The 59,313-nt window shown below is 42.6% G+C and overlaps 1 long non-coding RNA gene across 1 annotated transcript; it reads left to right on the top strand.

The window, feature by feature from the left end:
* The first annotated feature begins 16,139 nt into the window (after positions 1–16,139).
* Positions 16,140–30,225, top strand: LOC109387424 (uncharacterized). The gene is made up of 3 exons (XR_002124994.1): positions 16,140–16,179; positions 25,085–25,197; positions 30,048–30,225. It is a non-coding gene; the product is annotated as an uncharacterized LOC109387424 (long non-coding RNA).
* Positions 30,226–59,313: the final 29,088 nt, after the last annotated feature.

The following is a 59,313-nucleotide window of genomic DNA, read 5'->3' as shown; positions in this document are numbered from 1 at the left end:
CCTTTGGTCTTCCATACACGTGCATGTGGATTGTGCACATGCTTAGTGCCAAGGGCTGAAATGGGTACTGGGCACCAGGGGTGCAACTGCCAATGAGGTAGACACTCCCTTCCTAAGACACTGACATCTACAGTTAAGTGCAATGAGCACCATGACAGGGCACATGATATAAGGAGTGACACAACTATGTAACCAGAGGTCCTACAGGAGGGTAACCGTCAGGAGAGCATTCCCTGAGAATGCCATGTTTAAGTAGCCTGAAGATTGAATGGGATGTGGCCACATGACACAGATCAACCAGGATCCACAGTTCTGTGCTGGTGTTTCTGTTGTGGGGTGGGTAGTATCAATCAGAAGGTGGCATAGGCCTGGACATTTATCATCTATTATGCTATGGAAGCCTGACAAAGTGAAGAAGAATTTTATTATGGTTATAAGTACTAGCTCATGATTAATCGAAAAGGTTTTAGGGTCAAAGTTTGAAACCAATTCACCACGGTCTGACTCTACAAAAGTCAATCTCTTTGTACCTCAGTATCCTTATTTTTAAAAGGAGGTACAGTAAGCCTTTCTCACAGGGAGGCTCTGACGTCATCACATGGAACAAATACTAGAGGAGCACAGAGAAAGCTGGTGGTCGTGGGGAAGGCTTCTCAGAGAGGGAAAAAAATCTGATAGTGACATCTTCCCACGGATCCTGCTGGGAACGCCCACCGCCAAGGCATTTGGAGGCTCGGAAGTCTCTCACCTTCCAGACGCCAGTGAGGACTAAACCTAGGAAATGGAGCCCTGGAAGCAACGGCAAGGGTTTCACAGAGATTTGGTAAAGTCACCTGAAGCCGTGGCTCCTTGATCATGGACTTGGAGGCATCAGAGCCTGGAGACAGAGCAAAACAAGTAGCTAAGTCAGGTATGAGAGGAAAATGGTGGGCACCGCGTGGTCACTGAGAGGTCCCTGCCTGAACATCCAGGTGAAACGCCTTTGGGGAGAACCCAGAGGACACGGGAGAGGTAAGATATCTCCAAGTAGGGGCAGAGCCACGAGAGTCCCATTTAGCGATCTTTAACTGTGACCCTGACTTTACTCCCAGCCTGGTGGCGTCTGGCAACACAGGCAACAGTGTTCGGTACCATATAACCATACTGACCTGGTGGTGGTTCCTAACTTAAATGGCATTGTTCCTGACTCTGTGTGGTGTATTACTAGGCTTTCTGAGAGTGTCAAAAAGCAGTGCAATTTATCACTGAACACAGAGGTTTCTAAATGTACACTTGGTCATGATTTCATCCCAAAATTACTTGAAAAGTTTAAACTTTTAAATTGTTGTTTCTCTCCTTTGACTGCCTTCTCATTTCCTCCATTTTCTCTTCTTCATTCTTTTTCTTCCTGTCTCCTTTTCTCTCCATGCAGAGAGCTGCCTACAGAACTTTCTTCAGCTCATTAGGATCGGTGCATGAGTGGACTTCTTGGTGAATCCACGTTAAGGTGTGAACAAATAAAAGGTATCCGCTACCAAGGCAGATTTCTCTATAGGTCCTGCACATACACTGTTAGATGTACATCTAAAAATTTCCTTTTTGGGTGCCATAGTAAATGGTGCTTTTTAAAATTATGATCGCCAATTGTTTATTGCTAGTATATAGACATACAATTGATATTTTTTATTGATTTTGTAAAATGTGATCTTGAAAAAGTCAACCATTAGTTCTAGGAAACTTTTTGTAGATTCCTTGGAATTTTTCTATGTAGACAATCATTCCATCTGTGAACAAAATAACTTGACCGCCTGCTCCCACGTGTGTGCTTTTTGTTTCTTTGTCTTGCCTAACTACACTGGGTGGACTATGCAGTGAAATATTGAATAATGCAGCCCTGCCTTATTCTAAAGTAGAAGAGAAAATAATTCAGCTTTTCGCTGTCAGGTAAGATATTAGCTACAGGTTTTTATAGTTACCCTTTAACTGATTAGGATAGCCCCCTTTTTTCATGAATGAATATTGAATTTTGTCAAATGCCATTTTTTGTACCTATTGATATAATCATGGTGTTGTTTTTTTAAATTCTTTTAAAATGGTGAATTTCAATGATTTTCAAGTATCAAAACTTGCTTGTATACCTGGGATACAAGCTCATTTGGTCATGACGTATTATTTATTCTATATAGTGTTGAATTCAACTTCCTAAAGTTTAGTGCGGATTTTATGCTTATGTGTGTGATGGATTTTGGTCTGCAGTTTTCTTATGTCTGTGCCTTGGTTTGGAATCAGCATAAGGCTAGCCTCATAGGATGGGCTTGGAAGTACTCCTTCCTAGTCAGTTTTCTAGAAGAGGTCATTTAGGCTTGATATTATTTCTTCTGTAAATGTTTTGTTGAATTTACCAGTGAAACCATCTGGGCCTGGAGTTTCCTTTGTTGGAAGGTTTTAAACTATGAACTCAACTTACTAAATAGATATAAAACTTTTTAGGTTATCTATTTCTTCTTCAGTGAGTTTCAGTCATTGACATCTTTGAAATAGGCACAATTTATTTAAGTTGTTGATTACAGATTAAAACAGTGCTTCAAAAGACCCATCCCCTTGTGGGAGTGCCTTAGATGGAATCTGACAGGACTTCAGGATATCAGCCAGTCAGGCTGGTGCTCATATCAAAATTTGATTCCCAATGTGGTATTGCAACACGACCAGGGGGATGGAAGGGAGCACCCAATACACACGACCAGTGACTTGGGCTGGACAGATGGAAAAACTGAAGTTCCATAGGTCGGAAGTGATCAAGGGGCTCCACTCTTGTTCACAGGAGACCATTTATCCTGGGATCAGTTTACAAGACTCTGGAGTCCTACCATGTCCACAGACACCTTTCTAGCCCAGGTCTCCTTGGGGATCAGTTGTTCTTAACCTATACCTTGTGTCATGTGACTCTTGTCCTGGCCACTTCTGACCATGAAACTGAATGCACTGATAAGCCAGACGAAGAGGAGGCCCAGTTCCTATGTAGTGGTGTCCTGTGAGTACTGTTTAGCAGAGATGCTCTGTATTAGGTCATGATCGAGCCCCAATCAGAATTTATCTTGTTAAGATTTGAATATGAGATCGTAAACAGAGGATAGGAAAAGCAGAGGCAATAGAGAACCAGAGATAAAGAGAGAATTGGGGTGGGAATGCAGACACCTCAGGCTCCTAAGTCAGGCAGTCATCAGTTCAAATCCTGACTTAGCAGGGCAATTGTGGACAAGTTAATTAATACCTCTGAGCACCTGTTCCATTAATTGTAAAACTAGGATGGTGATACTAATACACAATAGAGAGTTGTTACGAGGCTTAAATGAGACTATTTGTAAAGTGTCCAAAGTCTCAGAAGAATCTCTAAGTCCAGTGCTTTAGTCATTTCCAGTACACTGTGCATAGAATTCAGGGTCGTGGCATATTGCTGGTGCCATTTCTCATCCATCTTCTCCACTTATATGACCTCTCTGTCTTTAAGGCCACGGTCAAATGCCACCTCTCCCCATGGTTCTCACTGATTCCCAGGTCCAACACCAAATTTATAAGGCCCTTGTCCGTGTTCCCATAATGCTTTGCACGTGCCTCTGTCCTGTTAAATCTTTCTCCAGCACTCCATCCTGTGAGCTCCTCAAGGGGAGAGATTGGGTTCTTTTCATCTTTGTATCACTAGGACAATATACGTGAAGCTCAATACTTTTTGCATTGTTGATAATATAAATCAAATGTCACTACAAATGATTCTCTTATCAAGGGTCCGAGTGTTGCCGCTAACGCACACGATACCAGCGTGGTTACAGATGCTCAGAACAGTTTCCTTGGTTTATTCTACTCCCTCATTCCCACCTGGATCTTTTTCACTTCAGTGTCATTTTTTTTTTCTTTAAAACGTCTGCAATTTCCTCCTACTATGTATGCTGCAAGAAATCACTGAGCTAGGCTCTCTTTTACATTCTTTTTTTCTGTTAAATGGTTAAATGATTGTCTATTTTGAGTACTAGTATACAGCTGTTTCCATAGATACCTGATCATAATAGCTAATTAGCCAAACATGTTCTCTGAAGCCCTTTGAATGACATTTTATAATAATAAACATCCAGCTTTTATTCAATTAGTACATTTTTCTTCTTTCTCTTTGGAAACATAAATGCCACATGATGCCTCAATAGATAAAATGTAATAGGACTCAGGTAATTTTTGGTCCTGACGTGGAAGCCATTTCTGTTCTCATCTCCACCTGGAAGTCTTCATTCTCTGTGTAATAAACTCCCAGAGCAGAAGTCTCAACAAAAATGAACACTTGCAACCCACTTTTTAGTTTACAAAAGTGCTTCTGCATATGTTGTTTCACTAAACCCTCACAAAGAACCTAGGGATATCAACAGAACCATTGCCCTCAATTAATAAACAGACACTGGAGCTCCACTGTGCCAAAGCACGGTGCATTGTCTTGAAGTCCCAGATGCCTGGTGCATTGTGGGAGCTCCATGAACACCGATCTGAACTGAGTCACTCACTGAAGGTTATGCAGGTGAAGGATTTTGTGAATGGTCGAGATGGTTTGCAAACACCCTCCCTTCCTCCTGATCCATTACACTTTTGGTATTAGCCCACCTCTTCACTGTAGCAAACTCAGAGTAGTTACCACTTTCTATATGCATTATCATTATTTGTACCCATTTTATATAAATTACAAGAGTCATATTGAAGCCTTTCCTAGTGCATTCAAACCATCTATTATCGGACAGTTAATAATGAATCAACACAATCCCTGCCCTTCAGGCATCAATTCACACTTGCATTCCCCAAAATGCTTTGCTCAGTATTTGTTACTGGTAGAGACTCAAAAACTGTTTCTTGAAACCATATTACTGTTTGCAGAATGCATCACCCAAATCAACATTAGGTAAAACTGCTCCGTCGCCTGCTTTTTCTCAAATACACTCCAACTGGAACTAACAGCCTTGCTTCTCCTCTTGTTGAGGCTGCCTTCACTCTTTGATTATGAGTCTCTTCTAATTTTCCAAACACGAACCATACTGCTTGGCTGTAAGGATAAATTTCCCAAAATTGAGATGAATATTCAAATAGTAAAAACTATTGGCAAAAGCTCTCCTTACTACACACTCTCAGATTTAGTTCTCGTGCTATGGGGTAGATACACACCCATTTTACAGCTGAGGAAACTGAGGAGCAGACAGATTAACTATCCTGGCCAGGTGCACATGGTGATTGACAGGGTCAGAGGGCAGGTGGACTCTTCATTTGCTGACACCAAACCTCCGCTTGTCAACCTCAGCACTTCATGCGCCTGTGCCAGGGTTCTGGGCTTCGGGCCTCTTGCTCTGATCAAATAATTTCTTGTCCTCAAGGTGTGAGCAGAACACGTAAGGGGACACACATATGGTCCCTGCTCTAGAACCACCTCATCTGGGGCTACAGAGCTGATGGGTCCTTGGTCCTGTCATGCAACACCCTGTTTCCTTCCAACCCTTAAACACCAACTTCATACGATGGCCATTTGACCTCATCACCTTGTGCATGAGAAAGTGTTACAATGAAGTCACCTGTGTATATAACACAACGGGATACTATTCTGCCATTAGAAAAGATGAAATAGCGTCATTTGTGACAACAAGGATGGATCTTGAGATTATAATGCTAAGTGCAATAAGTCAGAAAAAGTAGAGGACCATATGATTCCACCGATATGTGGTATAAAAAACTGAAAACAACAAAAGAACAAGAAAAACAAATGAAGAAACAAAACTCATAGACACAGACAACAGTTTACTGGTTACCAGAGGGTAAAGGGGGTCAAATATATGGTGATGGAAGGAGAACTGACTCTGGGTGGTGAACACACAATGTGATATATAGATGATGTATTACAGAATTGTGCACCTGAAATCTATGTAACTTTGCTAACAATTGTTACCTCAATAAACTTTAATTTAAAAAAACTAAAGATTAAAACTCAACAAGAATTTGTGTGTGGGGGGGGCTATTCTTCATAATTAAAGTATGATTTCAAACTTAAAAAAAAAAATGAAGTCACCTGCCCTAAGCAGGGGAGGGCCAATGAGTGTCCTCCCTGAGATTGGTCTATGGACCCTGGGAAAGAAAACCTGTAATTTTGGATCATGAGTCAGAAGGATCCTGGGACTCCAGTAATGATGTTTCTCCTCATGGAAACGATTTGCCTAATGACAAAGCCAACACAGAAGGATACCAGGCAGGAACAGTGAGAGGGGAAGCAAAGCTGAAGCTCAATTCTAAACTGCATCTGAGCTTCTGAATCCAGCCATGGCTGGTTCTGGTCCCAGTCTTGTACTTCACAGGTTAGTACTTCTTCTGTGAGTTAGAGTTGGGATTCTGTCGCTTGCAAAGGCTGGAGTCACAATAAAATCACCTAACTTTCAGGGTTGTTTTTAAGGACTAGAGGTATAACATCTGAAGTTCAAAGGCACATAGTAATCATTCCAAAAGTGGCAGGTTCTTTTATTGTTTCTTCAGATAAATGATGTGGAATGCTAGCTTCACCAATTTACCTTGGACTAACCTTGATGTTTTTTCTTCTCTATTTGTTGCCATGGTTAATCCTCAAGGCTCATTGAAATGGATATAGTTTAGCAGGCTACTCCCATATTGAGATGTATTTTTAAATGTTCACATTTAAATCCATTTGGAACTTCAAATTTGCGATGTTCAAATTTTTATTCAAACTCCTTTATAGCACAAATAAAAAGTATTTCCTTAAGTGGAAGCAGGAGGGTTATGAAGTTAATAATAGCTCTGATTATGCTCTTGTTTATAATAGTCTTAAGCCTCTGTGATGAGGAAGAGGAAGAACTAATATTTATGAGGTGCACATCAGGTCTCAGGAAATGTGTTTAATAAATGTTTTATCTCATTTGGGTCTCACTCCAGACACCTATGGTTATAAGCTTTCCATCCTGATGACACAGGTGAGGAAACTGAGGCTGAAAGATTTTAAATAGTTTAGGCTACTGAAAATAGAGAGATGGAACTGATATTCAAACCTAATTATGTCTTCCCCCAAAGCCTGGGTTCTTTCTGATGTGCCAAACTGTTTCCCTAAGAAATCAAAAGAGAGGCACCCACTGTGAGCTGAAGTCACGTGCCGCGAACGCCACTGCCCGGCAACCCCCCTCTCTCCAGATCTCTCCACCCCCATGTCGGCGTTAGTTACAAAGCTCAACCTCTTCAAACTTCCAATTTTCTGTCCCAAATCTCCACTTTCCCTCGCTTGCTCAATCTTGCCCACCTGGGTTGCTGCAAAAATCTGCTAATTTCCTTCCTCCAGTTACAGCCCCCTCCAACTATCTTCTAGTATCCAGAATGGAATGCTTTGAAAATTCGGACCTGAGTCTACATGCTCCAGCACAAATGCTTCAATGGGTTCCCACTGCCCACAGGATAAAAGCTAAGCCTCTTACTTTAGCTTAAAAGACCCCTTATGATCCTTTATGTACAGCCTCCTCCCACTTGGGCTGTGCCCGTCCCTCCACTGAAAAATGAAACACTGGCAGTTCTGTGAGCCCTTCTCTCTCTCCTTTGTAATTTCCCACCACTATTTCTTCCACAGGGCACTCACCTTCCTCCACTGTCTGTCTACCTGGCCACGTTTCAGCATTCACTGGGCTCACTTCCTCACAGGCCTCTTTCCTGGACATCTTCTGTCACCTACCCTGGTTTAGGGGCCCTGCCTGGTCTTTCCAGAGCCCCCTGTACATATGTCTATCACAGCCTTCATCACTGTCTTCCATCAATGCTTGTTTTCACATCTGTGGACCCCGCAAGCCAAAAGTCCACAGCTGGCAAGTAGCACGGCTCCGAAGAGTATATAGCTGAGTAAGTGGGTGCTTACTCCCATTGAGAGTAGGGAGATAGGAAGATATGGGCAAGATGTGAGCAGGAAAGTCCCCAATTTCAAAGTCCTCCATCGGAACGCAAGTGGTTACTATGGAGACAGGCCACTTTGAAATCCCACACTAGAGAGTTTCATTAGCTTTATTAATTAAATTTCATTAGCTGTATTAGTTGAGAGCCACCCTACCCAAAGGGCTTGCCCTCGCGTTTGTGGTGGCATTCATGGCCACGCACCACCTCCCTCATAGACAAAGATTTACTAGGAAAAAACATGTCACCTGGAATGAACACTGAGCTCTGTGACAGCTGATGGCACTCAGGCACAAGCCCCTTATCTCCTTGTTGAGCGGAAACTCACCGTTTTGGGCTAGCAGAGGTTCTTGAATGATACCTCTAGATTCCTCTGAGTTTGGGCGAGCTGGCCATTTGTTTACTTATTTCTTCCCATGGCCCAAACTAAGCTTAAAAAAGTGAAGAAGAAAAAAAAAAAAGAGGGGCCACGAGTAAAAAAAGAAAAGTGTCAGCCAGATTTGTCCCTTTGTGACCTTGGCCAAATCACACCGTCTTCTTTTTACATTAAAAAGGCCGATTAATCCCTGTCCTGAGTTCTTTCCTGGCATTTGCGGAGATTAAATGTGATAATGGTTGGAAAAGTGCTTGCAGAACTGTAAATTGATGTACAAATGGAAGGGATTAAGGGATTAGCTTCAATCCAGTAAAGATTTTCTCCTTTACAGAAAAACCCCTAAAGCTAAACAGCAGTCCTAAGAGTCGCCTGCATGAGCACCCACATCACACGTACCCCAAACGTGTGCCTTAGCCTCCTCTCCTTTTCCCTACACTCCTCTTCCTCAACACATAAAGATGTTTGTCCAACATGGCTTTAGGGAAACAGTATTATGTTACATGTCATGTTATATTATATGGTGTAAAATGAAGTGTGTGTGTGTGTGTGTGTGTGTTTATTTGGATAGCTCAGTGGAAGAAGAAACCCCAAAAAGAAAAGGCCTGAGAGAAACAAGAAAAGTTGTTTTTAGTCCTTTTTGTTGAGATCGTGTATAAACTGCAGGCTGATAAAATAGTCATGACAAATATGATAACAAAATGTTCCCATCCTAAGCTAATTTGTCATATTCCTTGTCTCTCGTTTTTTAAAGGTTATTATCTGACTCTTTTTCAAGTTGTATTTTAACAATCCCCCCCCCCCCCCCCAGCATCTGGCAAATTCTCTTTTGAGAAAGGACTGTTATTCTGACCCTTCCAGCTGACAGTGGCAGAATGTGAGGGGACTTTTCCACTCATTAGCTCTTTGACCTCTGACTGGTCCCATGAATGGGTCTAATACTGCCAAGACGTGAGCAAAGGGTGTGAGTCTCACTCACGGCCCAGTGTATTCACAGACACGCTGATAACTCTGAAAATAGCTTATGTCTCGCAAGTGTGCACTTGGGTGTCTATCTCCTTCCTGCATATGAGCTTCTGAGGTCAGGGATTGTGTGTTCACCCCTGTATCCCATGCCTCCTTCCTGCCTACCACAGAAGCACTCTTATTCACTGACCGATTGAAACAAGACTTGTACCTGTATTTCAGCATACATATACTTTGTCCTCATTCTTATATTTTTCAGTGTCTATTTTTATATTACGCATGAAAAATACACTTCTTTGTAATAAATAATTCTATCAGTAGCTTTCTCTATAAATACATACTCAGTATAAAATTTAGAGATCATTCCTATTTACTCATATGTATATCTTTGACTTTTTATGGCAAAATATGCATTAGCTACAAAAAAGCAAAGCAAGAACAACGCAATTTCATTCTTATATGTTTTCAATTTAACTCCTGTGGAGTAGATGTGAATTGACTGAAAAGTAGATCCTGAGGAAACTCATTTTGTGATTCTGTACGACTCTCTATTCTCTCCACTATGTCTGGGTTGGGCAGGATGGGGAGGCTGGAGATGGAAGACAAGGTGGGAGGAGGAAAAAAATTTGAAGGCAGCAGATAGGAAATCAACAAAATGAAAAGGTACATTAGTCACGGGGTGACTATGCCCGGTAGCGGTCAGCCAGGAAAATGATTATTATTTTTTTTTCTTGAAACCCTAGGGAGGGTAATTAAACCCCTCCCACCACAGCTACATAGCATTTCACAGAGGCTATTGTGATGTTTTTGCATTCAAGGAGGGCTGCGCTTGTTGAATTTTGTCTTTTTCATGGATTTACCAAATAGCTATTCGAGACAAAAATAATTAAAGATCTAAGGTTGTTTGTAAATTCTGGGTAGTTAAGGCACAATGCCTCCATATTTTAAAGGCTAATGTTTGAGAAAATACACCCTGGAAAACTAGCATTTTATTTAATGCCAGATTCAACCAATATGTGCTATAAATATAGCATCAATATTGGAATTGCATAGATTCTACCTTTATCACTCAAAGGGCACAGCCAGTGTCACAGTGAAGAGAAATTGGTAAATAGTGTGAGACCTATATTTAGGAGATTCTTACAGATTACTTTTATATAACAAAAATTTGACCTAAAATTTATTAAAGCCTATTTAGACAAGCACTTATTACATAAAATCTGTGTATGTATATGAACAATACTCATATTTAGTATATGCTTATGTGGTATGTGGTACTTAATAAATATCTGTTGAAATACATCTATGTCAATCACAAGTTTGCTGATATTTAATTAAGCAGAATATAGTTGATCCATAGACTGGGCTCAGCGTTTGTTTTTAACTCTTCTTATCTTTTAAAATGTTCAAGTACAAAACAACCAAATGCAAGGAGCCAGTGCTGTTGGTATTTGTAATGCTGTGTTTACTGTAGAGAAGAGTTGAGATGGTGAACCTACTTAGTGGGCTGCCGGCTGATGCACTATGGGCACAGGGGCGATTTCTGAATTTGAATCAGAAGAGGAAACCCAAGTTTCGCCTCCTCACTGTTATGTGACGTGGGCCAAGTCACAAGAGTCAGTTCGCCTTTATTTCCTTACGTGTATAATTAATAAAATCATGCCTTCACAAAGTTGAGATTACATTAAAAATATTTTAAAAGTGTTTTGTCTAGCTCTATATACACAACAGAACTGATTTAAAACTCCAAAAAGCCTAACACCAAAACTGTCTTATGCACCAGTAAGTACTTTATATGAATTATCATATGTCATCCTCATGGCTACTCTAAAAGATAAGCATTATTTTTCCCAGATATCAGATAGGAAGCTAATGATTAAAAAGCATAAGTAATTTGTCCCAACCAATACAGCCACTAAGGCGTGTATTCGAGATTTGCACTGTCCTTGGGACCACGGGCTATTGAGCACATTGCCATGAAGTTTGTCAGTGAGCCCCACCTTCTCCATTTCCTGGTGGTGCATATACTTGTCATTCACCTTCAGAGGTTCTCCCTGAAGGACGCACATGTCTACATTTCAGATGACCCAGCGAGTCAGCTCTGCAGACAGGGTGCTTTCCACCACTCACCCCGATGGCCTCAATGGAAGAGGCGTAGCCTGGAGGATGGAGAATGGCCATGTTCTGTGAAATCTCCCAGAGAATCTGCTGCTTTTGTTAGCGTCACAATCAGGGTCACTGATGCAGGTACGTCACTTATGTGTTTGGGGTCAGAGAAGCAAATAAAAACAAGAGAAACACAAATATAAAAGGTCACGGGCTATAGATACATTTGAAAGTCCTGATAATTGTTCCTTGATAATGTGCAAACTGCCATTCTGTACCTTTTCGGTTAATCTGCTTAATGCATTGACAATCTTAGTCAAATCTAGTTTTTAAAATGCATTGTCATTCTCCCCTTCTTGCAACTTGGTGGTTGGCATAGGCGATTAGGCACAATCATAATTTACTGCAAGCATAAATTAGAAGCAGGATTACATAAGTTTTATTTTATTCCTCCTACTGTGCAGTTGCTTCCATACCCAATAATTAAGATGGGAAATGGGCCACCAGAGATTGGCTTTGGAAAGGTCCCATCTGCTCTCGCTCATTTTATCGGGGGTTGGACTCTCTCTTGGGGCTAAGGGAGGCAGATTCAAGAATAGCAGGTGGCCTTTAAATCCATAAGTCAGGAAAGTTCTGAGTAAGATTTATAAACAGTATAATATGTTTACTCTGTCTTCAGTGCGTGATCCCTAAAGTTCTAACAAGACTCTGCAACTTGGATTGCGGTAAGGTTTTTAGTGGGTATGAGTCCTCTCACAGCGCATCCTGGGAATTCCTGCTTGCCGTTCTCTGTAGGGAAACTTCTTGACTGGATCCACAGAGAAGGGAGGTGCAGTTAAAATAAATGTCAAAATCAGAGGAATATGCTACGGTATTTAGTGTCGAGGATTTGATGCAGCCACAAATGTCATGTGGTAGAATATTTAATCATAGTGAGAAATGTTTACATCATTTTGTAAATTGTTCGTATCATGTATAACTTGTATAGATTACATATGAGAAACACATATATAGAAGAGACAAAAGAAGAGACACCTGGTTAAATACTAGGAAGTTATCAGTGGCTGTCTCTGAGCTACGCTTCCTGTAGATGGGAAGTCCCTAATTAGAAAAAGGACGAGGACAGTTCATCTGCATGTCAAACACGACCCACTCCTTGTCTGCTAGAGGAACTTCTCCACATATACCGGGGGTGCCAGAAACATGTATATACAAGTGGACACTTCGGTCAGCATTACTCAAGCAGTAATTAACTGCAATCAGAAGTGTCTAGACTGATGGGAACCATTATGAGCACCTCTTGTAATTGCAGAAGTCAACTATGACTTGTATTTATCTTTTGTTATCCGTATATATTGTGTATTACAATTTTAATACAGTTTTCCTTTCTTAAAATGTATAGGCATTTTTTTTTTGGCACTCTCTGGATTTGGAGACCAGCCCATCTAACCTGAGCGCCCACAGTTGCAGGGACGGGGAGCGCACATCGTCACTGTGGGTCACTGAGTGCTGTGTCACCCCCCCTAACTTCCTCCTGGGAACACAGTGCCCTGTAAAGAGTGTTGATTCAAAGCAGAGACTGGGTCCTGGAGGATGGCACCCAGTGGTCTCAAGATACTGTCTCTAGACTTGTTTGCAGTGGTGCGTCAGCAGGCCAGCCCAGCATTCGGTCAAGCCAGATGCTTCTAGGTGATGTGATACGGGGTGAGCAGACAGGGACCCACTCATCTCCACTCCGTGCATGTAAAGTGGGTTCTGTGTGAGAGTCGCAGAACCTTTTAACTGTGGGTCACATGCTCCATAATGCCTTGGGTAGTGGGGCTGCCTGAGGCCCTGCCATGAGGGGAGGCAAAGCCGTATGTGGATTCTGTGTCTATTTCTGCAAAATAAACGACTGGCCCTTTGATAGAAGAGACTCAGTGTGGCCAATGGTCACCAAGTGGTACCAGGGTCTCTTCATGAAACTGTCCCACTGAGAGTTCAGCATGGTTTCTGTGGCTGGTAGGTCTGACATCTGGTAGCCGGAGCAGGTAAACTTGATGAGTGAGTCCCTGCTATGGGCTCCTGCAGAGTGTCCATGTCACCACTGCAGACACTATCCATGTGCCTATTGTGGCATCACTGGAGTAGCCAGTGACAGAGGCTGGCTGACATCAGCTGGCCCTCTTGTTTAATTGGCTGGTACTTCTACCATGACAAATGCTCTCTGATGAACATCAGCATGGGATATGAAGAACTTCACACTTCATTACCACTCGCATCCGTTTCCTTATCCGTAGTCCAGTCTTCTCTGTTGAAGCCCTTGAATGGCCTGCCAGACCCTTCACTGCAGCCCATGCCTCCTTCTTTATTCTAATTTTGGGGTATTTCTCTTCCACAGAAATGGGGTGGCTGTGTGCACTGCTGGGAGCTCTGCCCATTGGGAGGATTTTCCCTCTCCATTTTTGTCTGCAAGGCCATCTCTGAGTGAGGCTGTTGTGTGTGACACGGCTTCCCACCATCAGTGTACACTTGTGCGGTGACCCAGGCCATCTGTCAGTCAAGCGTAGGCTTTCCTCCTAGGTCAGCTGTTCAGCCCAAACTCTCCCAGAAGACCATCGGAAATAGCCAAGTTATCTTCTATGTCTTTTTGTATACCTGTGCAACAGTTGTATTTCCAGCTTATTTTTCTAAAAAGGAAATTGCTGGATTAAACAGGATGCAATATTGCTAAAACATCTGAAGTTGTTCCACCAATTTACACTCTCATTTGGAGAACATCATAGCTTCTGTTTTCCTACATCAGTGTCCATAGTTGAGATTATTAATTAAATTTTTTTTTTACCATTAGTTGAGAAGTGATACATCCAAGCTGTTTTAAATTACATTCTATTAGTGAAATTAAGAATCTTCTCATTTTTATTGAGTACTCTAGTTTTTTTCATTTGTAAAATGCTTGTTCATTCATTTCCTATGTCCTACTGTGCTGTTTACTTTTGCTAGTATTGATTTGTAGGATTTCTCCATGTATTCAATACTAATCTGACATATACATAATATACATAATAGTATATAATACGCACTCTCAGACTATGGGTTATCTTTTAATTTTGCTTATTTAAATCAAATTTTTGTTACATAAAATTGTTTAATTTTAATGTATTCAACTTTATCAAAATGATTCTTTAAATTTTATTTTTTTGTTTTTATTTCACAAATTATACCAAATAGTGATAACTAAAAGGCATTTTTTAAATTGTTTAAAATGCTTATTCTATTTTAGTCTTTGTCTATTTGATACATGTATATGTATGTATAGCTATATCCATATTATATCTATCTATGTGTGATATGTGTGTGAGTTTAATGTCAGATAATAATCTAGTCTATATTTTTCATATATAGACAACCAATTTTTCCTGCACCATTTTAATGTCACCTTTTTTACATAAACCATATATATCATATATATATATACATATATATACACATATATATAAATATATATGTGTATATATATATATATATGTATATATATATCACGCACATACACACACATTTTTCTCTGGGTTCTTTACTATGTTTCTTTGAGTTATTTTTTCTATCTCTACTCCAATGTCATATTGTTTTTTTAATTTCGATACTACTTCCTTCCTTCCTCCTTCATCTTACAGTTTGATGTGGTTATTCTTGGATTTGCATCTTTTTACAGAAATCTAAGTATCAGCTTGTTATGTTACATAAAAGCCACATTGGTTTTGATTTAACACTGATTTGTGGTAGTCTCAACACCTTGAAAATATTGAATGTCTTCTTTCAAAGCAAAAAATATGTTTCAATAATTTAGATCTTTTTTTCTGACTAGAGTCACAATTTATTTTAACTGATTAAGTGTTTTAATTGATTGTTCCTGGTGTTTAGAACATTATTGCTATTTTATTGTGATCCTGTGTCTAGCCACCTTTTTACTGCTAACAGTTGGTAGATTATTATTTTTCTATGTACTGTCACATTGTTTGTCAGTTTCTCACAGTGCTAATTGGATATCTTCTTTGTCAGTCTTCATACTATTTCTTCTTTTTTTCCCCAGCCTCACTGTGTATACAGGAATCTCTAGTGCTCTGCTCCGTAAGAGCTATGAGGGTGGGCACTGTTGGCTGGTTCTTGATTTAAAGGGAAACTCTTAACATTCTTAATAAGACATTATTCATGTAATTAATTAATTACTTTATTTTGATTTTACTTCCATTCCCGTTTATGCATTTAAAGCTGTACATTCTCATTTTTAAAGTAGTGTTTTCATGTTCTCTCAATTCGAAACATCGTGAATTGCTATTATGGATTCTATTTAACCCATGACGAATTAGGAGTTTCACTTTAAAATTTCTAAACATTTGCTTATTTGAGTTTTCTTTTACATTAATTTCTCATGCTATTGCACTGTGGTGTGAGTTGTAGTTTTTATGATATTGGTTCCTATTTATATTGATTGAGGCTTGTTTTATGGATTGTTATGTGATGTGATCGACAGTTATAAGCTTTTCATATTTGCTCAAAAAGAATGTACATACTTGTTGGTGCAGAATTTAATAAATTTCCATTAGATTAAGCTTGTTACATGTGTTCTTATCATCCAGATCAGGGGCTGAAAAACTGTGGCCCACTGGCCAAATCCAGCCCATGGCTTGGGCTGTGTGGTCTCTGAGTTAAGAATGGTTTCTACATCTTTAAGGGATTATACATTCAAAGGAAGGGAGGGAGGACAAGGGGGGAGGGTGAGGGGGAGAGAGAGAGAGAGAGAGAGAGAGAGAGAGAGGAGAAAGGAGGTAAGCATGAATTATAGAGACTGTATGTGGCTCACAAATACTAAAATATTTACAAAAATGTTTTTATAGAAAACATTTGTCAATCACTTTTCTATAGCCTTAGTATTTTTGTTTGCTTGATTTATGATTCTTATAAAGATGTGTTAAAGTCTTTCATTGAGTATTCATTAGTTAATCGAATGTCATTTTTGCTTTTACTTTGAAGTACACGTAAGTCCAGGATTACAATATCTTTCTGGTGAATTATTCATTTATAAAGGTCACCTTATCCATATTAATGCTTTCTGCATTCATTTAATTAGTTGCTGTCTTGCCTACATTAAAAGAAAGCTGGTGTCCAAATATTGATGTCAGAGATAATATTGTCATAACAGATATTTTTATTGTGGGTATTGATGGGAGAACCTTAGATTTTGGAAATGTTGTCTCAGAAAAAAATTTGTGTTTTTTTCTCCTGGATGTCTCGGGGGTCTCCCAAGTTTGAGGTAAGTTAATGTATTAATATACTGATTTGGGGTTACTGAGCAATTCAGGTGGAGTGAAACCTGCATGATATATAGGTTAGGGTGTTCAACGGTTTATCATGAGTGACCTGCCCTATATTTTCCCCCCAACCAGAGGTCAGGCTACAGACAAACTTCAGTGCCTCTTTTGCTTGATGGTGGTGTTTTCCTTGTCCCTCCTTCACTTAGGTATTTGGTTTCCCAGGACTTAGATTTACATAGGGAAATCATTTCAAAGTCACCGGATGCTCTGATCAAGTGACAAATCTTCTATCCTTCTATGGGGCCACCATGCCTGCACCCAGCCCCCAGGACTTCCACCTCACGCATACCTCTAGGCCCAGAGGTTTCCAGGTCAGCTCGTGAGCTTACAGCACGGGATTCTGGCACCTGGGTGTTCTTTCCCTTTTGGATTTTGTGTTCACTTGTATATTTAACTTTGGAAAGTGTTTACTTTAGCCATTATTTCTAAGTAAGATGCAAGGGGCATCTACAACACATTACAGTGCTAACTCATTCCACCACATGTCAGAATTTGAACGTAGCACTCTCATTTCTTCATCCTAGCAATCCTACGTATCGCTGCATTTTTATCCACGCATTTGATATTGGGACACTGGGGTTAGCAACATTAGGTGACGTGTCCATGGCCATACAGCTATGCAATGACAAAATAACAACCTTTGTTCTTTCCACTTCAGTATGTTGTAACTCTGACATATTGCAAGGAAAGGAATTGTAGTGTAGTTTGTGAATAAACATAATAGTTAGGTAAGATTATATCCACCAGGATTCTCTGGGTTGCATGTGGCAGAAATAGCTCCAGCTGTGTTAAGGAAACACATTGGCTTATATATCTGAAACGTCCCTTACGGAGTGGCCGTCTCTCTATTTCCCAGCCGTGATCTGCACTGGCTTTGTTCTTGTCAGGCTGGCCTAATGTGGCAGAAAGACAGCCCAAGGCTGATCTCAGTCCGCATCTTACAATTGAACAGCTAGAAAGGAAAGCAAGCGCCCCTTTCTCAACATTTTCAGTACATTCCAAGGGATGTCATTCGTAGGACCAGCTTTGGCCACGGGCCCGCTCCTGAATCCTGCCAAAGGAAAGCACTCTTTCCCAGCTCTGGGTAGGTGATGACTCCTGAGGCTGGACAGTGACAGGAACAGCCTGAGGGCACGGGTTGGGTACAGGCCTATTTGGGACCAGGTGATAAATATTCCACACATACATCATAAAAATTGCTGCTCTGAGACTTGCCCTGAATATATTCTTCTAGAATTCTGACACTGCTGCTTTCCTGAATTGAAGCACCACTTGCTCCCAGCTCAATGTCACCTATGATTCTCACACCCCTTTAGACACTGCGCTACAGGCAGTGATGTTGGAAGTGCTCTTTATCTGCCTCTCCTCCCGTTTGGTCCTCGTGAGGACACGGACCGGACTTATTTTGCCCATCGTTTTATAACTAATGTCTCATAAATCCTTGGTACATTACATATAGTCAATCCCTATGTTTACGAAAGTAAAAATCAGCTGCCATAACAGATAAGCCACACAATTTCAATAGCCTTGTCAATAGAAATTGACGTCTTGCTCACATAAACTCTGATTGGTGACGGTAGCAATGGTGGCTTGTTTCACAGATTTGTTTAGGAACCCCGGTCGGTGGAGAATGTGACATCTTAGAAGTTTAGCTTTTAAGATGGCACTAATTGTCAACAGCCACCTGGCAGGCAGAGGCGAGAATGGGAGAATAGAGGACCATCCAGGAGGGGGCTGGGTGGGGTCAAGCCAGGAAGGGATATAAATTGCTCCCACTGTGGCCAGAACGCAACAGGAATTGTAGTTCCTGGCTGAGCAGCTATGATCCAGCACCACCTGTTTCATGGCACAGACACATGAATCTTTGGTGGATAGGCCCTAGTCTTTGTCACGGTAAGATCTATTGAATGAATACATAATCTCAGCACACTTCATCCAAGGAAGGCTGAGTTATCAGGCTCTGGAACAAATTCTGTTTCCTTTCAATTTTTGGTTTGCTTTCCTTTGGTTTATTCTCAGAAGGGAAATTTGGATAATATTCTTGGACATGAAGGAAACTGGGACTCTCAGAAAATGTCAGGAATATCAGGGTGCTGCTGGGGCCCCTTGGAGAATTTGAGGACTGTCTTACGGTTGCTACAGCAACCAGTGCCTTTCTGGAATGACCTACAGGGGCTGGTAGCAGTGTTTGGGACCAGATGCTTCTTTTCATCTATCGATCATTGACATATCTTTCTACCTTTAGGAAGATTCCAGAAGATAAGGGAAAGGAAATGGAAATAACACTTTCTGAACTTCTATAATATGTCTGGTCCTAGAGTAGCTGCAATGCGTAGGTTATCTCATTCAATTGCCTCAATAACTCCAGGAGGATATATTAGTTGATTGATTTACGTATAAGAATAAAATATAATACAAACTGCAGCACTAATGAGCATTAACATTTAAAGAGCCACCACCACGTACCAGTGTTTGCACAGACGTTCTTCTTTTAACCTCGTTGACATCCCCACGAATTTGGGAACTCCAAGAGGTTAAATGATATGTTCACGATCATTCACGTGGTGAAAAGTAAAGAGCCGGCAAGAACAAAGGCGAGTCTTTCAGCTGGTTAGCAACAAGACATGGGATTCAGCCAAACTCCTGCCCTCTCCAGCCAGGCTGGCATCTTTGGTTCTCAATAGTCACTTATTGTTACTTGCATGCCCCCAAGTGGAGGAAAACCAGAGGCCACATGGCACCAGAGTAGACTTCGCTACAGCGAGGAGGAAATAGCAGTAAAGAGGTACAGACAATATAGAAGAGTGTACTGGCAGGAAGGGTCCCTGAGAGCAGAGGAGAAGGATGGGGCTGCCAATTGTGAGATGCAAGGACAAAGAGCTTTGTCTCTGGGCGCAGGGTGCAACGTGGTTCAGGCACTGTCAGGTGACACATGTCTGTGTTTGACTATAATTCCACAATGTCTGTTTGAACTTGTTGGTACCCTGGTTCCTGGGTGATAAATGCATGCAGACAGCTTACGAGGCAGGTGGCCTCTGGGTATTTAAAGCAAAAAAACACACATTCTTAAGTGATGCAACACATTCACTTTCTAGTTTGGTTTCAAGGTCATATGTGTGTGTATACATATATATGTGTATACAGATAAACATATGTGTATATATATATATATATATATATATATATATATATATATATATATATATATATACCAGGGGTGTCAAAGAAATGTATACACATTTTAAGAGCTGTTATCTATGCTCAAGCAGTAGTTCGCCATAATCAGAAGTGTCTGGACGCTGATGGGAACCACTTTGAGCACCTCTTGTAATTGCAGAAGTCAAACGTGACATGTTTGTTATTGGTATATATTGAGTATTACAATTAATGCAGTTTTTCCCTTTCCTAAAATGTGTATACATTTTTGGCATCCTCTTTATGTGTATGTATATGTATATGTGTATATGTATGTGTGTGTGTGTGTGTGTGTGTATGTGTGTAATAAAAATTTTGCACCTCTCTCAGCATCACTCAGCTGAAAATTGTTGCTTTCTTATCATCAGTAATAACATTCTTTCTGAGGATTAACAGGTTTAGGTGGCCATTCTTGGCTCAATCTTATTTTTTTCAATTGCTCTATCCTAAAAGAGAAAAATACCGGGTGATAGCTTTCTTTGAGTCCTTGAGGGAGAAATCAGTGACCTTGTATTCCTCCAGGCGTTTCGCTCTAGTGGTGCTGTCCTTGTGTGTATGAATATAGTGTATTCGTAAGGGTTCGCCAGAGAAACAGAACCAATAGGATCTCGATAAATGATACATAGATAGATGATAGATATAGAGATATATAGCTATATGTAGAGAGATAGATACACACATATATAAGAGGAGATTTATTGATTATAGAAACCGGCTCGCATGGTTATGGAGGCCTGGAAGTCCCGCTCTCTGCCATCTGCAAGCTAGAGAAGCAGGAAAGCTGGTGGCATAATTCAGTCCAAGTCTTAAAGTCTGAGAATCAGGGGCCGCCTGATGGTTTAAGTCCCCATCTGAGTCCGTAACCCTGAGCACCAGGAATGCCACTGTCCGAGGGCAGGAGAAGATGGCCGGCTCAGGTCAAGCAGAGAGAGTGGGTCCGTCCCTGCTCTGCCTTCCTGTTTGATCGTGATCCTCAGTGACGCCCACCCACATTGGGGGCGGGGGACCATCTGCTTTACTCAGTTCACCAACTCAAATGCTAATATCCACTGAAAACACCATCACAGACATGCCCAACAATAGCTTACTGGGCATCCTGGCATCATTGAGCCCCATCAAGCAGACACATAGAATGAACCATCACACACATGTAGCCTTGTCTGAGGCCCGTCTCAACGAGCCAGGGGGAAAATGGAGTTTGCTTGAGCACCCACTATGTGCCAAATGCCTGCCTTTTATCTCCATCACCTTAATCCTGCCAGTAACTGAGCAGGTAATAGAATTCTTCCCATTGGTAAATTTGTGGAATGAGGCTCGGGGTACTTAAGGAGCACAGTTTATATCATATGACCAGTATATGATGACGCGAGGACTGAACCTAGCTCTCACCATCCCAAAGGTATGGTATGCCCACTAACCCTGTGGATTTTGGTCTGGGGCGTGGTCCAGAACCATCCACGCAGCCTTTTGGGAATGACCATCTCTGAGTCCTGCTTTAACCCTCATGAATCTCCTCGCGTCTATGGCACTATGTTCCTTTTCAGAAAAAAAAGCCAACAAAACCCACAGACTGTTAAAAACCCTAGCATGTTAGGATGGTCCACTTATATATTCTTAAAGATTCCTTTCAGTCTTCAAACTTATATTAGTTCTCTATTGCCATGTAACAAATTTCCCCAAAACTTATTGGCTTCCAACAACATGTATTGACGGTCTCACATTTAACACGGGTCGGGCTTGGCGTAACTTAATTCAGGGACCCCGGCTCCGAGTCTCTCAGGAAGCTGCAGTCAAGCTGCCGAGCAGAGCTGTGCTCTCATGTGGCATCTTGATTGAGAGGAACATGTCCACTTCAGGCTCACTTACGTGGCCATATGCAGGCCCTGAACCCTCTCAGAATGGGTCTGTCCACAGGACTGTCACACAGCATGGCAGCTGGCTTTCCCCAGAGAAAGGGAGCTTAAAGAGCAAAGAAAGGACCTATTCTGGAAGCCACAGTCTACAATCTCATCGTAAGTGTCATCCTGGGAGTTCGCCTGCGTTCTATTTGTTACAAGTGAGTTGGTGATTCCAACCCATAGTCCAGGGGGTTGGGTGTCACACAAGGTCATGAACACAGGGACAGATTCAGGGCCATTTGGGAGGCTACCTGCCACAACATTTCTCAGGGCTTCCTTCTGTGGGGCAGATGAAAAAACAACGGGGTGCAGAGTGGTTTGAATTCCTCTAGAGATTGCTGGGTTACCAATAAACATTGGGATAAAAAGCATGTCTCGTCTAAAGGATATCATCTTTGCCAAAGCAGACTTGCAACGGAATTGACATTGATAGCCCCTGTTCCAAATGTTAAAATAATACTGAAATCATGATGAAGTGCCTACACACGACATTCTAGACACTTTACAGAAACACACAGATGTTACACGGTGCACTCTAATTACTCGAATGACCTTCTCTTTCATTATTACCCCTTTTCTGCCAGTTTGTAGAATGGCAAAAGCATCAGGTTTGTGGGTGGAAAGCTATTGCGTCGTCGGGAAAGTCATGACATATTTTTCTATGTTTTTCAATGCAAAAATGCGTCATGACTTTCCCGAAGACCCAATAGCTTTGGCTCAGCCATTTTGGGCTCACTGGCTTAAGTCTCAACTTCTCAAATGTTGAGAATGAAAAACGAGAATAAAATCCCTTTGTCTACCCATCTCACAGGACTGTGAAGAGGATGATGTAAGATAAACTGTGTGAAGGCGTTTTGCAGAGAATTGCCATAGCAGAGACAATTGTGTGCAGCAGCTGTAGTAAGAGAACCACATATAATCTCTGCTCTGACAAAAGTGCAGCTCTCACGTAGTGCAGCTGCTATCTAGCCAGTTTTTGTGCCTGGTTCTCTACTGAGAGGTCCCTTTCCTTTGCTGGGCTTCCTATTGAAATGCTGTTTAACCTCACAGTCTGGCTGAAAAGGGATCACTCAGTCACATCCTCCAACCTTGGATTAGAATTCATCTCTTTACCACCCTGACTTCCCTTAGAAGTCTCATGGTATCTCTGCCTGTAGACTTTACATCCTGATGTCAGGTGTAATATGTCTACGTGACTGTACACGTCTATAGTGCAGGGGCTGTTTCTGACATCTCTATAGATGCACAGTCCCTTATTAAATTAGTTACACCCTACTTCATTTCAACAAACTTTGGGGCAGATAATAAAAATGTGTACAATAGGTTAAAGGGGTCATATTAATTACTAAGTTTTCCAGCATCTAACAAAGGTCTGCACACAGCAGGCACTCAATCATTTTTTGTGTACTTGTGCAAACATAGCAATGGGTAAGATGGTTCCTGAGAAACATCACCTTATCCACTTTACTTCATGAATGCCTTGTATCTTCACTTTGCCTAATGCCCTGGCACCCATGAACCGACCCTAGCAAGTTCCTGCCAGCAGCCTCTAGATGTACGTAAAAAATATTCTGTGTTCGTTGTACCCAGGGCAGATCATTGAACTTGCTTCTTCATTTCTTTCTGGCTTTATTTAGGTTTGCTAGCATGGGTTTAGATGTTTTGATAGATTTTGTCTTTGGAAGTGGAGCCTCTGTTAATTCGCCTTTGATTTTGCATTTCCCAATTTTCGGTTCAGTCACCATCTTCCTGCCTGCCACCACCCCACTTCTCCGCCACTCCAGATCCTAGCCCACTGGGGAAAGGAGCGGCATGAGTTTTATAGAGGTACTTCCTACTAATTTCTTCTCTTTCCTCTCAACCCAGCTCTAGGAGTGGATGGAACTATTAGACTGTGAATGTTTTGAATTAACTTACCTAATTATGAAGAATCCCTTAAACTTTCCCTTTAAATCTAATTCAGGTTCCTCTTTCCAGACTGATTCAATTAAGAGTCATGTTAACTGTGGAACCCTGTCTTCATAATTGTTCTTTTTACGTCCTTTAAAAGACATGTATCAAATCCCAAGTGCTGTCTGGCTTCTCAGTTTTGCCTCCAATTCTCGACTTAATGAAGCTGAAAAGACTAGGTGATTACATTGTTCCTTTATTTCCATTGGACCTGCCAAGCAGAATTGGACGAATTCTGCTGAAATGCTATTATTCTGTATATGTGTGGAAGGGAGGGCGGGGTTACTGTCGGTGAATTTTTAGTCAACATATTTTGATCAAGTGCCTCATGTACGACAGGCACTTCAGTGTGCTGTTGTTTTAATGGTGAAAAAGATAGTCATGGTCCCTGCCCTCTGTCCTCACCTACAGTCCCGTGGAAAGGACTGTGGGGAAGGTTGTGGTGACATGGTGTGATTGATGAGTGTCCTGATGAGATATGCTCCCAAGATCGTGGTGGCAGAGATGGGACACTTACTGCTGCTTAGGGGAGGGTGTCATAAAAGGCTGACCAGAGGAGGTGACACTTAAGCTCTGTCCAGAAACTGTCCCTCTCTCTGACCCTAGCTCTAGGGGTAGCAGTGGGTGCCCATAGTGGCTGGTCCCCAGGTCAGTGCCTCTGACACTGCTGCCATGTGCCATCAGTTCTCTGTTGGGACTCTGAGTGGCACAGGTTTTGTTCCTCATTTGTAACATGAACCAATAATGGTTATGGTGCCTGATTTTTGTGAGAATGACATAAAATAGTTTAGTGCATATGTCTTCTATGGTGCCTGGGCACATGGACTCACCATGGTTGAACACAAGAAATTCTCATCGCTTCTCGCTGTTCTCACGCTCCTTAGAGAGCATCTCCTGAGAACGTGCGGTTGGAAGCTCTCAGATGCTGCCTCCTTCCAGCACAGTTTTGTCCGTGTCCTGGGTCAGAACTGGACGCCTGCTTCCTGAACTATCCAGGTGTACTAGACTATCCACAAGGTACTTAGCCCCAAATGGAGAAATTATTGGGAGAGCGTGTCACCTTTTCTTCTGACTCCAAGTATCACCTGTCCCTGCCCTTCTAGGTCTGCCAGGGTATCTCCCCTGATTGAAACTTGGTTGCAATCAGGCTTTCCATGGATTCCTACGCTAGTGTCACATCTGTGATTATGATTATAGTTAATGTGGATTATATTGTTTATTGCAACTCAAAAATATACATGACTTCATTCTTATGACTGCATTGTAGGGTTACATTCCCCTTGTCCCTTTGAAGTTAAACGTGTGATTTATTTTAGCCAACAGAATGAAGCAGAAGTGATGAGCCTCACTTTGTGGAAGAAACGTTAAGACACTGTGTACAATTTGAATGGTGCGAGTCCTCCTGGATGGCAGTGTAAATCCATGTGGGGTAAGGTAAACCCGATGGACTGGTATTTGGGTCATGCAGTGTAAGAGGGAAATAAGGTGTTTTTTTTTTTTTTAATGCACTGAAAGGTGAGATTGCTTGTTGCTGCAAATTAACCTGCTTTATCCCGACTAATCCTGTGACCTTAAACGGATGACATCCTCCCTCTGCGCTATGGTTTATTCATTTATAAAAGCAGATAGTGGGAGTAAATGATCACTTATGCTTATTTACCTGACATTCAAGGACTCTACATCTTGTCTGATAGCACCCAGGCAGGAATGGTGGGCTCCGTGCTTATTACTCTTGGAGTCTTTCCACAAAACTCAGGAACGATTAAGATATGTGTCTAGATAACACCCAGTGGCAATAGAAGGAGACAGCTGGCTAAACAATTGCAAACGGTAATCAGGGCGTGTGCTCCAGATGCTGAAGTATTACTGTTAAATGTCCAAATAAATGCCCATCACAGTTTGGAAGCAGGGATTTGTCTTTCTCCTAACACGAGTCTTACTAACTGTCAAACTAATTTATGGAGAACCCATAATGCAAGCGCTGAATTGTTTTACTAGGGACGTGTGAGCATTGTGGAAAGTGTTTGTGAGACCAAGCATGCAGGAGAGATAAACAGGACACCAAGGAAATATCAGAATACAAGAGCAATTTGTCAAGTCGAAGCACCTGATTATTGCAGCCTGTTTTTTATATTTATAAATATGGTTGAATATGTTTTCCTTGTGTTTAATATCACTTTCTGACTGAAGAAGAGTAACATGAAGAAAATCTATTTACAGACTTCTGTGACTTGATTATTTTGCCACGGATTCCAGGTAGAAATGTTAGAATCAAACTAAGTGAATCTTGATTTTGCCACTGTTAATAATGTGACTTAATCTCTCTGAACCTTACATTCTAGATTTACAAAATGAAGATACTGTTAGTTATATTTCAAAACAGTGCGTAAATAAAACTAGAGTATGCATATATAGTAATTCCCACAGGCTCAACCCCTCCATTGGAAATAGCCATTTCCATTGTCAGCAGTATTGTCACCACCACCACCATCATGATTGTCATCACATTGTCATCAGTGCCATCTTTGTCCCCATAGAAAAGGCACACACACTTGCCTCTAATGACTTTACTGGGCACTAGTAACACATCTTAGCATATCAAATTCTACTGACATCAAACAGCCACAAGGTGAGATTCACTGCCCTTAATGCCACACTCTGTCATTTTCGGCATGACTTCGCCTACAGATATCGCAGGGGCTTTCTCATAAAACCCAGCTTAGTGAGTTAATCAACCTCGGGGAGGTATTAGAGGACAGAATGGATGTACATTTCAGAGGAGCTTTATCCCTAAATCACTCCAAATCGCGTGTCTGGACAATTTTCTTCTCTGCTGCAGTTAACTTGGTCCAAATTTATTGAGCACCTTTTACCTACACCAGTTCTGGAATAATCCTTGCTATCCCTCATCACTTTCACGAATGCATCCCTCCTTTTCTAAAGCCATCTGTCTGGGAAAAGGGAGGGACAGCATTGCACTAGACTTGTAAAAATGTAAGACCTTGAATGGGGGTGCCTCCCAGAATTTGAAAATAATCCTTTGAACAAAAACATCAAGCAGCATCAATCTTATCGCAGATACATTTTATCTGTCATCAAAATGGTATAGCAATGGTTAATAATTATTCAGCACTTACTGCATGCCAAGACCTGCTGCTAAGTGCTTTATTTACATAGATAAATCATAACTTCTCCATGAGTTACATTCTAGTAATAGCCACTATTTAAAACTGTGGAAACAGGACAGCGGGTTTAGGCAAACTTCCCAAGACCCTTGAGCTCATGAGCAGAGAGATGGGGTTCGAACCCAGGTTGGCTGACTGTACGGCTTGTACTGTCAGTCCTGTGAAGACTTCCGTCCCAAGTATAAGAGATGGACGTTCAATGATGGAAGCAGAGAGCACAGCCAAACCCAAACCATGTGCCCGGGCGGCCTCAAAACTGAGCTGTGACTGAATGGCGTCTGTTACTGTGTTATAACTATTTCACCTGAATAATTGAGTATAAGACGCAGAAGAACCAGAGCATCTCTGAATTTCTGAGTCCAAGGAGGCTCCCTGGGCTTTTTGAAAGAAGCACGGAATTTACAGATAATTATGTGTAAGTTCTTACTTGGATGCCTATGTTCAAGTGTCTTTCTTACTGCACTATACATTTCATGAAGGCAAGCGTTTTTGCCTCTTTTATTTGCTGAGGTATCCTCATGCCCCAAAGACTGCTTTGTTTGTAACAGGTGCTTAACAAATATTTACTGACGATGTAGATACATGGTCTCTAGTACTTCCTGTGTGCTGCTCCTGCTAACTGTCCCTCCTGGTGGCTGCTGTCCTCTGTGGTCTATCAGCCTTGACTCGTGGATGTTAGGTCTGTTGGAGAATTATCTGGGTTCCCAGGTGTGGAGCACCCATTTAGACAGGGTTGTGTCCATATCTGCTTCAGAGAGTTGGGAAAGTATGGATTTTGTTGATCCTAGGGCAGTTTTAAAATATGACTGTATTGAACATACAGACCATATGCTTTTGACCAGGAAGGGCTGAGATCTGGTCATATCAGGCAGGCGTGCCTGCTTTTCTTCTGGATGCTTCTTTCAGGTAGTAGGTAGTTTTTGCTCCCTGTTACCCATAAAGACTGGACATTTATGCTTTGGGTAGAAGATAGGTCTGTGTTCACAGGGATTCCTGACCATTCCTGAGGTTGAAGGTCTGTCCCCCAGGCATGGAATTTCATATGTGGTCTCGATTCCCCCATACAGACTGTAGTTTTGTCATCTCCTGACCAATGTTTGCTCTTCATCCCTTTATTGGATTACGATCACTTTATGTATAAAAAAATAATCAATTTTGGTTAGGTTTCATCCAGCATTCTAGCTTGGAGAAAGAGAATTCTCATGTCAGCTCAGTCTATTATACTGGGTCGACATCCTAAGGAGCATCGTGCATAATAAAACTCTTTCTGGAAATAATAGTATTACAGATCGCCAGTTTTCTTAATAGTCACCACCTCAACTCAACTCTGTTCTCGTGATGGCTGGGGCTGTTATATTCCTGGAGCTCAGCATGGTCCTCGGCATATAGGCCATAGGAAACGCGTGAGATTTGGTGAATGAGCTCTCATCCACTCATTTTCATTCATTCTTCACCCATTTGTTGCCTCCCTATCTCCTGTCTCCATTATGGCTCTAGTACCCACTGCCCCTTCCCAAATTCCAACAGGCTCAGGGGTGTGCCCCAGAGCCTGTGGAATTTTACTCCGCTTTTTCTGTTTTACCCCAAACTACCCTTCCAGATACCATCTTCTCCATCTGTGCCGTCACTGTAGTCTCCTTAGCTCTTCATGACCCACAACTTTTGTTGTGTTCTGGAATAACCCATGGCTTGGAATGACTATTTCCATGCTAGACCTTGGGACATCGCGCTCAAGGCCTGGTACTCTCTTGATGAATTGAGGCACGCTGGATTGTGAAGCCGGCCAGGCTCAGGGACACAGCTTCTAGGTCCTCTTGGCTATTAAGGGTGAATGGCACAAGGCGAGTCAAGACAACAGTTAGGAATACACAAACCATGTCTGGGGTGGGAATTCTGAGGGTAAGGTACTACAGGTATTGTGAGGGCACTGGGGATTCGGGACTCAAGCGCAGAGAGGGAGAGTAGAGTCTAGTTATTAGAACTAGGGCATGTAGGTAAGGCTCATGTAGCAGAAAATGGGTTGACAACTGAAGTAACTAGAGGGTTTTTGTTTTTTTTTAATTTCTTGCCTGAGGAAAGATATGTGTACATATACACACGTGTGTGCGTGTGCGCATGCGTGCACACACACACACACACACACACACACACACAGAGTCTTTCAAGATTGTGATGGCTAAGCCTCCTGGTGATGGTACATCAGTCTCAATAGTGGGAGTAGAGGGAGGTAACGCCTGGAAACCAGGCGGGCCGGTTTGCACTACGTGCCATGGAGAATTTAGCCATGCAAAAACATGGTGCCTTCCCCTCTTCCTCCAATCAAAGGTAGTTAGAACCACTTATGTGTGATCAGAGCAGGCCCTCGCTGGAAACAAAGAGGAATTGCCTTTCTATGTGGACTGAACAGGAGAAATTGAAGGTGCTTTTATCCTCTTGCCTGCCCTGCTTTTGCCAGGAAACCTTATTAGGTTGTTACCGTCTCAGCAGATAAATCTGAGGATTCATTTTTATTCATATGTGTTTGCTCGGCATTCCCTATGATAGACTTTGGTTGTAAAGAGAGTTATAAACGCTGTTTCTGCAGGCTGTTTTCACTGCCCTGGATCTGTGTTATTTCAGGAAGGCCCACTGGGACCCGATTCCAAAGGTCATGTTGTGGGATAGAGGCCTGCCCCTTGTTAGCGGCAGCCCAGAGAATTCTTGATTGACATCCTGGAGCCGTTCCAATGACCAGAGTGGTCAGGCAAAGCAATGCACCATGGATGTGGCTCAGCCTGTTCACACCTACACACTCAGTGTCTGGGGGCTGGTCATTTATTCATTGAATAGGGATATGAATACAAACTAAATCTATTACACACACACACACACACACACACACGAGGGACATAAAGGGTATAATCTGTAAGGAATATATATATATTAGATATATCCCTTCTTATAATCCAAACTCTCCTAAACATGTAGGACAGAATGTAAAACAAAACAAACAAAAGACTGTCCTCTTGGAGATTACATTATTGTGGGAGTTGTGGGTAGAAGTAACACACTATTATAAACTATTACATCAAAGCAATAAACAATATCATTTCAGATTGCGATGACTGCAATGAATAATAAAGCACAGTGGCTTGAAGCGCGATGATGGTAAACAGAGGGTGGCAGTTAGGGTGCTCAGAACATGCTTCTCTGAGGTCCTGAGATCTCCCTGGGAAACTGTGACCTGAGAAAGCGAGCTTCGTGAAGGAATATTGTGAGCAGAAGGAAGAACAAGCAAGAAGGCCCAGGGTAAGAAGCGGCTTCACATTTTTGAATCAAAACACGATGGCCGTGACTAAGAGGTGGATTAGGAGCAAGTGAGAAGGGAGAGGCAGGCAGGGACAAAGTTGTGTAGGCTCATGTAAGACTTTGTGACATATTTTATGGGTTTTGACTTTTATTCCAATGGTATATGTTGTGAACGAGAAAATGACATGAAATGATATATATAATAATTTTAAAGAATGCTCTGGAACTTGGCTGTAGTGGGGGAAATTGCCAGTAAGCACCCAATTCAGAGACTACAATATTGATGTAGGTGAGAGATGATAGATAACAGCTTGGGCCAGGGTAGCAGCGACGGTCGTGACAAGTAGTTTTCTTGTCTGTTTGTTTGTTTGGTTTTTGACCGAAATTTTAAAGGCATAAGTGGAAGGCCTCATTGGTAGATTGTACATGGGGTGTAGATATAGGAACCAAGGATAGTTCTTAGCTTGCTGTTTAAAATGCCTGGATGAAAGATCACCACTTGCAGAGATGGAAATACGGGAAAGTAGTAAACTGCAGAGAAACATTGACCATCATATGTGCATCTATGTTACTTAGTGACATGTGGTGAAGGATTATATATGGACAGAATGTCACGAGAGAGAAGACGAGGTCCAAGGGCTGAGCTCTGAGGGTCTCCTCCATCTAGAGGTCAGGAAGGAGGAGGGGATACAGGAAAAGAGACTGAGAGAGAATGTCCAGTGAGACGGACAGCCAGCCGGGGAAGTGTGCTGTCTGGGCAATCGAGTGCTTAAAGTGCCCTGAGGAGTAGAGTGATCAACTGTGTGAAAACCAGTTGGCGGGTCAACTTAAACGAAAAGGGAGCCTCAATCATTAAGGACGGCAACATGGAAATCACCACTGATGTTGCAAAGGCTATTTCCATGAAATGTTGATGATGAAAACCTGAATGAAGAAGGTCAGGTTTGGGAAGTAAAGTAACAGAGCACAGCAACTCTTTGAAATGTGTTTCTATGAATTCTAAGTAGAAAACAGAAGAAAGAGTTTCTGGTTTTGAATACCTAAACTCTATAGGTCAACCTAATTCAATTTAGTAAATCATCTTTTTTTTTCTTCTTATTTTTTTTTGAGGATGGAAAAATTAAGCTAAAATTCTCAACCCAAGATTATAGGGTGAGGAGTTTGTGGAACGGGGTGCAAAGCAGGGACTACCAGATGCTGTATTATTTCCACTGCAGCCTCCCAGGAAACCTGTGTTTAACTTCACAGGAATACACATAGATGAGTGAAGACCAAGTGTCTTAGTCAGTTCAGGCTGTCATAACAAAGTCCCACAGACTCGGTGGCTTATAAACAACAGAAATTAATTTTTCACAGTTCTGGGAGCTGGTAATCTGAGATGAAGATGTCTGGATGGTCAGGTTCTGGTGAGGTCTCTCTTCCATGTTGCAGACTCCTGATATTTCGAGTTGTGGAAAGAGCAGGAAGTCAGAGCGAGCTCTGGGGTCCCTTGTATAAGGACACTGGTCCCACTCATGAGGGCTCCACCCTCGTGACCTGACCACCTTCTAATACCATCACATTGGGGGTTAGGATTTTAACATGAATTTTGGGGAGCACAAAACCATTCAGTCCATACACCAAGGATGATATCCTTTCCATATATCACTTCATATCTCATTCATCCTAGAGGTTTAATGATCACCTATGGACTGATTGACCTGATAATGATATAGGTCAGGGTGGGTATTTTTAGATTTTCTAATTATTTTAATAGAATTCTGTTAGTTTCCTCTATTTTCTTCTCTCTCTCTCACACACACACACACACACACACACACACACAGTGTAACATCTTGTATGAAAAACCTCTTCTACTTAAACTTGAACTTTGTCTCAGGAGCAGAGCCCACAGAGCTTGCAGGTAGAAGCCATCCTTCTGGGAGCTATGGTTCCCCAAGTGTTGTGCACAGTGGCGAGCTGTACCTTAATGGTTCCTCATGGCACACTGTGCCAACAGCTCATGGATCAAGCACTCCCCAAACAGTAGTATTCCCCGACATGACCGATCATTATAGTTTCACTATGGTCTTTTGAGTCAATGATGTGGGAAAGATGGCTCTCACTGTTAGCCCCTTGGGAGAAGAGCTCTTTTGCCTCCCCAGTGAAGCCGCCTGCGTTTTACCCGTGTCCACCATTTTAGAATTTCTCCCTCAGGCTGTAGTACCTGCACTGGGTTATAACACCCAAGGAGCCACATTTTTGTGATTATGTATCACATATTACTACAACCTTAGCATTTTCCAGTGCAATTATGGCATGACGCAAGAGCACTAAACTGAAAAATCAGAACAGTTTGCAGTTGGGTGGGAGTCTAGTCATGCCATTTGCTTGTGATTTTAGAAGAGTAACTATTTAATACTGATTGTCTGATAAGTAGACAGAGATGGACAGAGACACGCACACATGCGCATGTGTGCACAAGCATCTTCACACATATATACATATGTATGTGTAGGCAGGTAGGTACACATCCATCCATTCATCCTTCCATCCGTGATTTTCATCCTCAAGTCACTAGCAGCATGATGCCTGCCTCCTGGCATAAATACATTCAGTATGACGCTTCTTTGTGAGAAAATGCTAATTTAATATTACTGTCCCTGCCACTTCACAGTGTCAGTGTGAGACCTGACAAAGATCGGAGTGTGAGAGTAAACGTAAATGTATGAAAGTACACATGTGCAAGCCATTGGGTTATTCATTGGAAATACAGTGATTCAGTAGAAACGTCTTCAACAAACATTTCTGATCATCTATTTTCTTCCGGGAAATACGCAGCGCACCAAAGGTAGGGGCCCGTAGGCTCAAAGTCCTCAAAGTCTAGATGACATACAAGACTTCTTCCATTGGGCAAGGAAGAACAGCTGGTTAATTTCCATAGCAAGAGTGCATTCAGCTCAAGGATCCAGGAATTCTGGAGTCCATTGTTTGCCATAGAGGAAGTTTGGTCGTTTACAGTGGTCTTTAAAATACAGCTGGGTTTCTTCTTTTATCTCATTAGATAAATATTTCTTTGAGTTTCCTCTTTAAGAGTAAAAATAAAAGCTCTTTATAATTGTAGAGTGTTTTAAACTGAAATGTAGTGCTTTCACATAATTAGTTCATCCAGTGCTCAGGATAGCCTTAACATCTTGTTGCCTTAGTTTTCACAGATGAAAAATCAATCTCAGAATCATAAAGGGCCACACCCAAGGTGCTTAAGTTAAGAGTGAAGCTGAACTGTGAACCTGGGCCTATTTTATTCTGCCTTCAAAAGTCACACACATTTGAATCCTTTCCTTGAACTTCCGTGTGGTTTCCTAAACTTGCCTCATCATCAGACTCACCTGGTTGGATACTGGTGGTCACAGTGGGGTACTGGCAGGTGCTACTAGCATCATGGAGTTGGGTCTGGAGGTGTCCTGCTAAAGCAGGTATTTACCTGTTACTTCCCAGGCCCTGAGAAAGTTAGGGGGACCAGGGAAGGAGGGTAGTTAGGTGAGGAGGGAGACTCAGGGGCTTGGAAAAAGGCCATTTGCCAAACATGATGGAATTATTTCAATATCTTTATAAATGGTATAACCACACCAGTGAGATCTGACTTGATTTCAACTCTGCTTAGGATAGCTCTTAAAAACACAAATCTCCAGAGACCTGTTATGAAGATTTTAATGAAGCAGGCATTAGTAAAGCTAGAATATAAATATATGTTGTTTATTTTTGTTTATAACACAATTCTAATAGATGCCTGGAATCAAGTAAGTTCTGGAAACAGTAGAGTCATGTTGAATGTGGGCTCTGGAGTCAGACTATCTGTAAAAACCCCAGTTATGTAACCTTAGGAAAATAGCATAAGCTTTTATGTCTCAATTTCTTCTTCTGTAAATTTGGGATAATTGAGGTGAATATCTCATAGGGCTGTTCAAAACATCAAGGTTAAACAATCTAGTAAAATGCTAACTCCTGGATCCCTGGAAGCAGCCAAAAGATGTTGGCTAGAAAGACATAATGGCAGCTGGGTAAGTGCCTGTCTTCTAATGCAGCCTTTATGCACATTTATAGAGTGTCTTTGAAGCTGAATTCCTCATGTAAAGATGACTTGCTGTCCCTTAATGATTAGGAAATAGCATGTGAATCATTTACCAATGATGCAAATGGGTTTACAGCAGGGGTTCTTACACTCAGATAATATGGGGAGAAAGTTTACTGATGCCAATCCACTTTCAGAGAAAAGTACATATGCACAAGCAAATGAAACCTTTTGTACAATTTTGGGAGATTCACAAGTTCCTGAGTCTTTGGTTTGCAAGGTCTCAAAGATAGTTTAGAAGCCCATTAATCTCTCACATAACTTTAAAGATAAAAATGTGAAGGCTAAAACAAGTGGGATGTCGTTGGGCTCTGTGGTCAGCGGAATAGTACCCCCCCAAAAAAAATTTGTCCACACTTAATCTGTGGCACCTGTGAGTATGCTACCTTACATGGCAAAAGGGACTTTGCAGATGTGACTGAGTTAAGGACCTTGAGATGGGAGATTATCCTAGATTTTCTGGGTGGGCCCAAAGTCTGGGTCTTTAAAATCAAAGAATCCTTCCTTGCTGAGCTCAGAACAAGAGGGAGATTTGACAACTGAAGAACCATCAGAGGAATGCAATGTTGCTGGCTTTAAAGATAGAGGAAGGAACTATGATCCAAAGAATGTAGGTGGCCTCTGAAAGTGAGGGAACAGATTCTCCCCTAAGAGCCTACAAGAAGGAATGAAACCCATCTTGGCGCCTTGATCTTACCCTCGTAATACTTGTGTCAGATTTCTGGCCTATTAAATTAAGGAGGAAATATATATTGTTTTAAGCCACTAAATGTGTAGCAATTGGTTACAGCAGCAATAGAAAACTTGTACAGTCTCTGTGGGAGAAGGGACAAGAGATTTGGGTATAAAATACTTATTGAGAATCGCCATTCAGGATGGAGAAGCAGAACTGGCAGAGGCCGATGTCAAACAGCGATTCTCACCCCAACAAAGCCACATCCAACCCACTGAGGAGCTTTGGAGCAAATACTGCCCATCAGAGCTGTCTCACTTTGGGCCAAATGACAGAGCCTTTGTGTTCCTCTCTCTCTCCATCACCAGATCCAGGCTGCCCCGAGAAGGGCACGCTGGGTGAAGGCCATCTCTCTGCAACCGAGGCAGATCCTGAAGGAAATGGTTTCCATGCCCACCTCTCACCCCCAACAACCTGGACATAACCTACTCCCCTGAAGGGCTTATCTCCATGACAACAACAGCCCACTTCCTGTACTGCTCAAATCCTCTCCCCCATACGCATTTAGGAGGTCCCCTAGGTTTTCGGGGTCATTCTGTCAGAGGAGAAACTTAGAAAAGGGGAGCTAGTGGGATGAAGTATACCCACACCACTCCATTTAGTCTCTGGCCCCAGTAGACATTTACTTTCACTCTCCTCTGTCCATTCTAGTCTTCTCTCTCAGCTATGACCTTAGCTGGCCTTGAGGACACAGCTGGTATCACAGCCCAGACCCTCATCACTAAGCCCCTGGTCACCATGTCCTTGGCAGACTGGGGTTGCTATGCCTGTCCATGTAGTCATAGTGGGTCAAAGGACTACAAAGTAGCACTCAAGTGACCCACCTGGGTTCCACACAGACTCCTCCCCATCCCCCCCACTCTCATCCTCACAGAGTGTTGCCTCTGAGCTGATGCTTTGGCTGTGCCTTCAGCAAGCTGTTCTAGAGCTCTACGCGGCCAGCAGTGTCTGTGTCATGCAGCATGGAATATCACGCAGGGTTTCTTGACCACAGGGTCATGCCCGCACCTCTTCTGTTGAAATGTAAGTCCCCTGCTCTGACTTCATGTGGGACCCCATGCTGGTGGACTGAACACTCGATACGGTCTTGGACTAATGTCATGACTGAAGCCCTATGGACAAGAAGAATAAATCCATGTGCAGAGCATGTCTATTCCTTTGAGAATGAACCACTGGCCCTTCCAGGATGGCTCAGAAGAGTGAATTTGACATCAAGTGCTCATTTCGACTTGGTGTCAGTTACTAACAGGCTAATAGGCTGGAGTTAGGCAGCGGGAATAACTAGATCGGCCTTGAGAAATGAAAGTCCATGCTGTTGGGTCAGTGTGTAGCTTTCATTTTTGCCACTGTAGATATTTAATGAATGTGCAATTCATGACACCATTTGCATGGCTACTAACAGAGGCTGGTTATTGTTAGCTAGCCAAATTAGTTTGTCTACTTACTTAGGGCCTGTCCTATGGTGGGTGATTTCTGCTTACCCTTAACATGCAAGACAAAGACCTTCATACTCTGTGCCCACTCCCATGTATCCATCTAGAACCTTCACCCAGAATTCCATATCCTCATCTATTGACCAGCTGTCCAGGCCATTCATCACTGCCAATGCACCCATATATATTCTATAGCTTGAGTCACTTCTCCTTGCATGCAAAGTGGATGACACAGTGCACTGGCCAATGCCCTACCCATTGGGAGGACTTTCCATTATCACTGTTTTATGGGACGATTTTTTTTTTTTTTTTGCTGAGCCATCCTGCCACCTGTTGGCAGCTCAGTGGCAGCTCAGCTCAGGTGCAGTGCCATTGGCCCATATGGGAATCAAACCGGTGGCCCTGCCACTCAGCGCTTACATTCTGAAGCCAACTTCCAACCAACTGAGCCATTGGGCCGGCCCATGGGACTACTTCTAAGTGAGGCTATAATGCAGCCAGCTTCCATTTTTTACTTGGAGCTACATACTAAGCTGTACATCTATGAATCAAACTCAGACTTTTTTCTTGCTCCTTTCACAAGTCACACAGGTATTTCCTGGGTTTTTTGCCCTTTCATTGGTCAGTTGTATAGATTTTTTTAAAAATCAATTTTATCAATCCTTTCAAATAATCAACTTATGACTGCTGATTTTTTTCTATTTATATCTAATTTTTACTTCATAAATTTTCTCTTATTTTGATTGCTTCCATTGTCCTATATTGTGTTTACTTTGCTTTTGTGTGTATGTTGCCTGAGATATAACCTTAGACCATTGCCTTTATACCTTTCTTCTTTTCTACTGCAGGCGATAAAGTTATTAATACCCCCTGTGAATGCTGATTTAGCAAAATTCCATGAGTTCTGATGTTGTTCATATTTTATATGTGTTCTATTGTTTATTAAAAGAGGGGGTTGAAATATCTGCTTTAATTGTAAATTTATCTGTATGTTCCTCTAGTCCTCTCAAATTTTGCTCTGTAAAACTTCTAAAACTCTATTATTGGTTTAACAAACATCATGATAGTTATACCCTCTGGATTAATATAATATTTAACCATTGTTAAATGCACCTGCTTAGTAATATTCTTCTTTTTAAAGTATACTTGGATGAATATTAATATGGTCACACATCTTTTTTTTCTTTTTTTTTTTTTTTAGCTGAGCCATCCTGCCACCTGTTGGCAGCTCAGCAGCTGCTCAGCTCGGGCTGGGACTCGAACCGCTGTTGCTTAGAGCTCACACTCTTGAGCGAGCTCTTAACCAACTGAGCCACTCGACCGGCCCCTCACACATCTTTTTAATTCTGGTTTTCACAGTATATTTTTTCTATCCTTTTATGATCAACATGTCTGAAGTATCTTGTTAATACCTATAATCAGGTCTTGGTTTGTGTCCAGTTTTACAACTTGCTCATTTTAATTGAATTAAAAAAATTTTAATATAAATATTTATATGTTTGAGTTTCATTCTACCAGAATTGCTATTTGTTTTCTACTTATCCCTTTTACTTTGTGTTCCTCTGATTCTTCATTCCTTTCTTCTGTTTTTGAATTATTTGTCAGTGTTCTGTCTTGCACTATTGATTTATTAGTCATACGTCCTATATTTTTAGTGGTTGCTCTAGATATTACAACGTGCATGCTTAATGTATCACATCTTTCTTCAAATCAGATTACACAGAAACCGGGATGTTAGCAGTGGGTAGGATAGTGACTAATTTAGCAGTGGGTAGGATAGTGAGTTTGTGACTAATTTTAGAGTTGAGCAAGTATGGGCAGAAATGAGAGGACACCACACATGAAAAGCTGCCCTACAGGATGGATGTGCAAATTGAGACGGGTGGAAGAACGGAGGGAGGATGTCCTTAGCCCTCACCAGTGGTCTCTGTCTTTTCAGGGCTGATCACATGGTGACGCATCACTCATGCCCCCCATGTGTCCAAACACAGAAGGCGGCTCACAGTAGGTGCAGATAAACTGGCTACTGAATAGTACAAATCCAGCCTGAGTTGACACATCTGTCAAACCCACCCTAGTGTCCCCGAGCTCTCTGACTATGTGCATCTACCAGTAGAGCGCTGTAAATAAAAGATGTAAAATTCCATCCGGGGCAGCAGACATAACAGAGCTACTGACTTTAATATCCTGTCAAAGGACGTGCCTCACAGTGAAACGCGACAGCTTGTTTTACTTAATTCTGGGAGAAGCAAAGCCAGGCTGACCTTGATGAATCCTTACCTGCAGTTGTGAGGCATCTAAATATTTCAACCCCCCTGTGTATGCCATAGTCCTGCCCGGTATGTAGCAAACAGTGCTCAGTATTTTCTTTGCTTGAATTGCATTATACATTGCTGGACTTACAGACCATAAGTCTGCAATGACTTGCTACCTGTGCGTGACAGGCAAGGAGATTAGCACAGGAAGGAGCTGATAATAACGCTCTCAGAGAAACATATCCATTCTTAGCAAGACAGAGTGAATTGGGGGTGTGATTTTCAGCGTCCGAAGATGAGGGAGGCAGGTGGAAACCGGATTGGGCGCACAGGCTCTGCGATTATCGAGCTACTTTAAGTGAAACACTCAGCTTTTCTCCATCCACCGGCTCCTTTTTAGGCTGGCTCTCTGTGAATTCCTCAGATCAAAGGTTTTCCCTCTCCTTGTTTCCCTCCAATTATTAGCAAATTACCCAAGGAGGGGCGTTACTGGGTTCAGAGCAAAACTCCTTTAAAACCAGCAAAGACACACTCTGAAGGAACTGCCACCTCTCTAACAATTAAAGTCGACATCCTCCAGGTTGTCGCTGAGAGCCGTCATTATCTCGGGCTCCAGCTTCTGGCTGCATCCCCTTCTGCTTTGGCCTCAGAGGCAGGGGTGTTTCTTTGAGCCTCGAGGCCAGGGATGGACTCTCAGTGTAACCACTTATATAGTAAAAGCGAGGCTGCCACATCTATTGATAAATAAGACTTCACTAAAGGTGGCGTTAACCAAAAATTGAACACCAAAAGTTACAAGCAACTCGATCTGATTTTCAAGGTGCATCTTGCTTTCTAGAACATGTGAGCTAGACTTTTCTCACCATTCACAGACTCCCTCTCTTGTAGTAGGCGTCACCTTAGCACTCTCTCCCCAGAGCCTAGATTATCTAAAGTCCTGGCAGCTCCAGTCCTGCAGGGGAGCCACATGTCACAGAGAGAGGCAGGACCTCTGTCTCCCATCTGCTGAAGGATTTCTTTCTGAGGTCAGGGTTCTTTCTGGCAGCTCTATTCTCATTTGCAGAAACTATTCGTATTTTCAGTCTCCACCAAAATGAGGTTCTACCAACACTTTTATTCAGAAAAGCATAGTATAAATCCCAAAACCATCCTAGAGCTACCACAGATGCTGTTATAATGGGGATGGGTAAATATGCACGTCTGTGAGCTTGGACTCCAGACCTCTAGGAGTGGCTTCCGTTGACACACTCATAACCCCACAGTAACTAACATCAGCCGGGTGCTCAGAAAAGGCGTGTCTTCCAGTCAAAGACCACAAGGAATACACCCTAGTCCCACAATTCTGGGTTTATGAGTTGCTGAAAACAGACCTACCAAACCCCTCAGGGAACCACAGAAACTTGCAGTAACATAGTGCGAAGAAGGGTGTACTATAGGATTTGGGATTGCGTTAGGTAATTTGGGGCCAATTTCAAAAAGTGGGTGTTGGCTGTGTTGTGTGTTGCTGCCAGGAGTTTGGAGTAATACCATGGCTGGGTATCAATAAGGCAGGAAGAATGAAGTGGATTGGAAACCTACTCAGTGTCAGGGCAGCTCACAGCTGAGAGCTGTCATTTTTTCTTTTCCTCTTTGGACTGGGGCAGATTAGGTCAGGCTGCAGACATTTACTCCTGGGACCTGTGTCTTCATCGTTGTATCTTCTGCTGATCATAACATTTTCAGGGAAAGTTTTCAGTGGTTGGATTGAGGTTAGTTCTTTCAGCTTCTTGGTGGCAGGATAGGTCATCCAGTTATTTGCCAGGAAAATGACTGTGAGCTGCATTTAAGACTCTGAACAAGTGACATGGACTAACTGTAATACACATGACTACCAGAAACAAAATGAATATCAGTTCTGGTAGGAGATCCCAATGCCAGGAGCTTCGGTACCAAACCCAGGCCATGCAACTATGTCTCCAAGTCCAGCTAGGTCTGTTCCAGAGAGTGAGATGTTTATTTGTTTTATTTATTTATTTTTAATCCTAACCACTGACTGCTCTACTCAACTGGCCATATTTATCTTTGTACAGCAAGATGTGTTTCTAGTACAAACGCCTCCGTCTAGCTGAAAGAACATGTGGCTGTGATTGTTCATCACAACTTGTTTTTCAAACCTTCAGGGAAGCTGCTGTGCTGTGCATGACTTGCTAGGGTCAGAAATGAGTTTTGAATCTCCTTTTTCCCACTATAGTATTCTTATCATGGGAATTCAAGCTCAATCTCAATCTTTCTTCTTGGAACATGATATGACCACTCTGAGGGCCAGTTTTGTCAGTTCTATCAACATAAGTGATCTTATCCAAGATACCCTTCCAGATTTCTGAAAATTCCAACCTGTGCTTTCATAAGCTTTTTGTTTCCTTAAAAAATACATACCTATCACTCAGTGTAAGCCACCAGGCTCATTTATATGGACAAAACTATAAACATAAGTTGGCATCACAAAGTTTAACCGAACATCTTTTGATTCTTTTGGGGACAAGAAAGCGTGAAACAATGCACTTCATTTTTAAAGAAAGGGAAGAGAACAGACTTTTTGGACACCTATTCTGTGCTTTCCACTGAGTGAGATACTTTGCACTCATCTATTTTAATTCTCCCAAAAGCTCTATGAGGCTCAGTGGTCAGTTTGTAGAAACAAAACAGGTGGAATGGACTCTACTCTGTGCGTCTACCAAGTAAATTAGGCCTCCACCTTCTATAAGCTGCACTCATAATTCCCTTTGAGAAATTAAATTTCTCCATGTCTATTGGAGTCTTATGAAACGAATCTCACACCTTACTTCTCAGGGTGGGTGTATGGCTCAGAACTGACCAATCAGGGTGATTGGTTCGATGTGGCACATGGGACTCAAATTGGTCTAATCGAAAGGAGTCCCAGAAATGTTTTCTGGGCAAAGAAGGCACAGAGGCCTTTTCCCTTGTGGCATTCTAGGCCGTAGGGATATTGAATATGTGGAGATACCAGAGGCTACTATCTGAAAAGACTGTTGCTGGAGAAAAGCAAAGAAAACAAAGGGAAACAAAGCCATGATAGAGGAACAGTGCAATGAAACCATCTGGACAGATATATGTGACGAGGAATACAGCTGTGCTTGAAGTCATTTCCCACACGATTTCTCCTTTATGCAACCAGGGAAACCTTCCTTTGTTTTCTCTTTCGTGATTTGGGTGGGTTTTTTTCTCACTCAAAACCTGCAAAGATCTAGTCCTTATAGGGGGCTGTGGGGAGGACCGTCGAGGTCACATCCTCGCCCAAGATCAAACCTTGTATCAGGACAACCAGGGTTGGACAGATTAGTTTGGCCTCCAAGGTCCATGCTCTGTCCATGTCTGGGGACCCAAGAAGGGGACAGGGACAGTGAGTGCTCTGAAGAAACTTCATGAAGAAGACGTGAAGGACTTATAGCACTCTGATAAACCATGGTGGGTAGAACGTGCTTTGGAACTTTTTATTGTGCTATGCTGTCCCTGATAATTACAATTAAACTTGTTCCTCTTTGTGGCAGGGCCACCATTCTAAGGACAAAGGCACACATTATCAATAACTTTGGGGACAAGCCACATTACTCATGTAGTTTATAACTACTGAATTTTGAGCTGGTCAAGCCTATTCAAGAACAATTAAAAAAATTGTTGTTTGAATTGTCTCAAGGAGAAACACAGCTTCTATCAGACTCACGAGCTCTCTACTAATTATGCCCAATTTTACCTTATATCACCAATATTTAGCATAGTGCATGACATATAGAATATTCTCAGTAAACATTTGTTAAATGACTGCATGGACTAATTAATTCTACCAGGGGCATAACCTCCAAATGCCTGTTTCTTAGCTGTTTGCTGTCAGTTTCCTGGGTTCAGACAGTACCAAGTCCTTTCACTGACGAATGCTGTCATTGTCCCTTCAACTACAGATCAAAGGGCATCTGTCTTATAGGAAAGCCCAGTTTCCTAGCAGTCCAGGTTTCTATTACACTCACACATGCAAAGGTAGATTGCTTCCTAAAAGGGACAGATAACAATATGTGCTCCCTTCATGAGGCAAACAGGGCAGCAGGCTTAAAAGATAAATAATGACCGAAAAGCAAGGTAATTTGGAACTATTTCACAGCGGATGAACCATTATTCCTCCCTATCATCAATGCATCTAAAACAGGCTCTCCTATCACCTTGTTCAACCTCCATCATAAAATTAATTACCTCTGGATAGACCCCATTTAATTGCTCATAAAATTGATCTGACTTTTCAGGTTTTATGGCAACTAGTATGTCATCAACAAAAGTGCTTAGAATAAATGAGATGCTCATTATCTACCTTGAAATAAAATAAATAAACCCACGATGGATGTAGGAGCCTTTGGCAACTGTGTCTAGTACTAATGAATGCTTATAGACAACTGTACCATTCCCCTAAAGGTCTTTGCGGGGGAGCTTCTTCGTTTTCAAAAGTAGTAAAAAAGACATTTGGTTTCAATTAGAAAATTCCATGCTTTCCATTTCAAAAAATGCAAGGACTAGTGCCATCATTCATGCATTTACTCATCCCTCTGTTCACTCATTTATTCAATCCAGAGGCCATGAGGTTCTGGGAAGAACACACAACTTGGAGTTAGAAGAACATAAATTCTAATCTTACTTCTCTCACATAATAACCACTTGTCTCAAAAAAAGCTACCTTCTCTCACCTATAGATGCATGTTCAGCAAATTAAGCGTAATGATATTTACTTCATAGGCTGTTGTTAGGTTTAAAAGAGATGATGAATACAAAACATCTTATACAGGTTCTGGTCCAAAGAAAAGGTATTTAATCAACGTTAGCTGCTATTATATTTCTACTGTTGCTATAGCCCAACCAGGAGAGAAACGTGCACTGACTTGAGGCTGCATGATGGAAAGAGATGGGTTTAGGCATCAGTGTTTGGATTCTAACTGTGATTTATGATCTGTCTATCCTTAGGTGAGTTACTGCATCTGTCTCGTCACCCACACCCTCAGACGCAAATGGCAATTTTAACATTTAACCAACAAGATGAGAGAAGACAGTGAGTGCGAGCAAGTGCAGAGTAGTGCTTCTTGTAGATGTCCCCCAGTCACGGTGACCCTGGCCTCAGCCTGCTCTTCTCCTGCCTGAGTGGCAGGGCTGAAGCTAACACACACTTGGAGTTGACTTGAATTGGCTGGAGGTGTGGGCACAAGGGTGGAATGTGGACCCATGGGAAAGGCTTCTGATACCTGCGGCTGAACAGAGATCAGGGACCTGGTGACTCATCTCCACTGTCAGGTGGGGACTGGCCCAGGAAGCGGGCCTGACCGAGCGTCCGCCCCAGGCTGCTGACCCAGGGCCCTCCTTTCCTCCTTTGCTCAAACTACATGTTTCGGTTAAAGGTACGTATTTATGTTCCTCTCAGAACACTCTCTACCTCTTAGCAAAAACATTTACCCTTGCAGTTCCACCCGCCGGGAACACTTTCATGGCTTCCACGTCAACGTTCTTCCACTTAGATACGCTATCCCCACTCAAAGTTACAGCGGATGCCATCTCCTCTTTGGAACCTTCTCATAAGCCCCAAGTTGAGGGCAGATGCCCTTCGCTGTGTGCACGCAGCTCCCCGTAATGCTGACTACACCGTGGGAGAGGCTGTTTGTCCAGCTCTAATTCAGAAACACTCTGTGTGAATTCACATGTCTGTCTGATTCACATCTATGTGTTCCATGCGGGCTCTCCGTAAAGACTTCAATTGGTGGATGGGCTTATGCTCACAGGTCAGAGGCTGGGCGACAAGACTTTGAGGGGCAGCTCGCTCACAGCTCCGAGGGCAGGCCCAAACTCCATCATCCACAGGGTAGCTCAAGAGCTGAGTCAAGGAAAATAGCCCAGCTACAGAGCCAAGAAGTCAGAGAGGCTAAAGTGAGGAGAGCAGGAAAAACCCATGGACGCGACCTGGAGAAAAGACAGACAGGATGGAGACTTCTGCCGCCTGGGTTACAAAGCCTCGGCTCAGTGGTGATGTGGGGACAGATACGGCTGGTCTTAGAGGCTTGACATGAAGGGGCTGGGAAAAGGGGCGGAAGTACATAACACAGTGCATTTTATCAACAACATTCATGGTTCTGCGACTAAATGACTTTGGAATTTTCATTAACTGAGTTAAGCCAAGTCGACTATAGTATTACCAGACACCTCAGAATCTTCATAATGCTAACATCAATACCTAAGCTCAGACCACTTACCAAACTATATGCCATACAATCTTTTTTTTTTAAAAGGATAATTTTATTGAGCTCACATCCCATGAGGCATCGGTTTAGAAAACACAGCTTCCTATTATTCTTGGTGGGTTTTATCATTTTTATGGATTTGATTACTTCATGTATTTATTTATAGCTTGCTTTGTTTTAGAAAAGATCTAAAGCTATCAGCACATTAATAATCATTAGAGTTTTGCTTGGTTTTGGGCTTTTTACACGAACTGTTTTGTTTGAGCTGAAATTACATTCTCCTTTCGTGAATTCTATTGAATGAAATCAGGGGTTATTCCTTCCCTCTGGCAAAGAGAGGTCTCAGAGATGTAGGGAGCTACCCCACGAAGACGGAAACAGAAATGAGGGTGTCCAGACTCTAGCCTGTGGGTTTTTGATCTAGAACACAACACTGCCCCAGAGCCTCAGAAGGCAGGGCAAGGGGGGACAGTGGACATGATATGGGAAATTTTAGAGTCGCAGTGACTTGGAAAAACTTTTAACCTTCTGGAATCTCACTTTTATTTTTTCTCTTTTACAAATGACCCCAGCCTCCCATCCATCACATTTGACCCCAATGTTCCAGATATGCACTCTCAGAAGGGGTGCTGTTACTTTCCAGATGTCTCTCTTCTCCTTGCAGCCCAAGGTTACTACAGCTTTCTCAGGCACAGCCCAGCACCCATCCTAGTGTCTCCGTCCCAACTGCAGGGCCACGGGTCACATCTGACTGTGCCCTTAAACCTTTCTTATCAGGCGCCGCCCCTCTGCACTCTCGTCAGCCCCAAGGGGCTTCCCCAAAGTCCCCATTGCAGAGTCCTCCCGGATCCCTACTCTGCTCCTCTCTATGTCCACAGTTTGTGATAGTCACATAACCGGTTATTCTCCCACGGTGTTCTGTCCCCATTTCACGTTGGAATGTAACATCTGTTGAATTCATGCCCCGTGAAGCAGAAAGAGCACCGTTTTAATAGCCCGTTCCACATGCGTTTCCTCATTTAAACGCCATAATGCCCTGCGAGTTATCTTGACGCTTGCTTCACAGGTGAGAAACCTCACCTGCAGGGAAGTTACCCAGGTCACATATGTATAATAATAAGCTGGAATACAGGTGCTGTGAGGAAAAGAAATCTGTCTTGTTCACGTTTGCATCACTGAGTACATAGAACGATTCCTGGCACATAGTGTATGCTTACGATTGTCTCCTGCATGAATAGATATCAAGGATTTACAAATTAATTGTCAAGTACTCTATACCAAGTTTCTCAACCTTGGCACTATTGCTATCCGGGGGCAGTTAATTTTTTGTTGTGAGGGTAGTATCCTGGGTATTGTCGGACATTTGGCAGCATTCCTGGCCTCTAGCCATGAGATGTCAGTAGCAGTCCGCCACCTAGCTGTGACAATCCAATAAGGCTCCGGATATTGACAAACGTCACTTGGGTGCAAAGTCCCCCAGGCTGAGAACCGCGCTCTACACTGGGGTTTCCCCTGAGCGCCTGTAGACCATGGGTGGTAAGGTGGAGGAGACGGAAGTGATGCACATGAATCCCAGCCGGGCACCTGGGACTTGCTAGGCATGACTCTTCATTCGCTTTTGCCCACTGAGTGGCTGATTGGAGATGAACACCAGGCTGATTCCGGAAGTTGTGTGTACATTGAAGACCATGAAGATACACGTTGGAGGAAACCTGGTCCTCAACCATAGCTCAGAGGACACTTGGACAGGAGTTTCCTAGAGATCACCCAGCTTTGGAATGTTTCACAAGGAGAGATGAACTTTCACGCTGTTCAGCCACTGAGATTTTGGGATTTGTCTCTTACAGCCACTGGTGTCACCAGAACTAACACACTTTTCACATGGATTTTTTTTTTTTTTTTTAGCAGAGCCATCCTGCCACCTGTTGGCAGCTCAGCTTGGGCCGGGTCTTGAACTGCTGTTGCTCAGAGCTCGCCCTCTTGAGTGAGTTATTAACCAACTGAGCCACTCAGCCGGCCCTCACATGGATTTAAATGACAAATGTGAATAGGTATAAAGAAAAAGTAGTTAATTATATATCAAATGATCTGCAGTTGTAATACCAATAACAGATCAATTAGAGTTAACAGAGACCAGGATATGAATAAGAACGTGGGACCCACAAGGGGTTCTCTTCTATCGAAACCATCCAGATCGAGTTCAGAGAATAAGGGGATATAATGAAATTCTTTGCTCTGATAAGACCCTAGTAATATATGTTTACCAAAAAGTAATTAAGAGGTATATAATGTGAGTTAACTATTGGTTTTCTATTGCTGCCTAATAAACTACAAGTTAGCAGCTTAATACAACATGCATTCCTTGTCTCACAATTTCTGTAGATCGGAATTTTGGACACCACTTAACTCTACCCTCTGTTCCGGGTCTCCCAAGGCTGAATGCCAGGTGTCAGTCAGGCTGTGACCTCACCTGGAGGCCCAACTAGAGGAGAATCTGCTTTCAAGTTCCATCACCTTGGTGGCAGACTTCATTTCTTTGTGTCCACAGAATTCATGGCAGCTTTCTTCTCCAAGGCCAACGAAGGAGGGAGACAACCTGCTACTTCCAGGCTGTCCTATCTAGACCCTCATATAAAGGATGCATGTCATTAGGTCATGCCCACCCGGGATAATATCCCTTTTGATTAATGTAAAGTTAATTAATTAGAGGCTTTAACTACATCTGTAGAATTCCTTTGCTTTGCCAGACAGCATAAATCACAGTTCAGTGTGGGTCAGCAAGGGAACTCTGCATCTCTCAAGATATTTGGGAACAAAGCTTGCCATTTCTGGCTCCACTGACATCTAAGTTCTTTAAAATGTCTCCATTCAGCTAACAGAAGGAAACGGAACTGGAACTATGGGAGAATTATTTGTTAATGGGCCAGGCCCATTAGATGTAGAAGTGGTTTACTTCTACTCATGCTCCATTGGCGAATTGCAGGATTAGTAAAAAATGTTGTGTAATTGTGTGAAGAAGAAGAGAAAAACATGGATGTTGTTTCCAGTCTATCCTGGTCACTGTCAAACACTCTGTTTCACTCTTCTGTCACACAGGAAGCCTCACCTTGCCCAGGAGAGCCAAGCCAGGTCTTGTATGCCCCATGAATTCAGCCCAAGTCCTGTACCTCCAGGGATGCCCAGTTTCCCCATCAGGACTGAGTGTGTCTGCTGATGGTCTCTGCATTCTGATAGGTGTGAAGAAATACCTCACTGTGGTTTTAATTTGCATATCTCTGATGGTTAATGATGCTGAATATTCTTTTCATGTGCTATTTGTTATCTGTACATCCTGTTGGGCAAAATCTCTCTCTCTCTCTCTCTCTCTCTCTCTCTCTCTCTCTCTCTCTCTCCTGTTGAATTTAGGTTCTTTATATATTCAAAATACCAATCCTTTGCCAGGTATGAAGTTTGAAAATATTTTCTCCTAGTCAATAAGATGTTTTTTCTACCTCTTCACATGGAGATATATATATAAAATACTTAAAACTTTTGATGAGATTCAATTTTTTAATTTGTTCTTTTTTTGAATGGTTTTGGTATAAATCTAAGAACAACCAGTCTAGCCTTAGATCCTAAATATTTTCTCCTTTTTCTTTTGTCTACATTTTTATAGTTCTATATTTTATACTTAAGTCTATGACCAACTTTGAGTTAATTTTTGTATACTGTGTGAAGGTTATGTTAGGTATATTTTTTTTGCCGATGGAATGCCCAAATGCTCTAGCACCATGTCTGTAAAAGGCTACCTTCCCTCCATTAAACTACCTTTTCACCTTTGTGAAAAATCAATTGAACACATTTGTGTGGATCTATTTCTAGGATCTTTATTTTGTTCCATTGATCTATGTGCCTATTCTATTCACTAATACCACCCAGTCTGGATTACTAAGGCATTTCTACTTTCCGATTAAGCCCATCCAGTAAGATTTTTTTTAATTTCTGTTAATATATTTTTTAGTTTCTTCATTTCCATTTAGTTCTTTTTTTATATCTATAACTTCTATTCCTTTGCTGAGGTTTTCCATTTTCTTATTTGTTTCAATAATTGAATTTTGAAACATTTTTATAACTACTGCTTTGAAATCTTTGTCACACAATTATACCATTCCAACATCTGATCCATCCTGGTATAGAATCTGTCATCTTTTCTCATTGAAGTTGTGATGTTCTTGGGTTTTGGTATTATAGGTGACTTTCAATTGTATCCTGGACATTTTATCTATTATAATAGAATACTTTGGCTCTATTTCAATCTTTTATTTTAGCAGACAGTCGCCAAATCGAGCTTTAGAATGCAGGCTTTGGCATAATTCGGGCATGGCTATGATGGCAGTTTAATTTTTAGAACTTTTGCAGTAGTATTTTCATCTGTTTGGATCGGTGCTGCTGGGGATCTCCCTGTCCTGGCTCATGTCGCTGAGGGCTTCCCTAAGTCAAGTTGACCCACTGGAGTGTCCCCTCCCCTATCCCCAGCTCTCCTGGTGTCTCTAAGTGGGGAAGGGGAGTCTTAGGTCCGTGGGGACAAAGAGGTTTCTTTTGCTTTACTGGGTCCCTCTTGCCTTCTGTCTGACGCCCTCAGAATCTTTCAGAAGGAAGGGGAGGGGGTCTCAGGCCCAATGAGGAAGGGGAGCTCTTTACCTGTCCTTTTATTATTCATGAGGCCCACGACCAATCTGTCTTGCCAGTGCTGTCTGAGTACCCTGATGTATTCAGAGAGACCCCCGTTTGATCCAGGGATGGAATGAGCCTACCTGCGCTTTCTTCTGTTGGGAGGTTCTGGGTCGGTGAACACCAGATCTGGGTGACCTTCTTCTATCTGGTGACAGGATACAAGACACCCTGCCACTGTGCTGTCCCTTGTGTCCTAGACTCCCAAACCAGCTCACGTCCTCCCTACCACCTCTCAGAGTTCTCCCTGCAATGTCTTTTGCACCAGTCCTAGGGTTTTATAGTGGTGCCTGATGGGAGGAACAGGGGAAAACCCATCTCTGCCATCCTTTTCAGACCAGAAGTTCAAGCATTTTTACCAAGGCATTTCACAATCAGTCCTTTGTTTCCTTATTTTATCATTAATTCTCCCACCTATGCATGTTCCGAACATGCCTGATTTGCTGAACTTAACTCGCTTTCCTGCCTTTATTCACATTGTTCTCTCCATCTGGGATGCCGTCTCCCCTCCACTTTTCTAGAAATGCTTGTGGGGTTTCACCAAGTGCTTCAATGATTGGGGAAGTCAGCGCTGACATAGAAAGAGCTGTGGATGTTCAGTTAGGTCTTTGGACTTTAGCCTACAGGTAAAAACAATTCCCTCGCTGGCCTCAATCCTCTGAGCATTCTTATTAGTGGTTTCTGAGGCCGGATTCTCCCGGGTTACTCGATTTATAAAGAAGGAAGCATGCCTCACTGTTTTGTCATGGAATTCAGTTGACATTCAGTTATTAGACTAATCCAAACTGTGATTTCCAATGAATGTCTCAAGGGGATGTTTCCAATTCACTTAGGTTACTTAAAAGAAGTTGTCAAAGTAAATTAAGGACCCCAGTCTTGCTCAGGCAGTGAATGTTTCTAGAAGAATGCCTGTTCTTCCCTGATGAACAAAATCCTCTTGTTTGCAGTCTGACTGGTCACACAGCCCTAGACAAAGTGGCTCTTTTATAGAGAAATAACTAGCCATAAAACAAACAAGCAAAACAACAACAACAACAAAACTGCCATGCATTTATGTGCCTATTATATTTAAGACACCAGATGCTAGAAAGTGCACAGAATTCTCACAAAGAACTTCCTGTGTTCAACAGTAAAATGTTGACTCATTCACTCATGGGCTCACTTATTCAATCACCTTTGCATGTATTGATTCAATATTTACAGTCATATGCCAGTTACTTTGCTAAGTGCTATTATAATGGGCAACACATTGCATCCCTTGGGGAGCTAACCACCAAATCAGAAGACGGGCTCCTAAATAGATTCTTATAAACCACGCGATCGGAGCCCCCAGTCACCACAGGCACATGGAACCCCATGAAACTGTAGAGAGGAGATATCTAACTCAAAATATAGAGTAAAGGGGGCCTCATTGTAAAGTCCTAGAAGAAGTTTTAGAGACTGAGTACGATGAGGAGTTTCAACACAAAGAGAATAGAGAAGGCTGTCTTAGGCAGAGAGGAGAGGACACAGGTCAGAAGGCAAGAAAGAGCAGCTGGTGTGTTCTAGTCACCGCATGGGGAGGTGGGCAGGGGGTTAAATGACAAGCCTTCATGGCTCTCATTTGCATAGTGTTGTGTTGTTTATGACTTGCTTTGTTTGATCATCACACAAAAATTCTGGACAATTAATTTAGCTCCTGAGGCCTCCTGTTCCTCCCTCCCCCTTGCTACCTGCCCTCCCTCCTTTCTCATTTCCTTATTATTGTTGTTTTTCCCCAACAGATACTCATCATTCATCAAATACCTACTAAATATCATGAACAATGTTAGTCAATGAACAACAGCGATGACAATTTAAAAAACAACAATATCTGCCCTTATATATTTTGGATTCTAGTCTAGAAAAAAATATATTCTCGCCAACAGCTACATATTTATATACTTAAAGTCACTGTGAGCTAAAATACACATTACAAAGGAAAAAAAACCCCAAAACAGCCTGAAATGGTGAATACAAGAATGGATTTTACTTTATAAAATCTAGATAAGGAAACCTTTCCAAGAAAGTGACATTTTAGTTGAGACTCCGGAAGAAAGGGAGCCCCCCTGGACTTAATTGTAGAGGGAACAGCACATTCCAAATGCCAGAGTTTGGAGGAAGATCTGGAACGAGGCTGGTGCAAGTGGAGCCCAGACACCACGGTGACTCCAGGCAGAGTAGGCAGCCCCCTGTCACCTGCAGAGCCCCTGGGTGGCCCTGGGAAGTGACAGGACATTTGCAAAAGGGGTTGCCATCCGGTGATAACTCCCACACGTAAGCAGCTCTCCACAGCTCTGAGTGCTCTCACCTCATGGCAGTGTTTACGAGAACAGCTACAACTGGATGAACCGATGGACTGAGAAGTTGGCAGGCGTCTACAAACCAAGCCTATAGAGACCCTTCCCCACCTGCTCCACAGCCCTGCGCCCACGGGTGAATATCAGCACACTGGACACCTGTGCTGCCTGCTGCTCATCAGTGGTGCTGCCTTTCCAAAGTAAGGTCGGCGGGCGCCATGTTCATCTTTACCAGCCCATCTCCAAAGCCGCCATCCTGCCCCTGACCCCCTGCCTCTCTCTCGGCCAACTCCTTGACACATCAGTACAACAGCAGTACCCACGGAAACCCCTTCAATGGCTTCCGATTGCTCAGGAATGAGGATGAGGCTGGGAACACCCAAGTCGCAAAGCTGAACTAGCATTTTGATGAATGGGTGACTCAGAGACACAGGAATATCTTATAAATCCTTGTGTGAGCCACTGTCCCTCTCTCTACTCGCCCCTGCTCATTTTCCAAAGGCAGTGACGCCCTCTCTCTATTTCTGAATCTTCTGCAGCCACCGGGCTCTCTTGCTATGCCCCCAGCAAGCCTAGCATACCCCTACCCCAGGGCCTTTTCACTCAATTTTCCTGCCTAAAATCCTCCTTCCCCAGATGTCCTCAGGCCTGGCTCCCTCCTTCCGGCTAAGTTTGCTCAGTATTATTATACGTCATCAGCGAGGGCTCACCCAACCTCCCTCTGTATTGCAGCAACCTCTAATGGCAAGCTGTGTTCTCTCTTTCTCTGTAGTACTCGCATACATAAACATAGTTATCCTATTTTCTTCTACTACCACGTAACTTTGTGTAGGCAAAGCTTTTTTTTTTTCAATTACTGTATCTCCAGACACAAGATCCGTTTCACAAAATAAGCACTTGATAAATATTTGTAAAATATTGGGCTGTCGGAAAAGTCATGACGTATTTTTTTCTGTTTTTTGTTGCAAAAATACATCGTGACTTTTCTGACAACCCAATAAATAAGTAAGTATTAGTTTGTTAGGGCTGCCGTAAGAAATACCACGGACTGGGCCCTAAACAGCAGACATTTGTTTTCTCGTCGTTCTGGAGGCTAGAGGTCTGAGCTAAAGGTGTCAGCAGGGTTGATTTCTTATGCGGGCACTCTGGCTTGTAGGTGACCCTCTTCCAGTATCCTCACGTGGCCTCCCCTCTGTGTATGTCTGTGTCCTAATCTCCTCTTTTTTCAAAGACACCAGTGGGATTGGATTTGGGCCCACATCAATGATCCCACTTCCCCTTAATTACCCCTCTAACGGCCTATCTCCAAGTACAGTCACCTTCTGTGGTCCTCGGGGTATTAGGACTTCAACATATGGATTTGGCGGGGGGGGGGGGGGGCGCCATTCCGGCGATACACCAAGAAATATCCTGTTTCAGAACTGCAGTGCAAATAGTGTATTACCAGTAGCGCAAACGCCTGAAATGTGAATATGGAATCCCTTATTATTGATTTCTCACAGTAAGATCAAACTCTCAAAACAGGAACCTGCCTTCCTTTTCAGAGAAATCAAACTTTCCAAATCCTTCAGACCTTCTCAGCTCTAATAGAGACTAACCCAGATGCCCACATGGAGTCTGGGCTCTGTTTTCAGCACCATTTGTATATGAATGATAGCATCTGTGGAGCCAAAGCTGGTTATTCCAACCTCAAAACTCCCTGCCCCTTAAAACGGAAGTCGCTTAAGATGGCAGAAGAGTCTGTTCATTATCCAGTCATTTGCTCCCTATTTTAAAGATTTCATTGCTTTTCACCTGAATCTCTAGAGATACATTCTAACTGAGCTCCCTGTTTGCACTCAGTCCATCTTTCCTCTGCAGCCAGAGCAGTCTTCCAAAACCAAAATGACATGTCCCTGCTCTAGACAGTCTTGAATGCTGCTTTGCCTTTAGAATGAAAGCCAGACATCTTGGTGTGAGATAAGAGGTTCTTTATCCCCTCTGCCCGTCTATGTCTGTAGCCTGATCTCCTGCCACCCCCGCCTCCAAACACATGTTCCAGCCATTGTGAACCACTTGCCTTTCCCCAAATATGCTACGTTTCACTCCTCACATTCTGCATTTCACTTAAAACACTGACGATACCCAAGGTGTTCTAAAACCAAGGCCTGGAAGCCATCTTAGCTTCCTACTTTCCTTCATTAAACCTCTCCACACCCAAGAGCTTCATGAGACCTCTAGATTTTATCACAGGGTTGTCTTTAGGAGTCTGTTTCTTCCCCATGTTTTCTGCCTTCTCCTTAGTACACAAACTCATTGCTTATTTTTATGAATTGTTGAAATAAGAGCAAAATCAGGCTGTGTTTCTGTTCTTGGTAGTGCCCCCCACCCCTGAGAAAGCACTTCATATGTCTTCCTTGAGTTAGTACCTCCTCACCTTCAGATCAGCACATATGGCTTCTGTGATGGGGTCTCAAGGTGAATCTAGGCAGCATTCATGCACATCTGGGCCCTTGGTTGAAGAATGGCACTGGTCTGCTCAACCTCTTTGTATGACCTTTGAGGAAGGTCATGAGAAGGAATACCTGCTGAAGAAAGAAACATAATGAACTGGATCTTAGTAAGAAGGCATTAGGAAGACTGATTCTGAGGCCAGGATGGTGGACTGTCCTTAAAGAGACCAGACCTCCACCTCCTCTACCTTACACCTCTCACCTCACCCCATGCACACTCCAAAGCACACACACACTCAGTACCCATGCCCGGCACCCGAGGTGTCTTCCAGTTCTCCTGTGTTACTCTAATCCATCTCCAATGTGGTATGCAGGTATGTCCTCCACGTGCCCTCCCCTCCCAACTTTCACACCCAACTTTGCCATGGAGTCTTCACAGATTCTGCTTTGCTCTGAGAATTAATGTGTCCCATTCTCTGGGGCAAGATGGATGGAAGGTCATGGAAGGAAGAAGAAACATACATTGATTATCTGTCATATATCAGATTCATTGTTTGTATTATTGTATTCAATTCTCAAAATCATGCCATATAGCTGTAATTCTTTCCCCCATTTTAAGGGTGATTAAGCTGAGAGTGAGATGTTGAATTGTTAATCCAGCTACTACAGCCAGTAGATGGAAGAACAGTAATAAAATCCAGTCTTTTCATGACCAAAGCTGAAGATATTCTTCCCACATCTTGCAGCCAGCTCCAAGCTGGACATGAGTTTTCTCTGTGTTCATGGAAAGCAGCCTAGTGAACACTGACGGCCGCTCAGACAGCATCTAGTCCATGCTGCCTTACCAGAGCTCTGCTTTTGTTCCGGCACCCAGGTCTGTCCTTTCTCCTGACTCCAAACCCTGCTTGCCAGCTTGGATTCTGATTGTTCTAAACCAATCAGGGCATGATGTTTCCCTGTGATTTCTGTGATTCAGGGAAATGACTTGTTTAGTCTGAGGAAACTGAAGGCTAGGCCAACAGTTCATGCCTGAGGGAGCGTTTTCTGTGCTGTCCTCCTTAACGTGAACAAGGGAGCAGGTATATAAGTCATATCACCTCTGGAAGTCCTCTTGTGACTAGAAGAGATACCAGGATGAGATTCAGAAGGAAGCTGTAGCTTAGAATAAAAGAGGGGGGGAGGGAAAGAGAGAGAGAAGAAAAGAGGAGAAAAGAGGGGAGGGGAGGGGAGAGGAGGGGAGGCTGAGATGAAAGAAATCTGAGTCTTTATTACATTATGAATCCACAATGCTGCTTCAAGAGACTGCTCAACCCAACCTCTGGGTTTCCAGTCACAAGAGAGAATACATTTCTTTATTGTTCACACTCACTTGAGTTTGTTCAGATTTCTGCTATTTGCCCCTAAAGCCATTGTGACTGATGCAGGTGTCATGGTCTTATCTGTTTCTCTTCACCTCTCACACAGCCCCCAGCACCAACTAGAGAACCCACCTCGTTGTCTGGTTCCTTTCAACTCATCCTCGTGTCCTTTCCGAAATTTCACTTCCTCAGAGAAGCATCGCTGACATGCAGACTAGATGAGAACACCTAATTACACATTCTTTTCACAACCTTTATTTTTCTTTATTGCATTTATGAAATCTTCACGACTATTTGAGTGAATATTTACTGTGAGTGTCATTCACATTCAGGGTAGGGCAATATTGGTTAAGCTCTACCCTGTTTCTGCATCACCAACCATAGTTCCAGTGGTGTATGATGAGTGATGAATGAATAAATAAATGAGGAGCCAGCCTTTAATAAATGTGTGTTGAATTGGAATTGAGATTCAGTATATCTGTACGTAACGTGGGCTCAAGAGTGACATTGCCTATTAATATACACTGAGCACCTTGGATGCCTCCCATGAACCTAATATATTGGCTTGACTCATGTCTTTGAAGGTAGTGGCTGGAATTCATTTGAAGTGTTGTATTTGCCAATTTCACTTTATTTCCTCAGCCTAGATTTCAGAGGCAAGTAGCATGACTTTCATTTATCCAACTTACCCAGAGCCTATTCAATAGAATAATCAACTCCCAGCATGTTCCGCACTTGTTGCTTGTCAAAGCCTCTTACAGTCAAGGAATGTAAGTAATCAGTGCAGTGAACTTGGCGACACTTGGACTGAGAGGTTCAGGATTTTAATTTTGTTCCTCCTTAAGAAACAGTCTCTATCTGGGCCAGCCAGAGTGACTTTTCTGCTTTCATCTCAACAAGGATGAGAGAGAGGAACGCGTGATCAGCTTCTAAGTGAAGCCTCCCTCTGTGGGTCCCTCCTATTCTTCCGGTACCGCTTTCCACTTCTCACAACAGGACGCTACGACACACAAGGCTGAAACTTTGGAATTATTTGCCTGGGTCCCCAGTACTCCAGGCAGGGGCTACCATTCAACCCAGTTCCATGCAGCAGTATTCCTGGAGTCTCATTATGGATCAGACACTACGGTAGGCATAATAAAAACCCAGAAAGGCATGCACCCTGCTCAGTGGCTGTCAGAAAGGATCCTTAAAGGAAATGATGCCTGAGGGCGGGAGGGAGAGTCATGGAGAAGGCGACTTCAAGGACTCAAGAAATATCTGTGGCGTGAACCAACAAGTAAATTAGATGGATGAAAAGACAGAAGATTGATGAATATTAAAGTACTTTGAATAAAAATGAGTCATCTCTCAAGTCTCAATGTATGTCATATTTAAAAGAAACATCAGTCTGATGTCTAAAAGAGATATGATAAGTAATTAAAAATTTACTAGTTCTCTTAGTAAAATGAAAGTAGAAGATTTGGCATAATCTTAAATATAGTCTACCTATGTTGTCAAAATCCTACATATAACATGGTTTTAAGAATACCACTCAATCTCCCCACTTTCAAACTGACCAAATTTCTCCTGTCTTTTCTCTGTTGCTTCCAAAATCTCCTTAAAGTTTCAGGCTTAAACTCTGTTGTGGTTTCATGTATTCCTTTCCCTTTCCCATATATTTATGATTAATTTGGTTCTTCCAGAGGTGATTCGACGATCTTTTTCATTAAATAAATGTAACCTCTTCTACTACCTTCTGAAATCTTGAGTCTTTACCTATTTTCCTTTACAGTATAATAAAAGGCCTCTGTATCTAATAGGCAAACACAGAATATTCTTTACAAAAATGGGAAAGAGAAAAAGAGTCAGTTACCTTTTGTCCCAGTCACATTACAGAGGAAACTAGGCTGGGAATCTGAAATTTAGTTTCTCCTAACTCGGTAGTTAATTGCTACATCATTCAGGACCAGTTATTTTTAAATTAATTTTTGTGTCTTTAGAGCTCACTTTTCTCATCTAAAAAATGGAAAAGACACAGCCATAGCCTTTACGTAGATGAAGGAGCTTGGCTGTGTTGCAATAAAGCTTTATTTTATGAAAATAGGTAGTGGATGGCAGATTTCCGGTCAAGATGGCAGAGTAGGTAAATGCTGCGCTCACCTCTCGGGACCACATCAATGACACCAAAACCACAGAACCGCTGTTACTGAGAATCGCCTGAAGCCTGGCTGAACCAAAGCCCTACTTCTGGAAATACAAAAGAAGCCACCTCCAGACGGGCAGGAGGGGCACGATGTGGAATGAGCGGGTCCTACACCTGCGTGTGACCACTAAAACCCGAGAGGGACATCTCAGCTGTGGAGCGCCTCTGGAAGGAGCCAGGGGTCCCCAGCCCCGGCCCAGCCCAGGATTCCAGGGCCAGGGGGAGAAGTCCCCACAATGTCTGGCTGTGAAAACCAGCAGAGACTGTGGCTGAGGCGGAGGGCAGCTGCACTCCTAAAGGGACCGTGTGGACTCACTCGCTGACAGACTCACCTGCTCTGAGCTCCAGCGTTGGGACAGCAGCTCAGGCACCAGGAGCATGGCATGGGGTTGGGGTGCGGGGGTGGACTGAGTTGTCTAGCTTCAGAGTGAGGGCTGGAGGGGCAGCCTTCTCTGGGCGGAGGAGCTAGTACAAGCCATTGTTTTTTTTGTTGAGCCCGCCCCCTCCCTGCGTGCAAATGCATGCAGACGCCAATCTGAGTCTCGATCAAACTGGCTATCACCTTTCATCTGCCCCGCCCTGGTGATTCTCCGAGACCACGCCCCCTCCAACCTCACCCTGGGAGCAATGTCTAAGAATTCAGTATGTTTTAACACCACCGTACCTGTAAAAAAAGAGACAATAACTCTTGCCTCACTGGGTTGTGTGAGTCTTAAAAAGGCTACCCTTGCAAAATCCTTAGCATATAATGAGCAGCTTAAGACGTGAGCTGCTTTCATTTACACGTGGCCTCCAGTTCACGGGAATATCTCTGTACTTGCAAAATTGCAGAATAATTCTTCACCCCTTTCCAAAGCAGTGGAAACACTGAGAGTTGAGTGGAAGCCAGGGCACTTGAGGACACTGACTTAATTTAGACGCAGCTCCCACGAGGGGGACTGTGAGATAAAAACATTTCCATTTGAGAGGGTGAAAGAACTGCTTCCATAAGCGATCAAGGCAGAAGGGCCGGCCTGGATTTATTCATATCTGTATTGGAAGTGACGGCACGTGTGAGCTCCCCTTATGTAGCTACTGTGCTGGGCACAAGCACCAAATACACTTCAGAGGCGAGGTAATAAATCATTAGCAACCGTGAGCTTCCCCTTGCGTGGAACCCTGAGTGGGGAGGGTCTTCCAAGCAATTCAAACTCAATTACTCTGCTCACAGGGTGTTTGAAGTGGAAACAAATGAAGATGGGGATTGCAGAGGCAGGTGACATTCATCACGGCAG

Source organism: Hipposideros armiger, unplaced genomic scaffold, assembly GCF_001890085.2.
Source record: "Hipposideros armiger isolate ML-2016 unplaced genomic scaffold, ASM189008v1 scaffold_157, whole genome shotgun sequence".
Classification (NCBI taxonomy): domain Eukaryota; kingdom Metazoa; phylum Chordata; class Mammalia; order Chiroptera; family Hipposideridae; genus Hipposideros; species Hipposideros armiger.
The sequence above is the reverse complement of the archived record's forward strand: the minus strand, read 5'-3'. Positions and strand labels throughout refer to the sequence as shown.